This window comes from Panicum virgatum, chromosome 4K, assembly GCF_016808335.1.
Source record: "Panicum virgatum strain AP13 chromosome 4K, P.virgatum_v5, whole genome shotgun sequence".
In the NCBI taxonomy this organism is placed as follows: Eukaryota; Viridiplantae; Streptophyta; class Magnoliopsida; order Poales; family Poaceae; genus Panicum; species Panicum virgatum.
In genome coordinates this window covers 17,283,169-17,355,257 of record NC_053139.1, presented here as the reverse complement: position 1 = coordinate 17,355,257, position 72,089 = coordinate 17,283,169, and the positions used below count along the sequence as shown (strand labels likewise).

At 46.3% G+C, this 72,089-nt stretch overlaps 2 pseudogenes; both read right to left on the bottom strand.

The window, feature by feature from the left end:
* Window positions 1-20,885: 20,885 nt before the first annotated feature.
* On the bottom strand, window positions 20,886-55,131 carry LOC120701977 (annotated as a pseudogene).
* Window positions 55,132-56,355: 1,224 nt separating this feature from the next.
* Window positions 56,356-63,662, bottom strand: LOC120701976 (annotated as a pseudogene).
* Between the last annotated feature and the right edge of the window lie 8,427 nt (window positions 63,663-72,089).

The following is a 72,089-nucleotide window of genomic DNA, read 5'->3' as shown; positions in this document are numbered from 1 at the left end:
TTTGCTGGCTTCTATATGATTCAATGTAATCCCTGAACCCATACTTCCACGGAACCACGCCTTTGCCTCTTGTGCGGCCCGAATGCTATGGATTCCCAAGAGCGTAAGTCAGCTCGTCCATCTCTCTATTCGGCTGGAATGTTCCCTCGGCCGCTGCTTGTATGGCCTCCTGTAGTCTCTGGGCTGCTCGCTAGATGTTTGGCCCATAGATGCAGTCACCAGTCAATGGGTCCAACCTTCCCCCGTGACCATAAAACCAGGTCCTTGACCTTTTAGGCCAGTTCATGGTTGCAGGTTGGATGCCTCTGTCAAGCAGATCCTGCTCCATCTTCTCCCATTTTGGTATTGCAAGCTTGTAGCCTCCTTGGCCTAGAGTGTGATGGTACACTTTCTTCGAGGCGTTGTCTTTGGCCTTCTGCACCTTCTGAAGCCCAAGCTCTGAATACTTGTATTCCACAAATGCATCCCAGTGACCCTTGAGCTTTTTGAGCTCGCCGGTAAATACGGGTGTGGTCCCGGTCTTGATACATTTCTTCGTCAAAATTTTCTTGAATAATTGCAGCTGTTCGGCCATCTTACTCAGGGTCCAGCGCTTGCATATCTCTTCAGATTCAGCTGGAACCGTGAAGTTTTTCTTAAGCTCCCGCTAGCACCATTCTTTTTCTCTTTCGGGTACCGCATACCGTCCTCGCTTGGATTGGAAGCTTTCCAGAGCCTGAAGCTGATCGGGATGTGGTCCCTGACAATACGTCCGGATTGTCTTATGAATTTTTTGGCGGCAGCTTCTGGAGCGATCGGTTTGCCATCTGGACCAACTTCTGTTATAATGAACCGCCCTTTCAGTTTTTTTTGTTGGGCCTCGCTTCGTCTTTTTCTGCTGCGACGATGATCTAGATGGCTATAAAAAAACATTCATAGTATTCATATAGATTCAGATGAAAATATGATTGTCACTACAAATAAGTATAGTTGTGATATGTACATTAGCACTTTGTTCAGCAGCAGCGTCATCCTGAATAGATGGTGGCTCAATTCCATCACCGGACATATTCAAATATATGTCGGTATTGCTGCCATCATTAGCTTGTTCAGGGACATCTCCTTGACCTTCGCCAATCATATTCAACAGGAACTGTTCGTCTTCCGCGTCTGTGTGTCGCGGGTCCATCGTAACTAAAATATGAATACAAATAAAACCCTTAAAAAAATTCTCTAAATAATCCACATATTTGCGAGCATTTGACTAAGTACCGATCGATGGATGAGGTCGAGTAATATTCTCTAAGTAATTCAAGAAATAAACTTGCCTTCCTCAAACTGCTCCTGCTGCTCGAAGTGTCCCGCGGAAGGTGGCTCCTGGTACTCCTCCGACTGCTCAACGTCTAGTCACGATCGCAACGCCAAAACAAAGTCCAGCACATACACATACATGCAAACAAGGCAAAAACTAAGAAACAGTACAACAATACATAAAAACAGCAAACAAAACTGAGCTAGAACTATTCTACGCATTACAATGATCGCGTGGACATAAAGAACGCCTAAAACGGAAATAGAACGCGAAATCTAGGGCTAAAACAAGGTCCAGGGACTAAACTGCGAGAAAACTGGAACTATAGGGGGTTCTGCGCAAAAACTAGGGACCTAAATGTTAGATCTAGGGTCCAACGTGCAAAAAGACAGGGGCTGAACTGCGGACCCAACAACTGGAAAGCTCAGGGGGTTCTGTGAAAGATTCTGGGCTGATCTGGAATTATTTTTGAACTAACGTGGACTGCGGGTTAATTCAAGAAAAAGCCAGGGACTCTTTAGCAAAGTTTCCAGGCCGAACCGGTACCAAGGGTCCGGATCATCGGATCGCGATCGAATGGTTCGGATCATAACGGTTTAGGATCTAATCGTGAGCGTTGGATGCGGATCAGGCGGCCAGGGCTCATCGGAGCGCGGGTCGGCGGCGAGGCTCGCCGGAGACAGAGCTCCCGCGGCAGGGTGCTGCCGGAGTTGGCCAAACTCGGTCCTCTAGGCTGGGATTCGAGCAGGAAAAGGGCTAGGGAGGCTCAGTGTGGCACGCGTCACCCACCTGGGGTCTAAGCGGGGCTCGCCTGGGCGCGGAGCAGCGGGCACAGCTGCGGGGGCGGATCTGCGGCGGCGGGCTCGCCGGCGAGCTCGTTCGCGCGTAGTTCTGGGCACGAGAACTAGGCAAAAGGGCGTGTGCGTGTGCGTAGTGCAAGGGTGACGCGAAACCGGGTCAGTGCGGTGCTGTGCAGTGCCGCATGGGCATGGACGCGGTGGAGCGGCGGCGGCGGAGCGCCGGTGTTCGCGTTCTGGCTGCAGGGGTAGCTACGGCCTACCGGAATCGGTGTAAAAAGGATCAGGGAGGCAACGTGGTGCTCACCGAGGGCCTGAAATGGAGGATGCTGCAGTGCAGGATGGCCAGCGTCGAGATCAGGCGGCGGCTCTCGACAGAGCTCGTGGGAGAGGTCGTTGCAGGATGGCTCCGGGTTTCTGATCCCCACAAGTGGGTTCTGCATCGCGATGCGAAGCCAGGGAGGTGGTCAGCGTGGCTGGGGGGACACCGGCGGCGAGGAAATTCCACGGCGGAGTGGAGGCCGGGGCGGCGAAGATGAGGTGGCAAGGGGGAAGGACGGCGGCGCACCGATGAGCGGCCTGGCGGGGTCGTCGTCCAAGGCGGCCGGGGCATGGAGGCGGTGGAGCTCGGGCGGCGCTCGGGGATGGTGGGGGACATCGACGGCGCTCGGGGATGCCGGCGGTGCAGATCAAGAACTGTGCCCAAGTGTTGGTGGAAGGTGGAGGAAGAAGGGACATATATAGGGGGCCCCTTTTTTGTCCCGGGTGAAACCACGACCCGGGACAAAAGGCCCTTTTGTCCCGGGTCGTGGCTTCACCCGGGACAAAGGGGGGGGCTTTTGTCCCGGGTGAAGCCACCACCCGGGACAAAAGGGCCTTTTGTCCCGGGTCGTGGCTCCGCCCGGGACAAAAGGTGTTTTTGGGCGGGCCGGGAAAATTCCCAGCCCGCGGCCCACCTTTAGTCCCGGGTGGATCTACCACCCGGGACAAAAGGGGCCCGTTTTCCCTCATTCCCGCCAAATTTTATGTTTGTTCTTCTTTCTTTTTACTTCTCTTTTAAAATAGGCTTTCATTTGTTAATTCAGTTAATAAAATTATGATTCCAAAAATTATGGAACAAAATTTCTTATCTCTATATAAACTTGATACACGCAACAAAAATAATTAATTTTCATTCAAGTGATTGGGTCAACGAAATATCTAACTTTTTTGAAATCATATTTGTTATTTTGACCATGCAAAAATATATTAGGTGAACAAATTTTTTTAAACTATTGCTTTTCGACACAAAGTGGATTCTATCACGATATTAACGTTTAAAAAGTGAATTTTACATAAAATTAAGCAATTTCATGATATTAATGAGTAGTGTGTGAGTTTGAGAGATAGTGTGTGTAAGTGAGATTGTGTGTGTCAGTGAGAGAGTATAGTGTGTTAATGTGAATGTAATTTCATGCAATAAATAAAATTAGTTGAGTAATCCATTATTGAATGAAAATTATAATTGAGTCTGGTAATTAAGTGAAAAATATAAAAAATGATATATATAACACATAAAGTATAATTGTACAGTACATATATAATAAAAGTATTCGAATTGCGATTACGTTTTTATATAATAATATAAAATGATTCAAGTACATGAAGGATTAGCAGTAACAGACTTTCTCTTCACAAATGTCCCTTGATTATGATCATGGCGCAAGTATGGAGCATCATGATTGGATAGCAGGATGCATGGATCAGCATTTACTTCGAAAGGTGGAATGGCAACAAAATTATTATATTCTTCTGACAAGTCTGTCTTGTCCTCCACTCCAACGATGTTTCTCTTTCTTGATAGAACTATGTGTCGCTTAGGCTCATCCTTTTGCTTGTTTATCCCCTTTTTTGGCTTGCTGGACATGTCCTTAATGTAGATAACCTGAGCGACATCCTGGGCTAGGACAAATGGCTCGTCTCTATACCCAAGATTGTTGAGATCAACTATTGTCATCCCATACTCATCTTTTGTTACCCCTCCTCCAGATAGCTTAACCCATTGGCAACGAAATAGAGGCACCTTGAAATTGGGACCGTAATCCAGCTCCCATATCTCTTCAATGTAGTCGTAATATGTGTCCTTTTTTCCATTATTGTCCGTGGCATCCATACGAACACCGCTGTTTTGGTTGGTACTCTTTTTATCTTGGGCTATCGTATAAAATGTGTTTCCATTTATCTCGTACCCTTGGCATGTTAAGATATTCCAAGATGGTCCCCTAACCAATAAGAACAGTTGTTCACTTATATCCATGTATTGCATTAGATGCTTCCACAACCAGCTGCAGAAGTGTTCATGTGCTCACGTGTAATCCATGCCTCACACTTTTCCGGGAAATTGTAGAGCAGAATTTTCTTGTGTTCCTCAATATATGGGTCAACCAAGGATGATTGTTGAAGAACCGTATAATGCACTTTCTTGAATGAGAAATCATCTGTGCAGACATAAGATTTCTTTCCTAATGTACCCTTTCCAGTTAGTCTCCCCTCATATCGCGATTCAGGGACTCCAATCGGTTTGAGGTCATCAATAAAGTCAACACAAAAGTCAATGACCTCCTCAGTTCCGTAGGCACTGGCGATGCTTCCTTCTGGATGAGCTCGATTACGAACACATTTCTTGAGTACCCCCATGAACCTTTCGAATGGGAACATGTTGTGTAGAAATACTGGTCCGAGGATATCAATCTCTTTCACAAGGTGCACTAGAAGATGTGTCATGATGTTGAAGAAAGATGGTGGAAATATCAGCTCAAAGCCAACAAGACATTGCACCACATCGTTTTGCAGCTTTATCAAATTCTCCGGGTCAATTATCTTCTGAGAAACTGCGTTGAGGAAGGCACATAGCTTCACGATGGTTAACCGGACGTTATCAGGCAGAATGCCCCGCAGCACAACCGGAAGAAGTTCGGTCATAAGCACATGGCAGTCATGGGACTTGAGATTTGTAAATTTCTTCTCTGCCAAATTTAAGATTCCTTTTATATTGGATGAGTATCCAGATGGAACCTTTATACTGCTCAGGCAGTCAAACATGGTTTCTTTCTCTTCCATGCTAAGAGTATAGCTGGCAGGACTTAAGTACTGTCGTCTATTATCTCGCTGTTATAGATGTAAGGCATCTCGTTCTTCCATAGGTTGCAATTCTTGACGTGCTTCTACTATATCTTTTGTCTTTCCGTACACTCCCAAGAATGCTATTAGGTTGACGCAAAAATTCTTTGTGAGGTGCATCATATCAATTGCATGAGGAACATCTAAGACTTCCCAATATGGTAGCTCCCAAAATATAGATTTCTTCTTCCACATGGGCGCCATTCCGTTTTCGTTCGGAACAGGTTGGCTACCAGATCCCTTTCCAAAAATAACTTCTAGATCTTTTACCATGTTGAAGACGTCTTTACCACTACAGTGCATCGGTTTTGTTCGGTGGTTCGCTTGGCCTTTGAAATGCTTGCCCTTCTTTCGTACCGCATGTCTGATGGGAAGAAACCGACGATGACCCATGTATACAACCTTCTTACAGTAAGTCAACCATATATTATCGGTATCATCTAAACAGTGTGTGCATGCTTTGTATCCCTTGTTCGAATGTCCTGACAAATTACAGGCCAGTCATTGATCGTTACGAACAGCAATGCTCGTAGGTTGAAGTTTTCCTGTTTGTATTCATCCCACATCTGTACACCTTCATCGCCCCAGAGCAATAAGAGTTCTTCGACCAATGGTCTTAGGTACACATCAATGTCATTTCCGGGCTGCTTTGGATCCAGGATAAGCACTGGCATCATGATGAACTTTCGTTTCATGCAGAGCCATGGTGGAAGATTGTACATACAAAGAGTCACAAGCCAAGTGCTATGACCACTGCTCATCTCACCAAAAGGATTCATGTCATCCGTACTCAAACCGAACCTTATGTTTCTCGCATCCAAATCAAATTCATGGTACGTTCTATCTATTTTTCTCCACTGCGACCCATCAGCGGGGTGTCTCAACATCGAGTCTTTCTTGCGTTCCTCTTTGTGCTATCGCATCAACTTAGCATTATCTTTATTTCTAAACAGACGCTTCAAACGTGGCATTATAGGCGAATACCACATGACCTTCGCAGGAACTCTCTTCCGGGGAGGCTCCCCCTCGACATCTCCAGGATCAACTTTTCTAATCTTGTAACGCAATGCACTGCATACGGGACGTGCATCCGAATTCTCGTACTCGCCTCGGTAGAGGATGCAGTCGTTGGGGCATGCATGTATCTTTTGAACTTCCAATCCTAAAAGGCAAACAAGTTGTTTGGCTTCATACGTTGTGGTAGCCAATTCGTTGTCTTTAGGAAGCATTTTTTAACAAGTTTTAGTAATTCACCAAATCCCTTGTCGGATACACCATTTGTCGCCTTCCATTGCAGCAACTCCAAGGTGGTGCCAAGTTTCTTCAATCCATTTTGACAATATGGGTACAACAACTTACGGTGGTCCTCTAACAACTTCTGGAACTTCAACTTCTCCGTTTCACTCTCACAGTCTGCCTGCACATTGTGCAATGCCTGCCTTAGATCGTCGCTGGGATCATTTTCTGCTACATCTACTTTGGGCTCTTCCATGGGAATATCGTCATCGAATGCACCGATTCCAGCATTTCCGGGAAAGTGGTCGTCAAAATCTTCTTCTTCATTGTCTTCCATGGTAACCCCCTGTTCTCCGTGCTTCGTCCAACAAACATACTTCTCCATGAAAACATTTGCGAAAATGTGACTGTGTAGGATTCTTGAAGATGAGTAATCCTTGTTATTGTTGCAATGAACACACGGGCAGCACATAAAACCATTCTGCTTGTTTGCCTCAGCCATAGACAAAAAATAAAGCAGGCCATCAATGTATTCTTTCGAACGTCGGTCAGCATTGTACATCCATTGCCGGTCCATCTGCATTTTAAATAAATCGATTTGAATTCTTTACACGTATCGAATAAATAAAATATATCAAACCTAAATTAAACTAAATGTAACATAACATGAATAATTAAAAGATCTGCAATATCCATCATACATCTTGATTAATTAAAAGGAGTACTTAATCTATTACAGAACTTAACAAAAGAGTACTATACATGAAACTTAAAAATTCGGACAACAACACATAGGTTTTCAACCGTCCTTGCATTGGAACGCAGAATGCTCTAACGGATTTCTTGCTGGCGCAGAAGAAGATGGCGGAGTTGAAACCTCCGAGTTTGGTGGTGACGAACCGTAACGCCGTAATAAATCCTCAAGATCAAACGGAGGTTCCTCGCCCCTTGCCATGCATTCTCTATATTCTTTTTCCAAATAACAGAGCGCTGCCCTATAAAAAGCACTAGGTTTTTTGGACCGACGACCTACTCGAGTTGTGCCCTTCTCTCCAGAAGGACAACGATCACCCCTACCGGCGCCACTCCATCCGGCTGCTGAAACCATATTTTACTGAAAAATACCTTTATTTTCCACAAAATTATAAATTTTTACCATTACAATGCAAATATTATTTACTATTACAATTACAATGATCAGATTAATAACTCTTACAAATAATAATGAAATCATATAAAAAAGACGAAATGTATCATTAATTGAAAGAAATCTCTAATTAATTGAAAAAAATTTCTATAACTTCTAATTACTTTGACACCCTTCAGTTCTAGGAGTACACTCTTTTCAATATCCAGAAACCCTCTAGAAGAAAAAAAATCTTTATTTCTGAAAATGTATATGTCAGTAACCTCAACCCTGCGGTGATGACACTGCCTTTCGGGGGGACACGGTGCGGTACAAGGATGTCACCAATTGGCCAGTCGCAGCACCAACATTTACGATTAATAGACACAGCACTTGGCACAGGCAGCATGCTCGTTGATATGCTCTCAGTACAACAACGGCCATGCTGACTGCGTCAAATGTTGTCTTCTTATCAATCGGAAGTGCTGGTGATGCGACCAACTAATTCGCGACGTCCTTTTAGCGCATCGTGTATCCCCGAAAGGTAGTGCCATCACCGTTGGATGGAGAATCCCCGAAAGGTAGTGCCATCACCGTTGGATGGAGATTAACGACGTATACTTGTTTCGAAATAAAGATTTTTTTAGCTTCTAGATGGTTTCAATGTGAGCCTGAATAAATACATCACTAGAGTGTCAAAAATAATCCATTCATAATACAAAAAATTCTAATATACTCATTTCATTAATTCATTCATGAATACAAAAATCAACTATCCACAATATGGTCATATATAAAAGTACATCACATGAAGTGTCTACACTCATTCTAAAAATTTCTACTATCCACATACTCATCTAAATCTAAAAGAAAATCACACCAACATATGCAATCCAAATGTCCAAGAAATGAGCTAGCTACACATTTTCTCTATTTCTAAAGCATGAAATGAGCTATACAAGCCAAGGAAGAAGAGAAAAACAAGCCCCAAACTTTTAGCGCCGATGGATGGACGGGAAATCAAAGATCTTCACAAATGTGGTGAAGAAATGAGCAAGAACTTCCTCTCTCCCGAGCCAAGAACAGCAAGAACAAGTGAGCTGAATGGCTCGGGCCGGGGGAGAGGGAAGGGGATAAGGGGGCAAAGGAGTTTTGTCCCGGTTGGAGACACCAACTGCCTTTTGTCCCGGTTGGTGTCTCCAACCGGGACAAAAGGCTGCGCGGGCCTGTTGTCCGCGTGTTGGATGGGCCCGCGTAGTCGTACCTGCGTCACGTCATTTTTTTCCAGAGAGGCTTTACTCATTTTTTTTCAGGAAGCGCGTGGTACCGTACGACACGTACAAGTCTGCAAAGTTTTTTTTGTTATACGGCAAACGAAGAAGCTAATGTAGTGTTTTTTTTCGATTACACATTACAATTCAAATACTTATAACGCACGCACACTCACCTTTATGAACGCACGTACGCAAACCCTTCCCTTATGAGCATCTTCGAAGACTGGACCGACAAATCTTTGAGGTTGACGAAGTCACCGCAGGCGCCTCGCTGTCGACAGGAACATCACCTACCACTGAAATCACAACGCTGTTAAATCCTAGAATATTCGCTCCAATTGGGAGTCGAACCCCGAACCTGATGTGCTACTGAGACTCTTGTAACCACTAGGCTACATGCCCTTTCGTAGCTAATGTAGTGTTTCATGGAGGAGCAGATCAGGATGGAGCCATCCAGTCATGTGTTTGGTTCACGAGCGTGGGAATGAACCATCCTAGGGAGCTAAGATCTGGGACAGCATGATCCTGCAAAATCAAGTGAATCAAACGGACTGAGCCATCCCACTTCGATGGCGTTGCTTACCGTGATACCGGTGAGTGCTTGGGCATGGTGGGATGAGGCACTGCACGTTAATTTTTTTTACTAGTTTCATATTTTTCTAATTTAAAGTGGATTAGTTTTGATTTTTTGACCTTACCAAATTTTTTAAATTTCTTAAAAAACACAGAACCACCTTTTTTTAAAGAGCTGAATTTGTCTGATTTCAATAGTTAGGCAACTCTTGTTATCCGGTTCTGTAGTTGAATGTTGAAAATTAAACTTTTATGATAGTTCGAGAGTATAACTGGACTTTTCCCTTTGAAAAAAGAACTTAGACATAACTATTTAGTGGTGGCCTTTCCATTGGCTTTCAAAGCTTGAACCATTATGATATCGTGTCCTAAGATCCCATTCTTACGGTATGATGCCCGCGTATCCCATCTCTTCTCGCGTCGGTCATTTCAGGACGTGGCGCGGAGCAGGGAAAAAATATGCAGAGTAAAATAAAAGCTACTGTTTTAATGCATGGTTATATATACCAAATTATATAGGCATAAATTTATGTACACAAACTATATACATAGATCCATTTTATATACATGAAATATATAAAATTTATTTACATATGAAAGCTTACGTAACAAAATTTATATTAAATGTTATGTATGCACAAATTTATATAGATAAACATGGAAAACAGAAAAATCAAAAACAAAATTTTATTTTAAAATTTTCTAGTAGAATGTTATTAATATTTTTCATAAAGAATTAAATTTTCATGGAAAAAATCTTAGCAAAACTAAAGTTTTATTTAACAAGGAATAACTTCAGTCTTGATGTAAATTTGCTTCTCTTGGCATTACCGGTGTATGCTTTACGTATTCTCTTGTATGGTATACGGACTACGTCGTCAGTTATCTACAACTTTGTCATGGCCTGCATAAATCGGTCTTTGGTTTACTGCATGATCTCCCTTGTTTACATGAGATCCTTGTGATGATGGTATAGCTCAGATGATTACCTCTTTGGTCGGTCAGTTGTGGGTACGCTTGTGATCGTATCAGTTGATGGATTGACCTACATGGTTAGGGAGGCCACTGCCTTGGTCATTGAAATAATCACTGTAGCTAGCTGAAGTGACGCATGGTTGTTGTGGCTGCGCATCTATCACTTCCAGTATAGCAAGGTGCTTTATTAATCTGTAATTATAAAAGGTAAATAGCATTCTTCCTAAACAAAAACAATATTAATCTGTAATTAGATAGAGTACTGGTTTGCATGGATTAGGAGTCCAAGTTCCCACGTACAACTATCCAAACTTTAACCCGAGAGATATCTGACCATACACTGTTGTTCCTAAATACAGGAGACCCATCTACTAGTACTTGTCCACCTGTGTTCAAATTTGAATTAGGATGGTTACTATGTGACGGGTTTATGGATATGGTGAGAGATATCTGGTTGAGTGTGAATGATGGACACACTCCTTTAGAGAAATGACAAGCAAAAATTAGAAGATTGCGTCAATATTTAAGGGGATGGGCTAAAAATGTAAGGGGTGCATATAAAAAGGAGCAGAAAACATTGCTGGAAAAGCTGGACGAGTTTGATAAAAAAGCTGAAACAATGTTGCTAACATCTCAGGAAGTCAATTTGAAACATGTACTGAATGAGAGACTAGATACAGTTAGTATGTATATAAATCTGATCATTTTATTAATTTTTCCCGAAAGTATTGTGCTGTTATACCTCTGGGTGGTAATCTCCTAGAATCATTGATGTGAATGAGCCAGGTGCACCCTTCACATATGTCATCTGTTATATTACATTTACATGATTCAAGTTTTTAACTTTATTGCAATAATTTATTCTGCAGCAGCTGCTGTTTGCTGCTGCAGCAGCAGCTGTAAACACAGCGCAGCTACACCCAGCAATTGTGATCATGCCCTTAAATATTTCTAATAGTATTCTTAAATCAACTTCCTCATATGAATTATGCTCTTGTTCTTGCGAATTTTGTATCTGTTCTAGTAATAGACCTGTGTATCCACCTGGCAAAATCCCATCTGATTTGTGTACAATGTCTGTTTCTTCCATTCTAATGTCTGTTTCCATTATTCTTGCTGCAGCATTGAGGAGTAGGTTTCCATCCTCCATCTGTGTGGTTTTAATCTATCATTAGGAACATGATTTTCAACAAGGAATCTTGATTTTGGATGCATTTGAAAGTTGTTCATAATGCTTGCAACATGATTCGGTTCATCTAAAAGGTATTTAGAATTCTTTACCTGGGGTGTTGAAGTATGGAGTTGTCTTCATCCCATGGCTTCTTTTTCTGCATCTTGTCCCTCTCCTTTTTTCTCTCCTTTTTTGTTGATCTCCATTTTTTCTTCTCTGGAGTTTGTGTCAAGTTTGAGTCGGCGGTGGTAGCTCTTTCAGCCGCCGCCGCCGCCTTCCCGCTTCTTTTCCCAGTCTGATCGATAACATAACATATTTGTTTTACCTCTTTTCGGTGAAGAAGTTTCTGTATGTTTCAATTGGGCTTTCTGTTCCCTAGTGTTTTCCTTATTTTGGTTCAAGTTTTGATGCTACGTTCTAATCGGTTGATTTTTAGATTTTATTGATGGGCCTTCTAGTTGGCCCAATTAGTTATTTTTGGCTTTTGTATTGGGCCAATGTTTCTTGTTCCTCTATTGTCTTATTTGTTTCTGGGCCTTATTTGTTTCTGGGCCTTATTTGAGCATTTTTTTTTGCCTAGCCTGCCTACTTTTGCTGTTTCCCTTTAATTTTGCCTGTCTCCTCGATTCCCGTGCCATCCTTTAGTCTATTTATTTGTCTCCCCCCTCCCCACGTCTGTTTCATTTCTCCAGATCTGAACTGCCTCCCTTTCTTTTCTCCATGAGGCTATGTTCGAGGTATGTTGTCCATTCTCTCCTATTATGTTTTTCTATTTCATTTGATGATTACTACTTTGGTGATTTGATCTTTTTACAAATTTCATCAAAGTTTTGTTGATGTGTGCAACTTCAGTTTGTTCCCCTTTTAAGAAGTTTTGTTGGTGATTTGATGATGCTAGTTTTACATGATCTAATACACTTTAAATTTTCAGTTGTTGAAATGTAATTTTAACTGCAACCTATAATTTTTTTAACTGCAACCTAAAAATTTCTTTAACTGCAACTACAGATATTAAATCTGTTTAATTTGTTATTTGATCAGGAATTAAGCTGGGTTGTGCCATTTTATTTCATATTTTAGAAGGTGTTGATGTTGGTTTGTTGTGATCTAAATTTTTGGCTATACTAGTTGAACTGCATAGCTGCTACTTAATTGTAATGAATTTACTCTTTGCCTATGCTAGTTTTACACTATCTACTACACTGTAACTTTTAAGTTGTTTATGTGTAAGATTTTTTTGATTACTCTATTAGTGGTCAGGTTTTTGCTTGGTTTATTTATTATGTTAATCTGAAAAATGATCTGGTTCTGATCAATTATTTACTTTTTTTGGTAGGAAAGATGATCAATTTGTTTGATAGATTTATAGAAGGCAGAAGGGTCCATGGAACAAGTTCCTTCATGGAGTATTTTGGGCTTGTCGATGGCTTAGTTAATAATTTGCTTTACGTTGTTCATGAAGGAGATGAAGTTGTTACCTACAAGATCATCAGATGTGTTGTAATTTTAAGGTTGCTCAACAAGATTGCCCTAATTTCTATTTTGTGGTTTGCTTTTCTAAGGATGATGCTGATTTATTAGAGAAGAAAGTTAAGGTCTTTCAACACCTTATAGTAGGTTTCAGGAAGATGACGACCATTCAGTTGAAAAGGCCTGATAAAGACAAAGCCTATCCTGTGATAGATGCTATAACTCTAGAAAGGGATCTATTAACTCTTGTTACATAATTAACTTTTTTTTGACAATATTTCTACTTTATTCAATGTATTTTTCTCTTATCTTTGAATATTGATTCCCCTTTTTCCAAATGTAGGGAAAAGATTGAGGCTGTTAAGTTGTTTGCTTAGGGTATTGCTGTTGTGACTAGTTCTGTTTCTAAATATCTGGAGTTAATTGAAGGAAAAGTTGATTGCCTATTATATGCTGTAGTTCATCCATATTGTTCATACAAGCTGTTCAAGGTTATTCGTATTGTTCATTCAATACTTCAGTCTGGAAACTTCAAGGTTGCTCAGAGGCATTCAACTGGAGATTTCCTGGTGGTTTGTTCTGCTTCTGATGCTGATATTTTGAACGGAAAGGTGAAGCGTTTAAGGGACGATGTTGTTGGCTTCTACAAATTGAAAGAGCTTATGGTTCTAGACAATGATGAAAATGAAGAAAGCAGCGGGATAAGGGATGCAACACAAGATGAATACAAATGTGAAATAAGATAGGATTTTTTTGCAAGGAAGCGCAAATATGAAGAAACTCTAAAAAGGTATTTTGGGTTGTGTTTCATTCTTGTTCTAACTAGGTAATCATGGCTGTTTGTCACATTTGTATATAACTGGATTTAATGACTTTTGCATATCGATTTGATGAGTCGGAAATAGGTTTTTCAATGTGCATGTGCTCAACTATCTTTTGGTTAGTCACTGCTTCCACTATTGTTATTTTCCATGCTCATGCAACTTTATTTATATCAAACTCTTTTGTTACATAGAAGAATTTGGTTTTTACCATGAAGCATGGTTGTGGAGCTTAGCAGGAGCTAGGGCCTTGCCCTGCTCTCTGCTAAGGGAGTGGGTTAGATTGCTGGCCTCCAATGTTGGTCGCTGTAACTAGTGTGACGGGTGATTAGTTCCTAAGTTTTTTCCAGGGTGTGTGTGGGGTGTGTTCGGATCTATGTATGGCTCTTTTCTTCTTCTATTAATACAATGACACGCAGCTCTCCTGCGTATTCGAGAAAAAAATTTGGTTTTTTACATGCACACATCATTTATATTACATTGGCTTAGTTGATTTAACTTGTTCTAAAAATATATGTAATAATTAAGTTTGTGGGTCTAGAACACTGCAGTCTAGAATCTGTTAAATCTGTAGGAAAGGTAGGATGCGTATAATGCGGTCGATGTATTGCAATGAGCCCCTTGGGCGGTATATATAGGAGTACAAGGCTTGGAGGGAAAGACACCTCCCCTAGAGATAAGGAAGGCTATAACGGGATTACATCAATCCTAAACTACCATATCTGGAGTTGCCTAATATACTCTAACATTCCCCCGCAGTCGTAGCGGTAGCAACACGAACGGTCAGACTGGAGAACAATGGAGACGTATCCCCCTGCAGTCGGAACGCCGGTGCGAAAGCTTTGACTGGAGACTCATGCAGATGATAGCCCTTTAGTGCCGTAGTAGCCGAGGTAGAGGTGGACGTGGTCGAAGCCGTGGAGGGGGAGCTGGTCGAAGCGTCATCGAGGTGCTCGAGTACGTAAACTCAGCAGCTTCTTGCCGAAGATAGCAGCAGGACGGTGCGGCGGATGACGATGGTAGAAGGCACGGTTTGCGACTTAGGTCACACTCAAGACAGGGGTGGCAATGGCGCAGGTTGCAGCAAGTGTCGTGCTCAGATCAGGGGTAGCGACGATGTCTTCCTTCAGGAACATCGGCAGCGATGTCTGCGCGAGAACGGCTGGAGGCGCGGAGGCGGATCGAGCGCCTGCTTGACGAAGACCGGCGGCGAGTAGCACCACCGCCTGAAAAGGTGGCGACACCGGTAGGGTGGCTTGATCACGAACGTCGTCGCTGCAGCCTAGAGGGCGCAGCAACAACCTCGTCCTTCGGGTGGGTCGACGATGGATCGAAGACGAATGGCAGGGCGACGCAAACCGATCTTAGATCGGAAAAAGGGAAAATCAGCAGCAGCATCAAGACGAACCTGCGGGTACAATCTCGGGTGCACCAAGTAATGCCCCCCCAAACCTTATCCTCATCCGCCTGTTGGCCAGAGGACAAAGGAAGGGGCAAAAACAGAGGGGGCGAGACCCGAGCGGCCTCTGCTCCAGTTGCGGGGTGGACCGGCGGCCCCCGGGCCGCCCTCGCAGCCGCATCCTCGCGCACAAGGCGGCGGCGGAAGCGGCGCTGAGGACGAAGGGGACGCAGGCTTGACTGCGCGGAGGAGAGAGCTGTCGATGGAAGGCGGGAGGGACGAAGCCCCTGGGCGCTGCGGCCCGACGGCGACGTCGATCGGCGGTGCGGTGGCCCACCGGCCCCGATGGTGCAGTGGCCTGGCGTCCCCACGGTGGTCCTCCGCAGCCACGCACTCGCGCGCATGGCAGTGGTGCGACGACGCTGGTAGGAGTCGGGGCGCCTGGCCTGATGCGCGGGAGGGGCGGGCGGATCCGGATGCGGAGCCGAGAGGGAGGACGACGCGGAGGCATGTAGGCCAAGTGGCGCCCCCATGGCGATGTGGTACCCGACGGGGACGTCGAGCAGCGCCGCCATGGGGCGGCCAGGGAAGAGGTAGGTCCTTTTGTTGTGCTTGACGACGACGGCGGCGCGGATCAGAGGGATCCGCGGCGCATCCTAGGAGGGCGCTGCCCCTGGTGGAGATCAATCTCGATCTCCCCGGGGGCGCGCGGGTGCAGCGGAAGCGGCGGCGCGGCTAGGGTTAGGATCTCGTAACCTAGGCGTCTGATGCCATGTAGGAAAGGTAGGATGCGTATAATGCGGTCGATGTATTGCAATGAGCCCCTTGGGTGGTATATATAGGAGTACAAGGCTTGGAGGGCAAGTCACCTCCCCTAGAGATAAGAAAGGCTATCACGGGATTACATCAATCATAAACTACCATATCTGGAGTTGCCTAATATACTCTAACAAAATCCGTGGATATATATATATATATATATATGTGTGTGTGTGTGTGTGTGTGTGTGTGTGTGTGTGTGTGTGTGTGTGTGTGTGTGTGTCTATTGTCTGGGGATTTAAACTACTCAAACATGAAATCTGTTAATTTGACCATTATAGAAGCAAATTTGTTCAATCTTCATATTTTTTTCTATGATCTAGCAGTTCAGTTCAATCTGTTAAATATGTGCATGCTTATATCAATTTTCTGGGGATTTAAACTACTTCAACCTGAAATATGTTAATTTGACCATTATAGAAGCAAATCTGTTCAATCTTGATTTTTTTTCTTTGAATCTGTTCTTACTTTTGTCTGTTTTCTGGGGATTTAAACTACTCCAACCTGAAATCTGTTAATTTGTTCACTATATAATCAAAGATGAATCTTGCTAGTTATTTTTCTGTGATCTAGTGTAAAAGTTCATTATGTTTATATATATATTTATTTTCGGCAGATTTAAATTGCTAGATTAAACCCATTGGAACTACTCCATTTTAATATCTGAATATTTGTCCATAACAATCTGTAATAATGTTTAATTTTATAAGTGATCAGGTTTTTACATGGTTGCAAAAGTTCAATATGTTACATTTCTATTATTCATGTAATAAGTGTATTGAACATATGTAATTTTTAGTGGGCCAAAGTTCTCATTGGTGTCTTTCTGCAAAATTTTCAGGTGTTTTAGAAGTCAGCTTCTTAATATAGTCTGCTATCAAATGTTCTTGTTTAATCTGCTATTTGTTATTTAGTTCTTGTAAATGTAATGAATTTAAGATCTATCTTAAATTATAAATTTATAATTGATGCAGTTAGAATCATTAATGGTTCTTGTTTTCATATATTTTTTGTTCAGCCATTGGATCTTAATCTAATGGTTGGGAGAAATCGAGTGTTGATGCAGTTAGAATCACTCGATTGTCAGGATCAGATTCAATAGTGTTTTATTTGTTTCTGACACTCGGGTGTTGTTGCACCTTAGAATACTCGAGTATGAGGTAGACAACTCTTTTTTAAATAATTTTTCTTTGAACACGTACCACGAACAATCTTCACTATTAATAATAGAAAGATGAGATGTTTTATTTGGCAGTTCCAGTATGCTTACAAGCTGATGGGCTGTATACCTAAACTGATGGTTCAGGCCTCAGGGAGTCAAGGGTATCTAAAAACGGAGCATGCCTAAGCATAATCAGGACACGTGTGGATTATTGAGTGAACTTGATAAGCAAGACCAGCAGGTTAGATATTTGTTCTCCCGCTTGTAATCTCAGGCAAGGAGGGGCAAATGAACCACGTACAGTTGCTGCACACAGTTTGGGGTCAAGCAGCAACCCACCACATCAGTTCCGGCAGGCCAAGCAAGCACAGTAGCCAAACTCAAAAACTCATTTTTTTTTTGGCGTGCGTCGTTTTCTCTCCCCAATCATCTGCCGACGCCCTCGCCGCCCTCGCCCTCTGGGACAGTGCTCTCAGCCGCAGGTGCTCGCGCAGGCGGAGCCAGTCGTGCGCGGCGTCAGGACGCCGGCGAGGCACCACAGGAGCTAGTGGCCGACGGCGGGGTGCAGAGCGGGCCGTGACCGATCCAGTGCACCGCCGCGCGGGCGTAGGCGTCCGGCGTGGGGACGAGCGGCAAGAGCCAGTGGTCCCGCACCGCGCTCGGCGCTGTTTTTGCCCTTTGGCCAGTTCAAAGAACTGGCTTCGCCAGTTTGCCACGCCAAAGAATGGCTTCTCCAATTTGCCATATGAAACATTGTAATTTTGATTCTCTCGCCATTTTGGTCTTTTAATCTATTTATATTTCTTTCCCCTTCTTCAGCAATGCTCCCTGGCCATGTTGCCCCTCGCCACGTCGTCCTCGAAGCCGGCGAGCTCATCCAGCCGCTCGCCATGGACACAGCACTACGGTAGCTTCAACAACCTCTTCGGCTCCATTCCTGTCAGGCTCGCATAGCTGCCCCGCCTCATCACGCTCGACGTCAGGAACAACTCCCTCACCGGCAGCGTCCCCGCCGGTAATTTCTTTCTCTCCATCCCATTCATTCATTAATCACGCAGCATCGATTCTTGATAGCAATAATGCTGATTGACTCTCTGCTTTCTTCGTCCCAACAACTGGCGGCCTTCTCGCAAAAAAAAAAAAGAACTGGCGGCCAATCTGCAGGCTGGCTTCCAGTACCGGAACAACAGCGATCTCTGCGGCACCGAGCTGCCGGGGCTCCGCCCGTCCACGCTGGCGGACCTTATCGACCCGGAGTCCCGGACAGGCCGCAGCCGTTCAGCGCCGGCATCACGCCGAAAAAGGCAGCCATGGGCGCGCACCTTCAACCAAGGCGGCCATGGGCGCGCACCTTCAACCAAGGCGCTCGCGGCCGTGGTCGCCGCCGCCATGGCCGCCGCCGCCATGGCCCTCCTCGCGGCCACAGCGGTCGGCCTGTTTGCGCTCTCGTGGCGCAGGTGCCGCGGGCAGAAGGACGCAGGGGCTCGCCATCGCTGTCCACGGTCGCTGGCGGCGCTACAGCAAAGAACGGGGCTCTACGGGCACCGCAGCCGCATGACCCATCCCGGCCGTCAGTCCGGCATGGTGCCCAGACTTGTAACGAATATGACCTCATTAGACATGGTTTTGTGATTTTGGTGATCGAATGACAACGTAATTAATGAGACTAATGAATTTATCAAGTGAATTTTTCTAGATCTCAAGAATGAAGTAAAAAGTCCTAACAAAATAAAACACGAAAAAAAACTCAAAGAAATGCTAAATTGGACGAGTTCTGCATAAGCTAATAGCACTAGTTAAATCGACGGCCACCGGTTAAACTGATGACCCTGCACCGATTTAACCGGGCCCTTAGTACCGGGGCAATTATGTGTGCGTTTGGAAGCCAAGGGAAGAAAATTCTTAAGCACCGGTTAAATTGATGGCTTCAAGATAAGGCATTGGTGCATTCACCGGGGCATTGTCTAGAAAGCATGTCGCGAGGTAAGGAGCCAAGTCTTCACCACCGGTTAAACCGACGGTGCATCGGAGCAAGGCGTCGGTGCAATGACGTCGGCGCTGCAGAAGCTGAGACGACGTTCCAGTAGCACCGATTAAACCGACACCGAGGCATCGGTTTATCCGATGGTCGCTATGTCAGCAACAGGCGTGTATTAGAGGCTCAATGGCTATGTGCTGGGATAGGGTGACCGGTTTAACCGATGCCCCCCAGGCATAGGCATCAGTTAGACCGATGCTATGCTGATTTTTGCTAACCATTGGAGCAACAGCTCTATGGATTTGGTGGCCAATATATACGCCTCACCCCGGCCATTTTGGAGTTGCTGAAGTTCAAGAAGACCCCATACACATTGAAAAATACCTCCAACCCACCCAAGTGCTTAGTGATCAAATCTTTAGCCCTTAACACATCTTGTAAGTGTAAGTGCTAGGTTTAGCTCTTGAGAGAGTGTAAGAGCAAGGTGCCGTGACCTTGTGCTTTGGTTCTAGAGCGAACCAACCTTGTATCTTAGTGCGTCGGCCTCCTTAGAGTTTTGGTAGCTTGCCGGTACGTCAACGACCCTCCGGCTTGGTGTGGAACAGCGTCGACAATCTTTATGTGGGAATGTGGAGACCCCCATTCTTTGTGGAGAAGCTCCTTAGTGGAAAACGGGGTCAAGGTGACCGGGAACTTGGCGCAAGCCTTGGTGGCAAGTCAAGGGATCCCCAAAAGAGACTTGGTGGCCGAGAAGCGATACTCTTAATTGAGTGCTTCAACAACGTGAAGTAGGAGCGGCTTAGTGACTAATCGAACCACGGGATAAATCCTCGTGTCGAGAGTTTGTTTCCTCGCATCTCTTATTTACATTTCCGCATTTAATACTTATAACTCTTGTACCCTTACATTTTTAGTGTAGTATCTTGTTAAAATTGACTATAGGTTGCAAATCTCTTTTAGGATGAGGGTTTCACATTAGATGAACCGTAGTTGCACATATAGATAACATGTTTTACCTTAAGTTTTTATGCAAATTAGTTGGAGCCATAGTTTAAAATTTTGAATTGTCTAATTCACCTCCTCTCCCTCCTAGCCTACGAACGCCCGATTTCTTTCAAGACTACACTCGGCGGTGCTAGAGTCCATGAAGCAGAGCGCCTCCATCCAGAGGACGATGGCTTCTCAATTTCATTTACCCGTGCAAAGAGATAAGAGGTAAGATGTCCTTTGACATAATCAAATATGGGAAATGATAATATGAAGAATAAAAAGACTAAAATGGCGAGACAATCGAAGTTACAACGTTTCACATGACAGATCGGAGAAGCCATTTTTTGTCGTGGTAAACTGGCGAAGCCAGTTCTTTGAATTGGCAAAATGGCAAAAAGCTCGCGCTCGGCACCAGATTGGTCGCCACGAAGAACGGGGCCTGCAGCACAGCAGTGCAGATGATGATTGGAATTATTGAATGAGAGCAACTAGCCCATGTCGCGGATTCAATTGTCTCTTGCAGTGAAGTTGCTTTGGTCGTGCATGTGAAGATTGACAGGTGAATGTGCCAATCAGGAACTGTTCTTATTGAAATTTGAATGTCAAAAGTTGCAGGGCTAGCTGCATTACCTGGCTCTGGATATCAATCTCTTTGCTTCTATACTCGACGTAGAGGATCCTCGAGAACTTTGAAACGTACCTGCTCACAATCACGATGAACAGACCGTGAAGAAGAGAGTAAATTTAAATTTAAAAATCCAGTCACTGCCCTATGAATCGCAATTAAAGATGCAGTACTGTGGGTCACCTTAATTTGGATGTCTTCTAGATTGCAATCCGCGATCAGAATTGTGCAATCTAGCAGGGATCCAAACATGGCATGCATGCCGTTTAGTGGCGACGTAGATGGTGTTGAGTGGGAAGGACGGGATGGCCTCCAACGACGCCGAGCCCATGATTCAGTACGGCGCTGCGGCCGCGCTCCACCATCCCCGGCATGACGGAGGCCGTCACCTCCGTCAGCGCCCACAGGTTCACCCGTACCATCCTCACCCACGCCTCCACGTCGGCCTCGTGAAGGTACGCCACCGCCGGCCTTGCCACACCGGCGTTGTTCACCAGCACGCCCACGTCCAAGCCCTCGATTGCCGCCCGGAGCCGCCGCATCGACTCGTTGCCTGCCATCCAAGTCGACCAGAGATTAGCGAGAGTCGGTCGTCGATGCCGGTGCCGGTGCCGGTGCCAGTGGCCCGCGCACATGCACAAGCATAGCTAGGTAGAAGATGATGTGTCTGTGGACACTGGACACCTTGAGGGGTGCCGACTAGCGAGAGGTCGAACACCACGGTCCTGGTCATCACGCCGTGGCGAGACGTGATCACGTCGGAGGTCTCCTGGAGGTTGACGGCGTCGAGGTCGAGGAGGACAAGGTTGAGGCCGCGGCGCGCAAGCTCCAGGGCTCACTACCGGAAAACAGGCTATGGAAACTTGGAAAAGGCCTTAGGCACCGGTTTTCCAATCGATTCCCGCAAACCGAGATCAATAGCCTCCCCTTAAGACACCGGGTTTTTCAACCGGTGCCTTAGGATTCCATTGTTACCGGTTGGAAAGACCAACCGGTACCAAAGAGGCTGCCACGATGACGCAAGGTGGCAGCCCCTTTGGTACCGGTTGGTATTTCCAACCGGTACCAATGATATTTTCCATTTTTTCCAAATCCAGTTTTGTTTGTTATATTTATTACTGTTTATTCTTTTATAATTGCTAAACACACTCAAGCTCTACAGTACTATACGTTCATTGGTCGTTCGTGTTCGTTTTCAGAGAATATTTGAAACTAACTAAAAGTGAAATGCGAGCATATAATTAAGCTAATTAGATTAACTAATATATTTACAAATTTACAAACATCAAGGCATAACGTTTAAAAATATTTACAAATGTACAAGTCATGTTTGCAGTCCAACTACTGGTCCCCTCAGGAGGTCGATGGAAGTCCTCTATGGATGTGACCGTCGTGGTAGAACTCACCTCTAGGATCCAAGATCTTGTTCAAAATAAATCCGGCGAGCTGCTCGCACACGGCGTTGATCCAATCAGTAGAGTAACATTCATCCCCCATTTGAGACATCTATCATTTAGGAAAAAAATGATTAACATCATGTGCGTTAGTATAATTATGAAAATGTACTAGTGAACGGTTTGGATGTACTCTCGTGTCTTCATCAGTAGCCTTCCCGCATTGAGTCATGATGTGCAAGTAGTCGCATACGTAGTACCCGCACCAATCAGTTCCTTGTTGTTGTCTCGCACACTTAAGGAGAAACAAATAAATTACTCAATTTAGAAGAATTTGGGATTATATACTTAACTAGACAAATCTTTATGAATCAACATATCGGATAATCTATGTTAACGTTCAGTTTCGGCCTCCATTGACCACATCCTTTGTTATTTTTCACAATTTTTTTCCAAACCCTGCGCTCAAAGTTAAGTTTGATATTCAGGAATTGTTATTAACAGAAAAAAGATTTGATTGTGCAAACTGAACTTACCTGTTCAAGGGGTCTAGGATATGTTGGACTGTGGACTTTGGATTTCTCATTGAGTCAAAGACTATATGATTGCCGGTCTCTACGGAAAGTATGAGTAAAATCCAATCATAACTACAGATATAGATAGGATATATACATACATGCATTAGACGATTTAGTATTTATTTAGCAATATAACAGAGGATTGAGTCGACCAAGGCTTACCCAAAGTTGTATGGTTTGAATATATAGGATTTGTAATTTTGCCTAGTCAACGAATCGTACATGTTTTGGCACGTTTTCTTGTAATTTTCGTTGAGCACTTTCTGGTTGACTAGCAAAGGAGACATGAAGCCGATCTGATGGTGCCATCCATGTTTTCGGCTTCTTTGGGTCTCCTGTCTAAACGATACAATAGAAATTTTATAATGCACACATATAATTATGTTCTTGTTAACAAAAAGTATTAATGTAGAGGTAAGTGATACTTACAAAACCCAAATGGTGATGATAGAGACGTCGAGGGCTTGTCGATGGTAAATGTGATATAAATTTTCGAAGTACACCCAGAAGTCGTCCTCCCCGCGGAAGAAATCATGATCATGATACTTGACTCCAAACATTTTTCCTTCGTCATTCGACATTCGCAGGTACCATCTATGCAAATTGAATATCTGTGTGCCTAGACTTTTCTCCTCTTCCTCAGTGACAAAAGGTTTTTCATGCTGGAATGGAGTAAGAACGGGAGCGACAGGGTTTTCCGCATCCACTTGCCCCGTTGTCTCCTCTAGCGTTAATCCAGTTTCAGAAAGAAATATCGTGGCCTGTAGGTCCGCCTGGAGTTGTACATCGCCTGGAGGAAATATCATTTCAAGACTGACTAAACTTTGGACAACATCCTCTTGTAGCCTGCTTAAACTCGATGGATCTATTGCCTTCTAAGAAATTGTGTTGAGAAAGGCTCATAGCTTTATAATTGTTGCTCGAACATTAGCTGGTAGAATACCTCTAAGTGCAACTGGAATCAATTGCGTCATCAACACGTGACAGTCATGGGACTTTACGTGTGCGAATTTCTTCTCTTTCAAGTTCCGTAGTCTCTTTATATTCAAAGAGTAGCCTGATGGTTCCGTAGTCTCTTTATATTCAAAGAGTAGCCTGATGGGACCTTGATACTGTTCAAACAGTCGAACATACTTTGCTTCTCTTCATTACTAAGAGTATAGCACGCAAGACCAAGATAATGACGTCTTTTAACCCTTTTTTCTGGATGTAGGGCGGCCCGTTGTTTCATTCGTTGAAGATCTTGCCGCGCTTCCAATGTATACTTTGGCTTACCGTAGACACCAAGGAAGCCTAGAAGGTTCAGACAAAGATTTTTTGTTAGGTGCATCACATCAATTGCGTGGCGGACGTCTAAGACTTCCCAATAAGGTAACTCCCAAAAAATACTCTTTTCTTCCACATAGGTGCACGTCTGTCATCACTCTGCCCTGATCTGCTGGCGGGTCCTTTTCCGAATACTACTTTTATATCTTTGACCATTTCAAACACTATTTTCCCACAACGGTGTCTAGGCTTGGTACGATGATCTGCCTTTCCATCGTAGTGAGCATGCCTCCTCCTTAATGGGTTCTTGATCGGAAGAAATTGATGATGACCCATATACACGATCTTCCTACAGTGCTTGAGGTACGTGTTGTCGGTTTCTTCTAAACAATGGGTGCATGCCCTATAACCCTTATTGGATTGTCCGGAGAGGTTACTTAGTGCTGCCCAATTGTTGGTGCTTACGAAAAGTAATGCACTAAGGTTAAAATGATCCTCTGCGTGCGCATCCCACATACGAACACCCTCCTCTTTCCACAACAATAGAAGATCCTCAATCAGTGGTTTCAGATACACATCTATATCGTTACCGGGTTGCTTCGGGCCGGGGATAAGCACCAGCATCATAATGAATTCCCGCTTCATACACAACCAGGGAGGAAGGTTGTATATACAAAGTGTCATAGGCCAGGTACTATGGCCACTGCTCTGCTCACCGAAAGGATTAATGCCATCCGTACTTAAGCCGAACCTTATATTCCTCGCATCATTTGCAAATGTTGGGAATATTCTATCCACTTTTCTCCACTGCGACCCATCAGCGGGGTGTCTTAACATATTGTCTTGCTTACGTTCTTCTTTGTGCCATCGCATCAATTTAGCATTCATTTTATTCATGAACAAATGTTTCAGACGTTGTATTAGAGGAAAATACCACATCACCTTGGCAGGCACCCTCTTCTTGAAATGCATCCCCTCAACATCGCCTGGATCATCTTGAGGGATCTTATACCGGCATGCGTTGCATACAGGGCATGAATCCAAATTTTCATAATCACCTCGATATAGGATGCAGTCATTAGGACAAGCATGTATCTTCTGTGCCTCTAATCCTAAAGGACAAACAACTTTTTTTTGCCTCGTATGTTGTCGCCGTCAAGGTGTTACCCTCAGGGAGTAAGTTTTTTATAAGTTTCAGCAACTCCTCGAATCCCTTGTCAGATAAACCATTTGATGCCTTCCATTGCAACAATTCCAATGTCGTACCCAATTTCTTTTGGTCTTGTTTGCAATCAGGGTACAACAATGTTCTGTATTCCTCCAACATACGCTTCAGATCTCTCTATTTCTTTTCTATTTCGCAACCTTCCTCAGCTTCGCGCAGCATCTGACCAAGATCATCTTCTACAACGTATCCTTCACTATCTTCTTCAGGCTCACCCATTGCACTGTCATTGAAAAAGGCATTATAATTGGCTGCAAAGTCAGGAATCCTGTCCTCTTGTTCTACATTATTATCCAGCATAATTCCTCTTTCGCCATGCTTGGTACAAACATAGTAGTTCGGCATGAAACCACTATTGAACAAGTGACTGTGGATGGTTCTTGATGATGAGTCATCATTCTCATTCTTACAGAATTTGCATGGACAATGAACGAAACCGTCATACTTGTGTTTCTCGGCCGCTTCTATGAATTCATGCACATTATCAATGAACTACTTTGAACGCCGGTCGGCCATGTACATCCATTGCCGACTCATCTGGATCCACAATACATTTATATATATCATTGTAGTGTACAAATAGTTCATTCATACTACCAATTTATAACTAATATTAAATACGCTATTAATAAAACTGAACTACAAAATTATAACGATGCATATGGCCTTCTGACTGTATGACTGTGTAAAAACTTTGTTTCTCTATATGGAACTTTATATTTTTATACAAGAAACGACGCATGTGGCCCTCTGGCCTAGCTGAGCTGCGGGTCTCGAATTGGCGCAGCATGCATCTCGAATGTGGAATCTTGTAAAGTTTTGGAATTTTGAAGGGAACTAAATAAAGCACCCTTGCATATGTAATTGATAATATTTCCATACAAAATTTGAATTCAAATATATAATTGATAATATATATAACTATAATAAATAGATACTATTCACTTATCAAATAAATTAATAAAACATATAAATACAATAATTTGATAGTATTCACATATCAAATAAATGGATAACGCATATAACTACAATAAAATGCTACAACTAAAAATAATTATCACATATATAAACTAAATTAAATGATAACTGCTTCTGAAAACCAATTTCTAAGTTATGGAGAAAAATAACTAATCTTTTTTGAAAAAAAAACAAAAATTCGCACCCCCTCCACTCACTCAGCTGCCATGAACAGTGAGTTCATGGTAGCTTGGAGGGGGGAGAGGTTGGGGTATTTATAGGCATGGACAAAAGGCACCGGTTGGTACCTATGACCCGGTGCTAAATGTTATTCAATAGCACCGGGTCAAGGCACAAGCCGGTGCCTTTGGCCCGAGCGTCAGCCGGCACCGGGTCGTGGCAGGATCCGGTGCCGTTTGCAGCACAATAGGCACTGGTTGGTCCCACCAATCGGTGCCTATACCGGCGTCTGCATTTGGCACCGGGTGGTGGTACAAACTGGTTCCTATACAGCCGTATTGGAACTGGTTTGTACCTCCACCCGGTGCCAATTATCCTCCACTGGGTCGGTCCAAGGCCAAAAATACCAGCTGCTATTGCAGCCGGTACCATTGGTACCAACAGTACCGGCTGCAATAGCAGTGGTATTTTTGGCCCATTTTCTAGTAGTGGCTGGACGTTGGGGGTGCCCAGAGCACGGCACGTACCCTGATGCATGTTTCCACCGCTGGACCCACAGCGCTGAGCACCTGACCGAGCACTCGATCTCGGGGCGGCCCCGAGACGTAGCGTCCCGGCGTGTACTCGGCCTGAGCAGGCCCGTCGCTGGAGCCGTCCGAGAAGTCGTGGTCCGCAGGCAGCGGGGCACCGGAAGGGTGCACCCACTCACCGACCACGCGAAGCTGTGCGATCCCGGCGATCTCCCCCCTCGGGTTGCGTACCAGGAGCGCCAACGTCACCTTGCGCTCATCGTCAAGGAGGACGAGCACACATTCCATAGAGTAGTCCGCGATCCCGTAGTCACGGCGGTCGTCGACCTCCTAGAGGCAGCTCAAGCCACGCTGCAGACCTGACCAAACACCTGAAAAGCGGTACAAATCCCCTCCTCGTGCTAGTGCTCGGGCGGGAAGTTCGTCACCGCCAGCTCCACCAGGCGCTTGTACGGACAGACGACCCGGCCGGAACTCCGCCTCCTCATGGCGGACAAGATGCAGCCTGTGTCCACCCATGAAGAGCGGTCCTCGGCAGATGGTGGCCTCGCGAAAGTAGGCGTGACGCAACACCACCATCATGGAGCTGTGGGAAGAAGGAGCCAGCCGTGGCGCTCGAGGGAAAGCCTGATGTAGAGCCCGGGGTTGGCACAAGCTGGCTCGACAAAGGCATATGCCAGCCGGCGGCTGGGCTCCATGTCCACGTAGGGCATGTGGACCTCTGTGATATCTTTCAGAACCTTTTGGACCATCTAGCAGTAGAGCGGAGGGGTTACTCACGGGTTCTTGAGAAACTCGACCCGGTCATCACTAATTCGTTGGTGAAGGACTGCTCTAGGGTAGCGACGCGGGGCGCAGAGTCATCGCGATAGCGATGGCGAGGTCGGTGAGGGCCGCGGCCAGGGTGGCGATGGCGAGCCGGTGGCATGGTCGCAGAGGCGGCGGTGTGGAACCTTCCCTTCGTTTCAGCGCCCTCTCTCAGATCGGATCGAGTCTAGGGTTCTTAGGGAAACTGAGGCACGGTGAACTTTGGTACTCGTGTCCCCTCGTCACCCTTTTACTTTTATATTGGCGCTGCGCGAAGGGGGGTCCACTTGCTAGCGAAAGGCAAGAGCGCCCCCGATCAGGGCGCGTGTGAGAGGGGTCTGACTTAGTCGTTAGACTGGGTCAGATGAGATCAACCTTACATTCTCCCCCTTGATCTCACCCTATACTTTAAACTTAATTCCTTACTTTCTCTTTACTTGCTTTGCTCTTGGTCCTCGTCTCATTGTAGATCAGTGCGTAGGGCGTGCCTCGTCATGACAGTTATCAGTTACCGTCAGATTAACAGCCACAATGCACCTTTCTGTATTGAAACAAGACTTCAACCTTTCTTTGGGCCCTTAGTAATCCAGAAATCATATGCCTCCCGTAAAACCCATGTCGACTTGGGTGGTAGGCTTTTGGTAAGCGGATCCGCAAGTACTTGCTGGATACTTAGGTGCTCAATGCTATCACATGATTCTAGATTTTCTCCTTTGCAACATATAACTCAGTGTCAATGTGTTTGGCAGCACACTTGACATGTTGCCATAGGAGAGAAAATACTCGAATGGTATATTGCTGTTGTCTACCATTATCCATTCCGGGTAAAGGTTTCTTCAATCATTTTGCCTGTCCTGTAGCCTCATATCATGCTAAACTTTGGGTACACATGACCCACGATATCATAACTATTTTGCTTTGGAGCTTTTCCACAATAAAACTCCAAGCGCGAGTGTTAGCTACTACTGTAGACTTCACTGAACATCTCGCCAAAACATAGTTGTTTTTACTCACAACCTTTTGAGAGTACGTGTTCCTTTCTTACTTAGAATGAGGCCAACAATACTTTGCAAAATTGCAAAAATATTCTTTAACTCCATTTCAGTGATCTATTGCTGGACTGGACTTCTGCCAAAATATCCCGGATAGTTGAGCTATGTCAGGGTAAATTCTTTCTTGAGCACTGATTTTACTTCCAACAGCTGAAGCACATGAAACCACTTTCTTTTGATCGATCATATAACGGTTCCTGGAATACTGAAAATTCCAAAGCTATTACCCTTGACAATAGGACAGGTGTAGGCTTACTCAAATGAATACTATATTTCTTTAGAACTCTTTTCTAAGTATGCTCTTTGCGAGAGTTCTAATACCCCTTTTCTCTTATCCTAGTGAATTTCCATTCCAAGAGCGAATGGGTCTTCACCGAGATTTTGCTTATCAAAACTAGAGGTCATAATAACCTTCTTCTTTGAACTTTAAGGGAAAGGTATTTCCCATCTTTGAACTTTGCATATTTGTAATTTGTCATCTTGCATTGTCCTTTAGTTAAAACCCAAAACTTTTCTTTGTTCTCACAAAACTTTAGATACAACTGTTCTATGATCCGATTTCATCAGGTGGTATCCCAATGTTCTATTCTTTCCACAACAAAAACTATTTTGTTATGTCATGTATATACTTTCTCATACAAATCTCCATTGGGAGATATTACTCCAACATCCATCTGAAGCAATTCTAAAAGTAGTATGCCACGAATGTCATTATGATTCTAAAAGAATTCTTTCAAGAGACTGCATAAAATGTCTCACTATAACTTATCATTTTCTTTACATAAAGCCTTTTGCCACAAGTCATGCTTAGGTACTTTCCATATTCCTTCTGGAGTCACATTTTAATCTTGTAGACCCATTATAGCATACTGTCTTGGTTCCATTAGGAATTTATTCTATGTTCCAAAACAAGTTTGGAACTTCTAGTTCTCATGACATCTTCCATGGCTTCTTGCCACTTCGATTAATGAGCGCCTTTTATGGCTTCTCTAAATGAGGTGGGATCACCTTCATTTGTACTCCTTCACTTATCTGCATTCCTTATTCTTTACAATAGATGGCTAGACATATTGTTCTCTATCTGGGGTTGTTATTTCTCTGCTTTACCAAAAAGCAATTGATACTATAGAGTCCTGAGTAACAAGAGCTTTCTTGACTTTATTTTTCTTTTGAAGAGTTAACGACGGGTGTTGACTACCTCAACAGCTGTCCTCATCTCAACTTCTGCCGTTCATACAACGCCGAAACATATGTTGAGATAATTGTTGTACTTGAATCATAGGAGTGAATATACGGTCCCACTTCTCTTCAAGCCTTAGTTCTCGACATACTTTACTCTCCCAGATTATCCCATCTATTGAAAAGATGGAATGTCTTCAAGCTTTTGTTTGGGTTTAGTCTTTACAAGCCTCATTGGGTGCTTTAAGCACCACCTTTTTCTTTTCGGTTGCTTTGAGGCTCAACTATCTTTTCTTCCTATTTGGAGCTGAAAAACTCTAGGAATTTGCTTGTCTTTATGGTTGGGGTATCAATGTTATGACCGTTGTACTCCCTTTTCGGTCATATTTTTCTTTAATAGATCATTCTTGCTTTAAAAAGCATCATACTTAACTTTGAGGAGAATTTCTTTCTAAATCTTAATCTTTCTTATCTTTCTAAACTTTCTCCCATTCGAAATATGGCACAAACTTCACTGCCATAATTTCAAAACTATTTTTAACACTTGTGAACGAGGAGCCTTCCATTAATTGGTTTATTCACATGATCAAGTCATGCAAAACAATGGGAGTACCATTTCCTCGTTCCATTCCAAGAGCTCATCAGAGTTTTTCATATTGTTACACTTTCAAGAACTCATCAGAGTTCTTCATATTGCTATACTTTTGCAAGTCATGCTTGCAACCTTGACTTTTGGTTCATATGCAACTTTTTTTTGTCCTTCGACTCTTTCTAAGTCATTGTCCAACATAACACTATTGAAGTACATGGATATTGCTGGGATAGCATAAAAGCTCCCCCAAACTTTATCTCTTTTATGTGATACTCAAGTCGCATATGAGTTATCACAAACTTCCCCTGCCATGTAGGATATGCATGGCACAAGCGCCAAAAACTTTTTCAACATGCGGTATTAAACGTTAAACACATTGGTTAACAATCAATACATTAATTTCAAAAATAAATCCGAAAACTATTGTAACACCCATGTTTAATTTAATGTTGGTAAAAATGAACGTGCGTCTTACTTATTTCAACATGACTAAAACATGCACATATACTTTATTTTCTGATTAAATCTTCCCATTGGTTCCAATTTAATCAGAAAATTTAACAAATTACAATATCATGAAAAACTTTCAGAGTGGTTGCATCTCTTTTCCATATCAACCAAAAGGTTAAAATGACGCAAGCTCTTTTCTTTCTTAACCTCAACAATGCAGCTGAGTAAGCTCAAAACTTTGTCTGTAGCGTTGATCGAAATGAACTTTTATTTGTTGATTTCTCTCTGCTGGGAAGAATTGTATGTCTTAATTTAACGTTGGTCAAAATGAAAACATACAACTTTCTTGTACTTTTAATTCTATATCACCGTTGGGCAGAAATAGAACTAATGACTAGGATAAAATTATAATATTGCGATCATCAACTTTGGTCAGAAAATGACAACATCATAATTAACTTTAATTTTTTTTCTTTAAGAGCAAACTAATGCTAAACTTGACACTTAAAATGGCAGAATAATGCCAAAAATCAATCTTTCTTGGACTTTAAATGTGGCTTTTACCCACAAGGAGAAACTCATCTTATCTTTCTTTATTGCAGCGGAAAATATTTCTTTCTTTCAGAAACATTTCTTTGTCTTTCTTTATTCTCTGAAAAAATTGATCACTTGATGCAGAATTTCTCAGAGATTTAACCTTAAACTTAAACTCATAATAAAATTATAATATTGCTATCATCAATGTTGGTTAGAAAATAACAATACCATAATTTAACTTTGAACCAATATCTTTATACTCATTTTCTCTCTAAACAATTTATTCCGTTGGTTCAAAATCGAATAGAGATAAAACTGTACAAAAACTTACCCAAAATAAGTTCTTTAATCATGCTCTTAAAAATAATTCTCCCGTTGGTTTGAATTAAAATTAAGAGCAACAACTTTAAAACTTTGCAATGGAAACATGTAAAATTCTATATTCAGAAGCATTACTGTACACTTTTATTCTCCTAAACAATATACACATTGGTGCAAAATTGAATGGAGACCAAACTATGATCAAAAACATAAAAAAACATTCAAATATGCCTCTGGAAAAATAGAAAACATAAAACTTTCATTCACTGTGCTTTTCAGCCCGGTAAGGAAAGTAGCCCGCGGCCTGCTTGCGCGCGACGAGCTCCCCGCGCCCAGGCCGCAACCTGGGCCTGGGCTGGGAATTTGGCCCGTTCGCGAACCCCGCCTGGGCCGAATCTAGTCCGAGAGCCACCCGGACACCTCTGGCCGTCAGATTCTGATCCGACAGCTGTCCGGCCGTTTCGGCGGATCAAAAACCGCGACACCGGTTTCCTCCCGAAACCCTAACTCACTTTCTCGCTCTCCCTTTCTCTTTCCTTGCAGAGCGGCGGCGGCCACTGAGCGGAGGAAGCGGCGGCCACTGAGCAGAGGAAGCGGCTTGCCGGCGCGCACGCTCACCCATGCTGGAGCGCATCGGCGTAGAGCGGCCTGACGGCGGTTGTAACACCTTCGGTGTTTAGCACTGTTTAAACATGCCATTAACATCAAAAGACACAGTAAACCCTGTTTTGGTGATCACGTAAAAGCTGAATTTCTGTTTGGATAAACCAAAAAGTCAACTCTCGCATGTTCGCTCAAATGAACTTTTGCCCAACACAAAAGTCGTGGAGTTTGACAAGATAAACAACTTTCGCGTTCAAAGTTTTTCAAGTTACAACATGAAATTTGGAGAAAAAACCCCGAAAAACAGTGGGTTCATTTAAACTTGAATTCAAATTTTAACTTTCAAATCATTGCTCAAACGAAGTTTTGCCTAAAAGGAAAGTTGTAGGAAATTTAATTTTGAACAACTTTCGTGTTCAAAATTTTTCGAGTTTCAATTGCAAATCTTGAGTTTGGACCAAGTCAAATCGTTGACATTTTCTTTTCTCTCTCCAGTCCTCTTTCTCTCTCCTTTCTCTCTCTCCCTCGCTGACTCTCCCCTCTCTGCGCGCGCAGGCAGTCAAGCACGCCGCGCGTGCGCTCGCTGCCGCGCTGCTCCGCTGCCTGCCCCCGCGCGCTGCCCTGCTGCCTCGCGGTGCCGCGCCGCTGACGCCCCCGCTCGAGTGCGCACGCGCCTGGACGCCGCTCGCTGCCGCCCGCCCGCACTGCACCCTCGCCATTACTGCCCCGTCGCCGGCCACGCCACCCCGCTTCCGTCCCCGTCGTTGACCCCGCGCCGTGCTCGAGTGGTCGCCTGCCCTCACTGTGCCATGCTCGAGCGCCAGCACTCCGCGACGGCGACGACGCGACAAGCCGCCGCCCACGCCAGTGCGCCCGCCCTTAACTCCTCCCCTGCCGAGCTCCCCTCTGCAGCCCTCTTCTCCCTATTTTGCCTCGCCACCTCGCGTTCCCGATCCTCCCCTCTCCACTCCACCCCAAACCGAGCTCGCCCCCTTCCGCGGCGCCGCCGCCACAGGCCGTCCCGGCCCAACCCGAGACCGCCAATAGGTGCGCGCCGACGTCCTCTTGCTCTTCCCCTACGGGCCCCCACCCCCGGTGACCCTCCTCGCCGGGAAAAGCGCCGCCGGGCCCTCCTCTGTTCCAAGACCCGTCCAGGGACCACGGGTTAAAAGAAAACAAAGTTCCAGGGGCCTAGATGCAAGTTTCCATTTCCTTTTTCTTTTGTTTTGAAAAACAGCAAACTTGTAAATTCGTTTAAAAATCGTAGAAAAATCAGAAAATTGCAAGCTCAACTGTTCTGGAATCTTTGAAAGAGTTCTACAACTTTTGTTACATACACTTTTTCATCTGCTCAATAGTTTTTACTTCATTTAAAATACAAACAAAATGTACTTTATATTAGATCTCAAGTTACAAGCATGAGTTGTTAGCCATTTTTGGTCAGTGGGGTACATGTTAGATGTATAACCTTGTGTAAAAGTTTCATAGACTTTTGACATGCCTAGCTATTGGTTTATTTAAATCTTGTTTTATGCCTTGTTTAAATTAGTTTGTTTTTACATACTGTTTAACTTGGTTTACTGAGCTCAAACTTTTACAATGCCTTTAACTTGATATTTAGTTACTGTACAAAAATTTTGAGAAATTTTAAATAGGTGGAACCAGTCCAACTAATTAATAGTATAGATATTTACACTAAATCAAGAAAAATAGTTTCTTTGCATAGAAAAATCTGATAATTTTTCTAGGGGATGAAATTTAGTTTATAACCATGCTGGTAAAAGATGAGGCTCTGGAACTTGCTATAACAGTCTGTGGAAGTTAATTTTGATCCATGCAGCAATACTTTGTACTATTTTTCATACCCTGTACAATGCTTGTTTAATTGTGAAAAATTTGTGGCAGGCTCATCTTTAGGTAGAAAACACTCAGTTAAAATTTCATTACCAGTACTTGCATAGTTTGACCTGTAAAATTCATTTTTGCTTCTAGCAGTAGCTGGTTATTTTATTTTTCATTGTCAATGGGCTGCATGAAATAGGCTAAAAATTTCACAGTAGGCAATTTACTCAGAGGTGTATCTTGCATAAAAATTTCAAAGCCAGAATCTCTGTTTAACATTATTTGTGATAAGGACATGCGTAACCTAGTAATAAATGAGAAAAATCCTTTCTTTTGCTGCATAAGGATAAAAGGTACAATCCACCCTAGTTACTTTGTGGAGTCAGTTATAATGATTATTACTCTATAAAGGATTGTCCAAAATGATGTAACATAATCCTTTGCAAATCATCTTGAGTTTGTGTTGGATTACAACTCTTTAGTGAAGAATTGATTAAATCGTATCACTAAAATAACTCACGCATATGCATTTCATATAGATTCGACTACTCTCCCTGACGGTACGTACGAGTTGGTGCCGGAGTCCGAGAGTGAGCAATGTGAAGCTCAAGTGAATCTAACTGAAGCCACTGAAGACCTGAACCCGAGATCAGAAGAGCCCAAGGCTAGCTCTGCTCAGGAAGGCAAGCCCCGGAGCATGTCCTACCTATTTTAATTTATGCAACTAATTGTATTCCTGTTTATTGTGCATTTAAGTTGCAGGAATTGTTTGGAACCTTAGTTGCATGATCCTAGGTACCTATGCTTGAACACTAGTATGTGTAGGTCGCTAGTTGGCTATGCTAATGGTTCGGTAGAAGTCGAGTGATTTCCTGTCACTCGCGAGCTCATAGGAGTTGAATGCTTACTACACACTGCAATATAAGGTTTACGGGCGGGGTTGTTGTACTTGTGATACCCCGTCTGTTTAGTCAAAATGGATAAGGCCGCGGTGTGTGGTAGTGGTGGTTAAGCGTTTGAACGTACTAACCACATGCCGAGAATATGGTAATCGGTAAGCTTAAGTACCTGATGGAACCGGCCGTGGAATATACTCCCCACTGTCTGGTCTATGGTCACGCACGGGTGCAGGGCACCCTAGGGCGGTGGGCCTGTTTCATGCCCGGGGAAAAAGGGGAAAAGTCGCGTGGGTGATTGCATTCCCCATGCGTGTGTTTAGGTCTGCCTGGCCAGGTTAACAAATTCGATTCGAATCGTCCGTCTCTCACGGATTTGAGACTGCTTAACCCTTTTGCCACATAGAGTAAGAAGTGGAACAATGATGATGAGAAATATGGTTGCATGATGAAAAATAATTGCTTTCCACCATGTATGCTTTAGGATAGATGCTAATGTAGAATAGTTAATCATAATAGCACTTGAAAGCTAAAATCGGAAAATAAGGACTTATTGCTTTTCGGCAAAGACGAACCTCTCAAGCCAAAAGCCTTGCATGTCTAGTTAGAGGGTTAGTTATATCCTAGTCGGGTAAGTCTTGTTGAGTATTAGTATACTCAGCCTTTCTTGTGGCTCCACTTTGTTTTCAAATGATACTTTTGAAGATCAGATAGCTAGTTTGACTTGGCCGTGTGTTTTACCTCCTGGTTGGTTGGTGGAGTGGGATACGACTCCGGCCAACGATGGCAATGCCGAGTGATGTCATGTACGGGCTTCATCATGACATCATGTATCGTCGTTTAGAATTCGTTTATTTCCGCTGTAGTGAACTCTGAACTACTTTCAATTCGAACTTCAAGTACCTTTCGGAGATTTCAAAACTGGTTTGTAATAATTAAGTTAAGACTCTATCATGTAATGTATCTGCGAAATGTTGTACTCTCTGGACTCACCTTCGTGTGGGTTGCATGTAAGCTTTGGGTTCGATCGACGCTCAGGTGGATTCTTCGGGACTTTACCCGACAGCACTGCCAAATTACTCCGTTTTAAGTGCGGGTTAGCCGGGATTATCTTTAAGATGATGGTTAGCGCACTTGAGCCGGATTAATTGGGGCGGTACTGCCACAGCTGGTATCAGAGCCGAACAAAGCGCACACCCGGGAGTACGACTAGATTTCAAAAGTCTTCCTTAAAACTTAGCCACAAAGTCGCGTTTGGAAAATACGTTGGTTCGCTAAGGATCGTGCATAGTACGTAAAGCCCTAGGGAGAATTATGGGAGTTGCTAGGTGGCTAATTAACTTATGGTTTATTTATGACTGACTTCCAGCACGTTTCTTTCTGTACTTTAAATTCAGTATTTACATTATGTAACGACGCACCTACGCTAAGGTAAGACGGTAAGGATCCTCAGTCAGCTGAGGGAGTCTGACCTTCCCGTCGGTGATGCGAGCCGAACACTGCCCTCAAGCAGTGGCTTACTTGAGGTGCTGCCAATATACCAACTATTAGTTGGCTATATTGGGAGTAAAGTATACTCAGTCAACTGAGAGAGTTTGACCTTCCCGTCGGTGATGCGAACCGAACGCTGCGCTCAAGCAGTGGCCTACTTGAGCTGCTGCCAATATACCGACCATCAGTCGATTATATTGGGAGTAAAAGAAACCGTGAATACGTCACCTCGGTAGCGTATGAGCACTGTCCATGCAGTGTTGGACGCATGGATGCTGCTTCTATAGTGAGCGGTAATGTATGGGGATGCTTTCATGTGTGCTGGCATGAAAGGTCAATGAATATATCTGTCAATTTTCTGCAGGTACACTAACCGCGATTACGTAAGTTAAGCACGGTTAGAACTCGGCTAGAAATATATATATAAGGAGAGACGTAAATTGTGCCATGCCACCGTTGCTAACCCCGTAAGCACGGTTTATCTTCTCTCAATTAAGGTCTATCTAGAAATCTGTCCTTTCTACTATATCCTGGAAGATGAAATTATTTGACATGGTAGATGGCTCTAGCTGTAGAAGTGCCAGTGGATAATTTTGCTCCAAAACTTGCCTACTTGCTGCTGTTAAAATTTGAAAAAATTTCGACTAGTATACAGTGGGGTACCCTAGAAACATTGACACCCTGTTTTTCTGTCAGCTTTGAGCACTTGGGTTGCACAAATTTTTAGGCCTTACTGTAGATGTTTTCTGCAGATGTGTTCAACACAAAACTTGTTCCAAATTTACTCACCAAGCTTCTGTAAAAATTTGGTGATTTTAGGCTCAGTAGTTTGTCCTCAGCACTCAGTTTACCAGCACTCTGGTCACTGAAAATTCTGGGCTGACAGCAAAGCAAAACTATAGGGATAAGACCTTCTTAGGCTCTGATCTAGCTCTTGAGTTGATTAGCAAAGTTGTTCCTAAGAACCTAAGGAATGCTCCTGTAAATTTTGAGAATTTTTAGAGCTTCGTGCTTTCAGTTATACTTGTTTTCGTGCACTACCCAAAATCTGTTTCAACCATCACTCACTTGTGTACATCTTTTGTACATATGGCTGCCCCTGCTCTCCTGGTGTTTGATGAGGATGGGCGTGTACACTCCGAGTGCACACACTGGCAGGGTTTTCCCTCCATTCTTTGGGAAGTGATGCGTGATGCTGGATATCCCAGTCCCCCGCGCTATGTGGGCGAGGAGTTCCATGAGATGGGGGTTGCGCGCTATCGAGTGCGCATGACTCATGCTCCCCACCCTTTCCCCACTCACTGGGCTTCCTTGGAGCTGGAGTAGATGGGCATCGTCTGGTTGACACTTGGGAAGTTGCAGCCATGACAGCACTCAACAAGTTTTGTGAGAAGAATTATGCAGCGGTCACACTAGCTCCTATTGGCCTCTTCCCAGCAGAGCAGCCCAATGACCCTAACTGGCTTAGTTGGGTCGGACACACTGGGTACCTTCAGCAGAACAGAGCTGCAGAGACTATCTCTATGTCAGTGAAGTGTATGAATGCACTCTACCGCTTGCAGACCTTACAAGCCAAGGCTATGGCACAGATCATTGCTTCTGCACGGACCAGCCATGAGATAGTGATTGATAAGAATGAGCAGATCAGGGATCTTGATGCCCATGTTGGCCAACTGGAGGGTCTAATTGAGGAGCGTGATGTTCTCTTGGACAACAGGGATGCTAACTTTGCACTTCTTGAGCAGCAGTTCACCGCCCAGCAGGTTCAGCTAAATGCTGCCTTTGATCACATTGAGATGTTGGAGGCTCAGCAGGCCCAGCCCGAGGCCATGGAGGAGGAGCCCCAGGAGGTTCAGGGTATCTCAGGACTTGACACTATGTCTGGAGTGCCCCTGCCACCACTTCCAGGAGCTCACTCTCCAGTGAGGAGCGAGTCTTCAGTCAACAACCTGGACGACTTTTAGATGGTGTCTTAAGTAGTCTTTCGCGCATGCTCCTCTATAGGGTAGCCTAACTTTGGATGGTGATGTAATAGGCTAACTAAGAGTTGAGTACCTCGCTTTTGTAAAAGAGTGCCACTCATATGTAAAAGTACCTTAATCGCTTAGGCCTTGGCTAAGAACTTGATGGATGGTTGTAATGGTTTAATTGCAGTGGAGTCTATCGCTGCAGAAGTTTGTCTGAATTTTTATCCATGTTTCCTTGCATTTCTGGGCTGTGTGTCGAATACCAAAGTTGTTGGGAATTTCATGTTCTAAGTGCTCACAAAATTTCAGCATTTTTAGACCTGTATGCCAAAAGTTATGGCCCGAACATTGCATCTCGGCCTGCCGAAAAGAAGACTGGACAGAGCGGTAGAAATTGCATTTTTCGCCCACCTTAACTGACGATTTAGCTTTGGAGTTGAATACCAAAGTTGTAGTATGATAAATTATCTATCTGCTGTAAAAATTTGGGCGCATTTCGATGAACAGAGTGCAAGTTATGAATTTTCTTGTAACAAACAGTGTTGCTGTCCCTATTGTTATCGTGCTCCTTTCAGTTCTACTTTTCAGCGCTTACCCTTCTGTTCTCGGGGAATGTCATATGTCATCCTACTAATGAGAGAATTTGCCATTCCAGATGGTAGGAGCGACACGTGGCAACCCTGAGGGTTTTGGGGACGCGAATGGTAGCAGTTCGCAGCGACCGCCACCACCGCCACCCAACTTCGCAGAATATCTGGCCGCCCAAACCGAGTTACTCCGTCAACTCGTCCAGGGACAGCAACAACAGCAACAGCAACGGGGTGGACCCAATGTTCATCAACCTCAAGCTGCTGGTTACCCGGAATTCTTGGCAACTCAGCCCCCTCTGTTCAACAAGACAGAAGAGCCACTGGATGCGGATGCTTGGATTCGCACGATTGAGTCCAAGTTTTCCCTACTTCTGGCACCATGCTCAGAGCAAAACAAGGCTCGCTTTGTCGCACAACAGCTTCGCGGTTCGGCACGTCTTTGGTGGGATAACTACCTTGGCATGCTCCCAGCTGATCACGTTGCCACTTGGGAAGAATTCAAGGCTACATTCAAGGGTCACCATATTCCAGAAGGACTCATGGATAGGAAGCTGAATGAGTTCCTGGCTCTTACTCAAGGGACACGTACAGTTTTCCAATATGCCCAAGCTTTCAACAATCTCTGTCAGTACGCGGGCTATCATGCTGACACAGATGTTAAGAAGCGTGATCGTTTTCGTAGAGGCTTAAACACCAAGCTCAAGGAACGACTAAACCCCATTAGAGTAGACACATACAACGAGCTGGTTAATCTCGCACTCACTCAAGAAGACTGTATCATGGCTCACCGTGCTGAGAAAAAGAGGAAAGCGCCAGCTGGACCCTCTAGTGCGTAGCCACAGAGGTATCGCGTAGTGCAGAATGTTGCACCCCAAATTCCTCAGAAAGCCCCTCAGCCAGGGCGTTGGGTTATCAGGCCTCCACTGCAGCAGAGCGTTGCACGTTTCCCTGTTCCTCAGTTAACTGGCCCAAGGCCAACCACTCCACCGCCAACCCGTCCAAGTGAGGGAAATCGTTGTTTCAATTGTGGGAGCTCAACTCATTTCGCCCATGAGTGCCCGCAACCCAAGCGACAAAACCAGAGCCAAGGCTTTAATCAAAACAACAAGAACAAGGGCAGAAGGCAAACTGTTCAGATCAAACAAGGGCGTATCAATTTCACCACTCTTGCAGAACTCCCTGAGGGCGCACCAGTGATGACGGGTACATTTTCTATCCACAACAAGCCTACAGTTATTTTATTTGATTCTGGTGCATCACATAATTTCATTGGTGCAAAAGTGGGTTTGGATTTTATTCACACGAAAGGGTCATACATGATATCAACCCCAGGGGGTAAAATCGCTTCAAACCAAATAATACGACTTGTGCCAATCAAGTTGGGTAGCCTAACCATCAACACCGACCTTATACTCCTACCGCTTGAGGGTATAGATATCATCTTGGGGATGAACTGGATGACTCAGCATGGGGTTATAATAGATATTCCCGCCAAAGCTGTTGAATTAAATTCACCAACATATGGAATCACCACTCTCTATTTACCTTTCCGAGAGTGTGTCAATTCTTGTGCATTTGCCATGAGCACATCCAACCTAGAAGAAATTCCTGTGGTATGCGAATACACCGATGTGTTCCCGGATGACTTGCCAGGAATGCCACCAGATAGAGAGATTGAGTTTATTATTGAACTACAACCAGGCACTGCCCCTATCTCAAAGAGACCATATAGAATGCCACCTAAAGAGTTGGCCGAGTTAAAAATCCAACTTCAAGAGCTTCTGGACAAAGGCTTCATTCGCCCCAGTGCATCGCCTTGGGGTTGTCCAGCCCTCTTTGTAAAGAAAAAGGATGATAGTTTGAGGCTGTGTGTGGACTACCGACCTCTCAATGCGGCGACAATTAAAAACAAATACCCCCTTCCCCGCATTGATGTTCTTTTCGATCAACTGGCTGGAGCTAGGATTTTCTCAAAGATTGATCTTCGCTCCGGCTATCATCAGATCAAAATTCGCCCATGTGATATTCCTAAAACCGCCTTCTCCACACGGTATGGACTCTATGAGTATTTAGTCATGTCTTTTGGTCTCACAAATGCACCTGCCTACTTCATGTATCTCATGAACTCGGTATTCATGCCTGAGCTCGACAAGTTCGTCGTGGTTTTCATTGATGACATCCTTATTTATTCCAAGAATGAGGAAGACCATGCTAAGCACCTGCGCATTGTTCTCCAACGTCTTCGGGACCATCAGCTCTATGCTAAATTTTCCAAGTGTGAATTCTGGCTGGATAGTGTGAAATTCTTGGGCCACACTATCTCCAGCGAAGGCATAGCCGTGGATCCTAGCAAAGTGCAAGAAGTGATGGACTGGAAACCTCCTACCTCCGTTCATCAGATTCGCAGTTTTCTTGGTTTAGCCGGATATTATCGCAGATTCATTCCGGATTTCTCCAGAATTGCTAAGCCAATGACTGAACTATTGAAGAAAGGAGTAAAGTTTGTGTGGGATGAAAAATGTGAAAAGGCTTTCCACACCCTAAGGGAGCAGTTGACTACAGCACCTGTCTTAGCTCAACCTGATAACACCAAGTCCTTTGACGTGTATTGTGATGCGTCGGCTACTGGTCTTGGTTGTGTGCTCATGCAAGACAATAGAGTTATTGCTTATGCGTCACGAGCTCTTCGACCCCATGAGCAGAATTATCCTACTCACGACCTGGAATTAGCAGATGTCATTCATGCTCTAAAGATATGGAGGCATTATCTTATGGTACTCGTTGCAATATCTACACCGATCACAAAAGCCTCAAATATATCTTCACTCAAGCTGACCTAAATATGAGACAAAGACGGTGGCTAGAATTAATTAAGGATTATGATCTTGAGGTGCATTATCACCCAGGCAAGGCTAATGTTGTAGCAGATGCACTAAGTCGCAAAGCTCATTGCCATTGCCTATCCGTGGAATCCTATTCGGAAACCCTCTGTCATGAGATGTGGAAGCTCCAGTTGGAAATGATTCCCCAAGGTACCTTAAATCACATTTCAGTTGAACCAACCCTTCATGATCAAATCATTATGGCCCAATTACAGGATAAAGGTGTGGGGATCATCAAACAAAAACTCTCTCAAGGAGAAAGGAAGTATAAGTGTTTTCGTCAGGACCATAACGGAGTCCTATGGTTTGAAAGTCATTTAGTTGTTCCGAAAAATCATGATCTTCGGAAACAAATTCTCGACGAGGCACATCTTTCCAAATTTTCTATTCACCCGGCCAGTACCAAGATGTACCAAGATCTTAGGCAGAATTTCTGGTGGACTAGAATGAAAAAGAAAATTGCTAAATATGTCTCGGAATGTGACACCTGCCAGAGAGTAAAAGCCAGCCACTTGAGAGTAGCCGGTTTGCTTCAACCTCTGCCTATCCCATCATGGAAGTGGGAAGATATAAGTATGGACTTCATTGTTGGATTACCCAACATATCCCAGAAACATGATTCCATTTGGGTTATCGTAGATAGACTCACCAAGATGGCACATTTTATTCCAGTACATACTACTTACACTGCCAAGAGGTATGCTGAGATCTATCTCGATCGCATTGTTTGCTTGCATGGGGTACCCAAGACAATCATTTCTGATCGTGGGACACAGTTCGTTGCATGCTTTTGGGAACATTTGCAAGCATCTCTTGGGACAAAATTAATTCGAAGCTCAGCTTATCACCCCCAAACTGATGGACAAACTGAGAGGGTGAACCAAATCCTGGAAGACATGTTGAGAGCTTGCGTCATTCATTATGACAAGAGCTGGGACAAATGTCTAGCTCTAGCGGAGTTCTCGTACAACAATAGTTATCAAGAGAGTTTGAAAATGGCACCATTTGAGGCCTTATATGGTCGACGGTGTCGTACCCCTTTGAGCTGGTCGCAAGTCGGAGAACGAGTGGTATTCGGACCCGATCTCGTAACAGAAGCAGAAGAGGTGAGGGTAATACAAGAGGATTTAAAAGCCGCCCGGTCTAGGCAGAAGAGTTATTTTGATAAAAGAAGGGACCCTTTGCAATTCGAAGTGGGTAATCATGTCTATCTTCGAGTCTCGCCAACCAAGGGTGTGCAGAGATTCGGCGTGAAGGGCAAATTAGTTCCCCGATATGTTGGCCCTTATGAAATCACTGAGATTTGTGGACCCGTAGCCTATAGACTACGACTTCCTCCTCGACTGGCAGCAGTACATGATGTTTTCCATGTTTCTCAACTCAAGAAGTGTGTTCGAGTCCCCACCGAGATCATTGAACAAACAGAGATTTTGGTAGAACCAGATCTCTCTTATGTCGAGTATCCTATCAAGGTTCTTGATCAAAAGGAAAGGGTCACTCGAAGAAAAGCAGTTAGGATGTACAAGATTCAATGGAGTCACCATACCGAAGAGGAAGCTACCTGGGAAACTGAAAGCTACCTAAATCAGAATTTCCCCGGTTTTCTGAATTCAACTGGAGGTACACCTCTTTCCTGCACTTAGCTTGCTTATCTGAATCTCGGGACGAGATTCTTTTAAGGGGGGTAGGCTGTAACACCTCCGGTGTTTAGCACTATTTAAACATGCCATTAACATCAAATGACACAGTAAACCCTGTTTTGGTGATCACGTAAAAGCTGAATTTCCGTTTGGATAAACCAAAAAGTCAACTCTCGCATGTTCGCTCAAATGAACTTTTGCCCAACACAAAAGTCGTGGAGTTTGACAAGATAAACAACTTTCCCGTTCAAAGTTTTTCAAGTTACAACATGAAATTTGGAGAAAAAACCCCGAAAAACAGTGGGTTCATTTAAACTTGAATTCAAATTTTAACTTTCAAATCATTGCTCAAACGAAATTTTGCCTAAAAGGAAAGTTGTAGGAAATTTAATTTTGAACAACTTTCGTGTTCAAAATTTTTCGAGTTTCAATTGCAAATCTTGAGTTTGGACCAAGTCAAACCGTTGACATTTTCTTTTCTCTCTCCACTCCTCTTTCTCTCTCCTTTCTCTCTCTCCCTCGCTGACTCTCCCCTCTCTACGCGCGCAGGCAGTCAAGCACGCCGCGCGTGCGCTCGCTGCCGCGCTGCGCCGCTGCCTGCCCCCGCGCGCTGCCCTGCTGCCTCGCGGTGCCGCGCCGCTGACGCCCCGCTCGAGTGCGCACGCGCCTGGACGCCGCTCGCTGCCGCCCGCCCGCACTGCACCCTCGCCATTACTGCCCCGTCGCCGGCCACGCCACCCCGCTTCCGTCCCCGTCGTTGACCCCGCGCCGTGCTCGAGTGCTCGCCTGCCCTCACTGTGCCATGCTCGAGCGCCAGCACTCCGCGACGGCGACGACACGACAAGCCGCCGCCCACGCCAGTGCGCCCGCCCTTAACTCCTCCCCTGCCGAGCTCCCCTCTGCAGCCCTCTTCTCCCCATTTTACCTCGCCACCTCGCGTTCCCGCTCCTCCCCTCTCCACTCTACCCCAAACCGAGCTCGCCCCCTTCCACGGCGGCGACGCCACAGGCCGTCCCGGCCCAACCCGAGACCGCCAATAGGTGCGCGCCGACGTCCTCTTGCTCTTCCCATACGGGCCCCCACCCCCGGTGACCCTCCTCGCCGGGAAAAGCGCCGCCGTGCCCTCCTCTGTTCCAAGACCCGTCCAGGGACCACGGGTTAAAAGAAAACAAAGTTCCAGGGGCCTAGATGCAAGTTTCCATTTCCTTTTTCTTTTGTTTTGAAAAACAGCAAACTTGTAAATTCGTTTAAAAATCGTAGAAAATCAGAAAATTGCAAGCTCAACTGTTCTGGAATCTTTGCAAAGAGTTCTACAACTTTTGTTACATACACTTTTTCATCTGCTCAATAGTTTTTACTTCATTTAAAATACAAAGAAAATGTACTTTATATTAGATCTCAAGTTACAAGCATGAGTTGTTAGCCATTTTTGGTCAGTGGGGTACATGTTAGATGTATAACCTTGTGTAAAAGTTTCATAGACTTTTGACATGCCTAGCTATCGGTTTATTTAAATCTTGTTTTATGCCTTGTTTAAATTAGTTTGTTTTTACATACTGTTTAACTTGGTTTACTGAGCTCAAACTTTTATAGTGCCTTTAACTTGATATTTAGTTACTGTACAAAAATTTTGAGAAATTTTAGATAGGTGGAACCAGTCCAACTAATTAATAGTATAGATATTTACACTAAATCAAGAAAAATAGTTTCTTTGCATAGAAAAATCTGATAATTTTTCTAGGGGATGAAATTTAGTTTATAACCATGCTGGTAAAAGATGAGGCTCTGGAACCTGCTATAACAGTCTGTGGAAGTTAATTTTGATCCATACAGCAATACTTTGTACTATTTTTCATACCCTGTACAATGCTTGTTTAATTGTGAAAAATTTGTGGCAAGCTCATCTTTAGGTAGAAAACACTCAGTTAAAATTTCATTACCAGTACTTGCATAGTTTGACCTGTAAAATTCATTTTTGCTTCTAGCAGTAGCTGGTTATTTTATTTTTCATTGTCAATGGGCTGCATGAAATAGGCTAAAAATTTCACAGTAGGCAATTTACTCAGAGGTGTATCTTGCATAAAAATTTCAAAGCCAGAATCTCTGTTTAACATTATTTGTGATAAGGACATGCGTAACCTAGTAATAAATGAGAAAAATCCTTTCTTTTGCTGCATAAGGATAAAAGGTACAATCCACCCTAGTTACTTTGTGGAGTCAGTTATAATGATTATTACTCTATAAAGGATTGTCCAAAATGATGTAACATAATCCTTTGCAAATCATCTTGAGTTTGTGTTGGATTACAACTCTTTAGTGAAGAATTGATTAAATCGTATCACTAAAATAACTCACGCATATGCATTTCATATAGATTCGACTACTCTCCCTGACGGTACGTACGAGTTAGTGCCGGAGTCCGAAAGTGAGCAGCGTGAAGCTCAAGTGAATCTAACTGAAGCCACTGAAGACCTGAACCCGAGATCAGAAGAGCCCAAGGCTAGCTCTGCTCAGGAAGGCAAGCCCCAGAGCATGTCCTACCTATTTTAATTTATGCAACTAATTGTATTCCTGTTTATTGTGCATTTAAGTTGCAGGAATTGTTTGGAACCTTAGTTGCATGATCCTAGGTACCTATGCTTGAACACTAGTATGTGTAGGTCGCTAGTTGGCTATGCTAATGGTTCGGTAGAAGTCGAGTGATTTCCTGTCACTCGCGAGCTCATAGGAGTTGAATGCTTACTACACACTGCAATATAAGGTTTACGGGCGGGGTTGTTGTATTTGTGATACCCCGTCTGTTTAGTCAAAATGGATAAGGCCGCGGTGTGTGGTAGTGGTGGTTAAGCGTTTGAACGTACTAATCACATGCCGAGAATATGGTAATCGGTAAGCTTAAGTACCTGATGGAACCGGCCGTGGAATATACTCCCCACTGTCTGGTCTATGGTCACGCACAGGTGCAGGGCACCCTAGGGCGGTGGGCATGTTTCATGCCCGGGGAAAAAGGGGAAAAGTCGCGTGAGTGATTGCATTCCCCATGCGTGTGTTTAGGTCTGCCTGGCCAGGTTAACAAATTCGATTCGAATCGTCCGTCTCTCACGGATTTGAGACTGCTTAACCCTTTTGCCACATAGAGTAAGAAGTGGAACAATGATGATGAGAAATATGGTTGCATGATGAAAAATAATTGCTTTCCACCATGTATGCTTTAGGATAGATGCTAATGTAGAATGGTTAATCATAATAGCACTTGAAAGCTAAAATCGGAAAATAAGGACTTACTGCTTTTCGGCAAAGACGAACCCCTCAAGCCAAAAGCCTTGCATGTCTAGTTAGAGGGTTAGTTATATCCTAGTCGGGTAAGCCTTGCTGAGTATTAGTATACTCAGCCTTGCTTGTGGCTCCACTTTGTTTTCAGGTGATACTTTTGAAGATCAGATAGCTAGTTTGACTTGGCCGTGTGTTTTACCTCTTGGTTGGTCGGTGGAGTGGGATACGACTCCGGCCAACGATGGCAATGCCGAGTGATGTCATGTACGGGCTTCATCATGACATCATGTATCGTCGTTTAGAATTCGTTTATTTCCGCTGCAGTGAACTCTGAACTACTTTCAATTCGAACTTCAAGTACCTTTCGGAGATTTCAAAACTGGTTTGTAATAATTAAGTTAAGACTCTGTCATGTAATGTATCTGCGAAATGTTGTACTCTCTGGACTCACCTTCGTGTGGGTTGCATATATGCTTTGGGTTCGATCGACGCTCAGGTGGATTCTTCGGGACTTTACCCGACAGAACTGCCGAATTACTCCGTTTGAAGTGCAGGTTAGCCGGGATTATCTTTAAGATGATGGTTAGCGCACTTGAGCCAGATTAATTGGGGCGGTACTGCCACAGCGGTGCCCCAAAACCCGCGCGCACAAGGCGCTGCAGAGCTCTCTCGAGCGTAGCGGCTCGGTTCTGTGCCACATGGAGGCGGTGGCGCGCCGGCAAGCCGGCGGCCTGGGTTGGTGCACCCGTGCAGCCGACAACCGGCGGTGGAGGTGGCGGCAGCAGGTGAGTCTCCCGCCCTTTTCTCTAGGGTTAGGGTTTCTTTGACTTTTTCGACCCGGGATCGATTGCTTCTTTCTCTCTCGATTCGTGGCTGAATCCTTTCTTTTCCATCTTGATCTACTCGCTTGAGTAGGCTTTGATACCATTTTCAGAACCTTTTAGACCATCTAGCAATAGATCGGAGGGGTTACTCACTGGTTCTTGAGGAACTCGACCCGGTCATCACTATTTCGTTGGTGAAGGACTGCTCTAGGGCAGCGACGCGGGGCACAGAGGCGTCGCGATAGCGATGGCGAGGTCAGTGAGGGCCATTGACGCAGCGGGTCGCCGGAGTTGTAGAGGGCGGCGTAGTGCAGTGGCGGCCAGGTGGCGACGGCGAGCCGGTGGCGTGGTCGCAGAGGCGGCGGTGTGGAACCTTCCCTTCGCTTCAGCGCCCTCTCTTAGATCGGATCGAGTCTAGGGTTCTTAGGGAAACTGAGGCATGGCGAACTTTGGTACTCGTGTCCCCTCGTCACCCTTTTTCTTTTATATTGGCGCTACGCAAAGGGGGGCCCACTTGCCAGCGAAAGGCAAGAGCGCCCCCGATCAGGGCGCATGTGAGAGGGGTCTGACTCAGTCGTTGCACTGGGTCAGATGAGATCAACCTTACAATATCATCTTAGGGGATTGGAGCAGTGGGAGCTACTGGGGTAGCAACGGCTGGGATGAAAGGAGTAGCGGCGCGCCATGGGCGGTGGGCATGAGCATTGGCGGTTGGGCGAGTGGTGTCAACGGTGAAGTGAACAACAGGAGAGCGGAGCCGTCCCAGGCAGGGGGGAGGGTGAGCGAGAGCGGTGTCGGAGGGTGGGAGAAAGAGGTGGCGAGCTGGAGCGTCTGTCGAGGAGAGGCGAGTGCCAAGCCGAGCGCTCAGCGGGAGACGGCGGAGCTGCGCGCCGTGGCGGCGATGAGGACCCCTCTGCTGGTGTCGCACAGCAATTGCTTCGCGGCCAGAGCGAGTGCGAGAGCAACCCCGCCATCGAGCAGGCTGAGCTCTGGTGGCCGTTGCGCAAGCAAGCACGGCAGCGGACCGGATCACGGCACGCTGCAATGAGATGATCAGTTGCTAGACACCTAAGGGCAGTCCCAACCCAGACTCTATCATGGAGTCTAAGTCTCCTATTTATTGTGTTTTGCTGATGTGGCAGTATATTTATGGAAGAGAGAGGGAGAGAAATCAAGACTCCAAGTCTTATTTAGACTCCAAGTCTTCACGCAAATCAAGAATGAATGTGAGAGAGACAAGTGGGCCATATAAACTAAAGTAACACACTTTGCATTGGGAAGTATAGTTTCTTGTGATGGAGTCTTTGAGGCTTAGACTCTATGAGTGGAGTCTGCATTGGGACTGCCCTAAAGCACTGTGTTTAATTTGTGGCGGGGGCATAGAACGAGCACGTCGAAGTCGGCACCCGTCGGCACTCTTTATAGGGGCCGGTGCAAAAGAGATCAGTGCGAGGAGGTATGGGCACATCGGACTTGGGTGAGAGAGCTGAGGAGGCTCTCCAGCAGGTGGAGCATTCATGGCGACAGAAAGAGGATTCATGACGCCAGACTTGAGGGGACATCCGTTCGGCGCGTTCGTGGTTTCAGGCTCGAGTGGACATTCGTTCGGCGCGCTTGCAGACTGCACGAAGCTGGGCGTTGAATGCACTTCTTTTATGTCCCTGAAATCAGAACCAGGCGGGATCGCGTGGGGACCATCATCATCAATGGAGGAGAGAGCTAATGTCCTGTTTGGATCCCAACTTTTTTCAGAAGTCCCTATCACATCAAAAGGAATCTTACTATTTTATAATATTAAATAAAATCTGTTTATAAATGTTTTTTACAGCTGAGTGCTTTTTCGCGAGACGAATCTAATGAGCCTAATTAATTCATAATTTGCTACAGTAATGCTACAGTAACCATTCGCTGATCATGGATTAAGATATCTCGTTAGATTCGTCTCGCAGTTTAGCCCCAGGGTTCTGCAGTTAGTTTTATAATTAACATTTATTTAATACTTCTAAATACTAAAAAGTCCCTAGGACTTTTTTTAAGTCCCTATTCCAAAACACCCCCTAAGTCAACCGAGAAACCGGAGGTAGGCGGAGGGGTATGGCAGACTCTGGAAATGAAAGCAGTCCTAGATTCCAGCGGAGCAGAGGTGCGAGGTGCGGCCTAGTGAAAGTGATCGAGTGCTCTAGCCTAAGAGGAAAAGGGGGTGAATTAGGCAACCTAAAACCTTAATCTAAGGCTCCAACTAGTTTGCACAAAATTTAAACAAAACAAGCTATCTAGATGTGCAACTACGATTCAACCTAGTGTGAAACCCTCATCCCCAAAAGAGTTATGGGACCTATAGTCAATCCTATCAAGAAACTACTCTAAAAAATAAATAAAGGCACACAAGTTGCAATAAATAAATGCGAAAACGTAAAGGAGGGATGAGAGGAAGCAAACTCTCGACACGAGGATTTATCCCGTGATTCGGTTAGCCACAAAGGCACCCCTACTCCACGTTGTTGAAGCACTCACAAAGAGTATTGATTCTCGGCAATCAAGTCTCTTCCATGGACACCGAGTCACCACGGTCACCTTGATCCAAATTTCCAATAAGGAGCTTCTCCACAAAGGATGGGGTCTCCACGCCCCCCGCATAAAGCCGTCCATGCCGCTCCACACTAAGCCGGAGGGTCGTAGACTTGCTGGCGAGCCACCAAGACTCCAAGGATAGCCGGCACACCGAGATACAATGTTGGTTCACTCTAAAACCACAGCTCAAGGCAGAACACCTTGCTTACTCACTCATTTAAGAGCTAATCTAGCACTAACACTATCAAAGGTGTGCTAAGGACAAAAGATTTGATCACTAGCCACTTGGGTGGCTTGGAGAACTTCTTCAATGTGTCTAGGACTTCACTTGGACTCCAGCGACTCTAAAATGGCCGGGGGATGGCATATAATAGCCCACCAAGTCGAGCGAGCCATTTGTAGCCGTTATACCTTTTTTGTGTGGGCGTCGATTCATCCGATGACAGACCGTCGGTTTAACCAGTCACTAATGGCTTTCAGGTAGCCGTTGGGTCTTCTGACAGATGCCTGCTGCTGATGTTCTAAACGTTGGTTTAACCGATGCATTGTTCCAACGGGCGTCGGTTCAACTGGTCCTAAACAACTTTCTCATGCGCCCTTGCAAGCTCTCTAGACAATGATCCGACCAATGCACCGGCGCCTTCATCTTGTACCGTCGGTTAATCCGGTGCTACTGACATTTCTTCTCTTGAGCTTCAAACGCTCTGTCCAATGCACCGATGCATCTTCGGTTTAACCGCTGCCTTGGTGTCGGTTAAACCGGTGCCTTATGCTCTGCTGCACTTTGTCCAAATCGTCGCGGCGGTCATTTGGATACCCCAAATATATTCTATCTCTGAATTTTCACAATGCTTCGGTGTCTCAACGGTGAGTTGGACACATCTCTACAGCGAATTGGATACATCTCTACGGCGCATTGGACACATCTCTACAGCGCATTGGACACATTTGATTTCATCCATAGGAACTAGAAATCCTACAAATATTGCATCACAAACTTGTTAGTCTAATTGATTATGTTGTTACTCAATCACCAAAATCACAAACAATGGTCTAATGAGCCATGTTCCTTACACCTAGGTCCATTGTAGCTTTCTGGGCCGGCGCATGAGACGGGCCAGAGTTTTGAATTTCAAATTGCCTGCTTACAGAAGAACTCTCTAGTCCTCTCAACCTCGTTCCCTTGCTACAGTTCAGAAGGGCGGCGGAGAGGCGATCTCGCTCCCGGCGTCGACCCCGCCGGCTCCTCGCATCCAGCGTCCGTTTCGATGCCGGAGGTGGAGAGGATCTGCGGGATTGATGGCCCGTGTACATAATCCTTCTTTGTTTGAGTAGTTTAGATCTAGGTAGTGTTTCTAGGACAGAAGAGACACTGCTGCGATGGAATAAATTTCTCCAGCCCCTTCTCCGTCTCACTGGATCGGGCTTTGGTCCAAGCGAAGAGCTGGAGTGCTACGACCTCGTCGGGTTTGCTTGTCCCTCCCTCATCTCCATTGATGTCGGCGTCGGCGGTGGATCTGGGAGGTATGCCTACCGACTCGTTACTGAGAAACCGGGTTGGTTTTTGCCTCCCACCTGTTGAGGTGGTTCAGTTCCCCGTTGGGTTGTATCATCGTTTGGTGAGCCGGAGTTCTGGGTGGATCTTGTGGCGCCAGCTCTCTGGTTTCTCAGCAAGGTGATGGCCGACGACCATCTTCAGCCAGGGCGTTCAGCGTTCCTACGGTATGTCGATGATTTCGATATACTACTCTTAGAGGCAATCAAAAACTATGTTTCTTCGTCGGTAAGGGGAACAGCCTCAAGCTGCTGGAAGCTCCGTTCGCCGGTGACGAGAACGACTGGGTTGTTCTTGCAAGAGCTGAGCTGTATTTTTTCTATTTCCCAAGGGTGTCTTTGTAAGACTGTAAACTTTGAGACTCATATGTAATATATTATTCCGGTTTCTCAAAAAAAAAAAACTGCCTGCTTACGTTACCGTGATCTCCGCTAGCGTCACTCGAAGAGAGCGTCTAGCAAGCAGAGGCAGCCATGGTGGAATCGCGAGTGGGGAAGAGAAGGAGAGAGACCTTGCCTACCACGCATCTCCCTCGGGCAACAATAAAACGAGCAATGTTACCATTCGCGGCTACCGTAGAGAAAAGAGTGTCGTTGATATGGCTAAATTCAAAGCGGTGAGGAGCCATCGAGAAGCAGTAATTAAACTCATTTTTTATTTGAGTAGCAGAGGGGCGAGCAAAACCGGCAGGCGGAACAATCCAGAGCGTAGCATCACTACTCAGATCGACTGCCGAGGTGGCAGGAACCACAAACAGGTGGAAAAGCCGGAGCGCAAGGTTGCAGAAGGACACACCTGGAGCCTCGCGAAGGGGAGAGACCCGCGGAGGCATAGGCCTATGCCCCGCGGGAGAGCCTACTCGTCGTTGCGTCGTTGACGGAGGCGTTGGAAGTGACTTCTTCTGGATCCATCTTGCTGTCCCGGGCTGAGCCCCCTGAGGGCCGCCGGAGCGGAAGCTATAGCGCCGGTGGCTGGAAGTGGAACCGTAGCCCCAACCAAGAGGAGTGAAGGAGGGTGGAAAGTTTGGGGGAGCGTGGAGCAGCGGTGGGAGAGCGGAGTTTCGGGTATGCAGTGGCGGTGGTCTCGTCGAACGCCCTCGCGCATTCTCTCAGCCCCCGACGAAGCTTTGGCCTTGTTTGGTTTGGCAAGGATACTAGCACGCACACTTTTCGAAAAAAAATTTCGCATGCATAAAGTACTAAATGAAATCTATTTGTAAAATCTTTTTAGGAATGAGTGTAACTTTTCGCGACGAATCTAATGACGGTAATTAATCGATGATTTGCTACAGTGATGCTACAGTAATCATCCTCTAATCGCGCGCCAAATGCCTCATTAGATTCTTCAGAGTCACTAGCGCGAGGGTTCTGAAATTAGTTTCGTAAACTGGCTTTGTTTGACACCGTAATTAGCGGTCAAAGTTTACTATTCCTTACCATGCTACAAAACCAAACAAGCCCTATATCGACAGGCTCGTTGCTGGGACGGTGTTACTGGGCTTTTGCTGATCTTATGCAGCAGCGGACCAATAGAGCGCAGTTCGTTTTTTTCCTCTATTTTATTTTGGTTTGGTTTTCCAGCCTCCGGCCCTCCGCTCACTTCCCTGAGAATCTCACGCGGCCGGAGACATTACGTTTAGGCAGTACGGTCAGGAATTCGGTGTTGCTTTTGCCTTTAACATTTTTATTAACGTTCTCTGAGTTCAGATGCTTAATTCGGTGTTGTTTTTGCCTTTAATGCTCACTGGATTCAGATGCTTGTCCCGTCGAGCAAGATCGGTAGTCGCTGAAAGTATAACAGTGCAGATAGCTGTTGTTTTTTTGTCACAAACAGACAGCTGTTGTGTTTTTATCACAAACAGGCAGACAAACAAACAGCTTGTACAATGAGTTGTTTGTTTGCCTGTCTGCAGGGTGATTAATTCATTCTTTGACACACAAACTCATAGTGATTGGTGTATAATTGATCGTTGTAGTCATTTTGTTGCATAGATAAGAGAATGCACAATATATTCAAATAATTCCAATGAATCTTTTATATATAACATATTAAATTATAAAACGTATATAAACATTAATTTGCATGGCTCTTTGTAGCAATTTTTAAGCCACTTATACATTAAATCATAAAAGGCATATAAACTAACAGAAAACATAGCAGACTTATTTTTCTCATATTCTACACAAAGAAAAAAGATGAAAAAGTGGTTTTTGCTATTTTATTATTTTTCTGTAATTTACTAGATATTTCTCAATTTTCAATCAGTAAGTAAGAAATATATTTTAAAAAGCAGAAAACAAACACTTCTCAAGAGTAAAGGTTACAGTTTTGAAATGTAAATCTAAAAAGGAGTCTCACAAACTTTGTTTCACATTTTGTTGTATCAATACATAATTTAATATGCATTTAAACACTCTAGCACAAATAAATCTATAGATAAAAACACAGGACAGTAGTGTGGGTATTCATATTTTTTAAATGTAACGCATCACAAGACAGATCCAACAAAATAAGTTTAAGATTATTTGAACTTATATTTGTTTTACTATGGATTTCATAAAATCATGAACACACAAGTACTACTAAGCATCCATTGCTTGTTTAGCTTGCTTAGCTTGTCACCGACTCACCGTGGCCGCCGTCCCCATTCTGCTCGTTGTTGCTGGCTCCTCCTCCGCGGACGCTGCTGCTCGCCCTCCTCCCCCGGCTGCGGGTCCGCCCGCTCCTTGATCTGGGGCTCCTCCTGTGCCTCCCGGCGCAGGCCCCTGCCGGCGGCCTGCTCGTCGAGCGGCTCTGCTTCTCCTCCCGCTGCCTCTGCCCCGTGTTGCTCTCCTCCTCGATGCCGCCGTCCAGGTTCTTCTCCTCGACGGCGACGGCCCGGGCCTGGTTGTGCGGCATCTCCAGCTTCGGGTCGCGGTTATCCTTTAGCACGGCCTTGGCAAGGTGTGGCGACCAGCGGTCGGTGGCGCCGCAGCCGCGGTCTTCCTGCCCAGCGCCGTCGTGGTCGGTCATCCATGGATTTCGCGCGCGCGGAAGCGGGAGCAGCGGATCTGAGCGGGGCATCGCTAGGATGAAGCAGCGGCGTACAACGCGCTCCGAGCCGTCCCCAGGCCCTCGGAGCACGAGCCTCCGTCGTCGCCTCGCGAGGCGACGAGGCACCCGTTTGCTCGCCCGACTGAGGGGCTTTTTGCAAAAAAAGACTGCATGTCGACGGGTGTCCACTCCCTGTTGTACATGCCCTGACTCAACCTGAGGTGGAACATGTTGTGGTTAGATGAATGGAAATGCAGACATGGATCCCAAATTATTTCAGTAGTATCAGCATTTATTACCGGCCCCAATGCCCCATCAACCATCATACTTTAGTTCTGAATTTCTGATCAGAAGAGTCATCCTGTTTTGACGTCACCGAAATTAATTTCTCGTGCATTCGTGCGACCACGATCAACCGTGGTCCGTTTGGGCCGGACCGAATATGCGACACTGTAGAAAAAACTATTGTAGCATCGCGGGTACTATAGCAGCGGCACGGTACTTCCTAGTTAGTCACATACCGGAAACGGAATGAGAGACAGATCAGCTTAAAAACGTGAGCCTGAGAAGCTAGGAACTCCGGTTCGAACCTTTTGCGCGAAGCGAGAACGAAAGCGCAAGAGAGTTATTTAGCAGGTGTGTTTTACTCAACGTGTAGAGTAGATTTTAGCCGTTATCCCGGACCGGGTCGTTCAGGGTATCAGAGCCATACTCTCGCGGTTTCACGCCACGTACGGACAGAAGTGCGCGTACATGAGCACGTCGGCGCGTGGAAACACAGATGCCAACAGCATGTGGACTCACACACATGGGCTGCTGGCAGTGAACCCACAGACGTGGCACATGGGATCGTTAGCACTAGACATATGTGACGTGGGCCAAAAGAGGTGATCCTGCTCCTTTTTCCTGTATGGGTAAACTAGTTCGATGTCTCGACGAGGACGTCCAGTCCTCAACGGGGGGCGATTGTCACAACCCGTGGGCAGTTTGGGCCGGACCGAATACGCGACACTGTAGCAAAAGCTACTGTAGCGTCGCGGGTATTGTAGCAGCGGCACAGTACTACCCAGTTAGTCCCATACCGGAAACGGAAGGAGAGACAGACCAGCTTAAAAATGTGAGCCTGGAAGCTTAGCTTAAAAATGTGAGCCTGGGAAGCTTGTAACTCCGATTCGAACTTTTTGCGCGAAGCGAGGACAAAAACGTAAGAGAGTTATTTAGCAGGTGTGTTTTACTCAATATGTAGAGTAGATCTTAACCGTTATCCCGAACCGGATCGCTACAAAGCCAACCTTTGATCCTAACGCTCCATGGGATCGCATAGCTTCCCATGCCGGCGAGCCACCTCACGAACGGCCAGAAGCAGAGCACCAGCCAGCCGCAGCACACGAACTCCCCGACGCCCGGGCCACCGGCGGCTGGCGCGCCTTCCGCCGCCGCGCCGGAGACCGCCCGCCACGCCCCCGACAGCGATCGCGACGACGGTCAGGATCGTTAGCGCAGTCGGCGGGATGAATACCGGCGACGAGTCGAAGGTGAACCGCTCTGGGTCGCCGCCGTCGGGCGCGCCGTCCTGCTCCTTGCAGGTGACATCGAACACCGTCTCGGAGAGGCCCAGGGTCTTGAGAACCACGGTGAGGAACGCGAGCAACCAGGCGGAGGACGACACGATCCGCTGCATCCGGTGGTTGTTCCACCAGGCGCGCGCCGAGAGCCGGCACTCTGTACTCAATGAAGTTGTATAGGTTGTAGGCGAGGAACAGGGCCACTGGGATGACGAAACCAGGTTCTGATGGCTGCACAAGTAGATAAAAGTTCAGAACAACAATGGCCAGAATATCGATTGGGAAAACTTATTATGTGCTTGATGCAATGAGTATTAGCCAACTTTACAATGGAAACTTTTGAATTATTCGGTGGTTAAAAAGTTTTAGCAAAGGAATTATCTTTTTCAATTGGTCGTTTCATAAGCATAAAGTGAGATGTGAAAATACTGATTACTGAATGTTTCAGCTAAAATTATATGATGATGACAGAAGGTTACCTTTGGCAAGAAGGACCGGTTTGCAAGGAGGCAGCAAGGTCCGAGCAGTGTGTAGCACAGCTCGAAAGGCACCCTGAGCGGCCACACGTCGAGGACTAGGTAAGCGAGGCATTGCCGGAACTCGAGATGCTTGGAGATGCAGAGAAGGATGGGGTTGTTCCTGTTGAGGATGATCTCCTGCAGGCCTGTCGCCCATCTCTTGTACTGCGTAAGGCTGGCCGGTCCTCCAGTCGGTGCATCACCAAGGAACGCTGGTGGGTTGATGTTCATAAGCGCCGATCTCCAGCCGGCGGCGTGTATCCGCTGCCCCGTCAGGATGTCCTCTGCCACCGATCCGTAGACCAAGCCAAACCTGCAATAACAATAACACAGTTGGGGCACTGTAGAGAAACCTGCAATGCAAACTTCCCTGTAGCAGAACCTGCAAAATGTTGTTACCTCCTGACCCCAACTTGTAGCAGCCTCATAGCTGGAGGCAGAAACTTCTTTCGCCACATCAGTGCGACTCGCTAGATCAACCATCGGCACTGTGACGAACATCTCTCCAGAAATGGTGCTCCTCACTGATTCGATCAGTTCTTTTGAGCTGCCAAACATCTTCTGCAGCTCCTTGTGAGATGGTGAGACTGGGAGAGTACAACCGGTTGGGATGTAAGCTCATGGGCTAATTAAAATACGTTGGGGGAACAGTCATTTTCATACAAGTTTGGCTCTGTGCATCCATGTTGATGAAATATTTTTTCATTGTTCCATTATCTACACCCAAAAAAAAAAAGCAGAGTAGAAGAATTCTCCCCAAGATTTCACCTCTCATCCTTGTTGGCTGGACATCCGTGGACTCCGGTGGCACGCCGTAGATGACTTTCCTGCGGTGAAAGCAACCCGTCCCGAAGTAAAACATGCCCTGAAGCCCAGCGATTCCGAATCCAAGCTTCTAAACTCGTCACGCACATGACACACAAAATAGTCCTTGCTCCCGCCGCCTCTGCCCCTTCCAGCCATAGATCCGCGCTCCCCTCGGCTCACCCTCTCCATCCACCCCCTCCATGGCCTCCCTAGCGGTGCGTGTAGAGAGATCGGGGAGGATGACCTAGCCGCCCACACCACCACCCGCCGCCGCCACCACTGGTGACCACTCCGGTTCCGGCGGCCACAGCCCCCGCCGGCGGCCACTCCGGTCTCGGCGGCCACTGTCCCGCCCCTCCCCAACCGCCCAGGTCTGCCCTCGCTTCCGAGCCGCCGTACGCCCGTCGTCCGTCCTCCCTTGCGCGCTGCCACCATCTGCCATGCCCAGCGTGCTCGACGACGACGACCTCCTCAACGACATGGCTCGGCCTCCCGACCTCGACCCCCCACCTTCCACCAGCAGCTCGCCGGAGCACCTCTGCTTCAATTCGCCGCCACCGCAGCCGCCGTCCACCGGCGGCCACCACATCCTCAACTGCTCCAGCGTCAGGTGCCTTCTCCCCCTACCACACCCTCGATGGCTCGCCCACGCTGATGGCCTCCCCGGCCCTGGCGACCTCCTCCTCCTCACCGACGGGCACTCCTCTCCCCTCCACCGGGCGTTGTGCTCTCTCCCCAGATGCGACTCCGTTTTTCCCTTGCGGCCACTCCGACAGTCGGGGGAAGCAACTCCAATGGAGAGACGACATCCCACCCCTCTCCGATGATGACGGCTCCCCGTCCTACCGCGACATCCTGCTGCCGCAACCGAGGGCAACCACCCCTGCCTCAACACCGGTGGCGGCGCAGGTCGACGCGCTAGCTCCGATGCCCACTCTCCGCTCCATCGTGGTGCTGCCTCCACGTGGCGAGGGTGGGCACCGCAAGCGTCCTCATCGGCGGTGCCACCGGCTACCCTCTCCGCCACCTTGGATGGACAAGCATTCCTGGCGCAGCAACCACCGGCGCAGAACGACGGAGCTGGTCGTCGGTCTCCTGCGGCACGACCACCCCCACAAGGCTGGTCGGGCTGCCCCAAGCCGTGCTCGGGGTCAGGCTGCGCATCGCCCTCCTCGCGTCGACCCTGATGGCTGGCAACGAGTTGAGAGGCGGTGCACGCATCCCTGGGACCATCGAGAGCGGCTTCCTCGGCCGGAAGCGCCACCGCGATGATGCTTCCCCAAGGTGCTCGATGGACGATGTTTGAACTACCTTTCCTTCAAGCATCGGGTTGCTTCGTGTCGTCAGTCATCGCGGTGCCTGCGCTGCCACGGCCTTCGGCACCGTGCCAAGGATTGCTTGCGGCCTCGTCGCCCGCCACTTCGCTCGGGCCAGCCTCGGCAAGACAGTTGTGTTGCTCCTACTGGATTTGGGCATGGTCGTGATCACCCTCCGGTCTCGGACGATAGGCCGTTGCGGATGACGGCTGCTGCTAACGGTGGCCTCCACCTCACGCTCTCCGCCACCGTTGCCTTGGCCGTAGTTGCTTTGGCTGTAGCCAAGTCAGCGATCATGGCTGTGCTTCGCGTCGAGGAGGACGACTTCACCCTCGGGCCTGCCTTCCCCGAGCTGTTCGTGGCCACCTTCCAATCTTAGGAGCTTCGTGATGGGCTTCAGCGGCGAGTGTTTCCCAGGAGAGGCCATCGCTCTCCGGTGGTCTGCTAGGGCACTCTGGGGCTGCCACACCCGTGGCGCCTGTGGAGGTGCCGCCTGTGGAGGTGCCACCATCGGCCGAGGTGGTGCCGGCTGTGGTGGTGCCGCCTGTGGAGGTGCCATCATCGGCCGAGATTGTGGTGCCGGCTTCTAAGGAGGCAACCAGCACGGTCGGAGCATCGGAGGACGACAATTCCGCGACCTTGGAGGACTTCATCAGCAATGTTATGAAGAATATTCCGCCGCCTCTTGTAGACAAGCCACCTCATCGCCGTTGAGTTGACCCCATCCTTGTCGACGCGCCTCCTCTGCTACCTTCGTCTGAGGCATCTGGCCCCAGGCAAAGCCATCGCCAAGCCTTGGACCCTCTCTCGGCCGTCAAGCTGGCAAAGCGAGGGGCAGTGCTTCTGATGCGCCAACTCGGTGAGGTTGGCGCGCCTCTGCCCTTGGCGGCTTCGTCGGAGCCAGCGGTAGAGAATTTCTTTTGCGAACCTCCGCCGCACCATGTGGACGCATTGCAGGACATGTTTCCGATGTTGAAGAACAAGAGCAAGAGCTCTCCCTCCGTGGGATGGAGCATTGACTAAGGGCTACACTTAAAGCCAGTCGTTTAGGTTGTGCGGGATGTGAGTAGTTCATATGGGAGTTTATCTTTCGGGTTGTGTTCAGCTGGCTTGCCGGCTTGTGTCCATCTGGAGTCCGTTCCATTTGGGTTGTAACCGAATACTGTACCAATTTTTTCTTCGTCTTAATACAATGATACGCTGGGCGCGTATTCGAGAAAAAAAATTCTGGAAAAGAAATTGTACTTTAATGTTATGACAGTGACATGATCCGTAGAGTACCTCATAGAAAACCTCCATCTGGTTGCCGAAGGGGTCGTCCTTAAGGGCACCATGGACCTTCTCTGGTGCCTGCGCGAAGCAGCTCTGCACCTCGTCGTCGAAGCCCAGGAGGAGGCACATGGCGTGGAGGGCAATCTGCGGGTTGTTGGCGAAATTGTCGCAGTCGACGTTCAGCATGATGGGCGCGTTGGTCAGCACGGCGGGCACCCTCGTCTGCACAGCAGCCAAAATGGTTACTGCTCAGCAATCAGTCATCAGTCTAGCATGGTCAGCAATCACTCATCAGCAGTCAGTAATGGCTGCACGAGCTTATCTTCTTCAGGAGTCAGGACACAGCAGAAGTGTACAAGGAGGGCACGGACATGGACATGCCAGGACGTTCATGGCACCAGCCTTGAAGTGGTGTTGGTGCCTGGGGCTCTTCTCCCTGGAGATGTAGATGAGACTTGGGATTCCGTTTCCGTCCCCTGCCTTGCCGCTGTCCCGCAGGACCTGCACAGTCTCGGCAGAAGAACGTGGCCGGGTCATACATAGATCGTCATGTCAGGACCTGTACAACAAACCGTTCTTCATCTCAGACCTTGATTATGGTCGGATGGTTCCTGCACTCAGCGCCCACGAACTCGGCGAACTCACCGTCACCGCGCCGGGCTAGAGATTCCTCGTCGGCATTCTCGATCCGGCTGACCAGCTTCTCGTACTCGCTCTGCATCCGCGTCAAGCAAACAACCGTGAACACAACACACCATCAGACAGGCACTGTGCAACTGAAGTGGATGTGCTAGTACGATGCTTGGATGTTGACTGCGGCAGGAACAGGAGCTAGCAGCTAGACCTTCATGGCTGTCCAGTCGCGCTGGAACTCATCGTCACGGGCGCCGGCGCCGGAGGAGGAGGAGAAGTAGACGAAAGGGGCCCTGACGCTGACGCCGTGCTTCCTGCAGAACGGCACCCAGAGCCTGGCGAACTCGGCGGCCTCGCGCAGCGCGAAGCACGTCAGCGGCGAGCAGCCATCGTCGGAGACGTAGCACGCCAGCTTGCCTGCCGGGTAGTCCAGCGCGAGCAGCTACAGCACCGTGTTCACCGTCACCGTCCAGCACCGTGTTCACCGTCACCGTCGGCGGCTCCAGCTTCGGGTCCGCCGTCGTCAGTCGTCACGAACATGTCCACCGCCGGCAGCTCGTCAATCCTGGGCAAAGGAATAAACACATGCAATTAATGAAGAGAGAAAAAACGTGATTTTTTTTTTTTTGAAATCGTAGTTGTGTACCTTTCGGCGACGCGTTCGGGGTTGAGCTCGGACGATACCACCGCCGTGCCAGTTTTGGTCGGGCCGTGCATTTGTCACGACTCAAAGCACGGCACGATACAAAATATTTGGAGGCGTGCCGGCACGATACGAACACGAGGGCCGTACTGTGTCTAAAATCTCAGCATGACGGGTTGTATGGTACGACCCGTATTTTGGGCTGTGTTTGGGCCGGCACGGCACGAAAATAGCCCATCGGCCAGTATGTAGCCCCTTGTTCTATTATGACAGTTAATCTTCCTTTCTAATTAACAGCAATCATGAAAGAAAATATTATTCATTCCAAAAAAATCATGTAATTTTCACACCATCGATAGTTTATGTGCTTTCTAATTGCAATAGTAATATTTCTGTATCGATGCATATAAATCTAATTGTAAGTATTTGGAGGGTCGTGCTTGGGCCGACAAGACACGAAGACGTGCCAGCGTGCTATGAGCCGTGATTGGGCTTGATAATAGACTTGTCGCACGACACGGCACGAGAGGGCCGGGCCGGGCCGGCACGGCACGGCCCAAGTCCCAGCTCTAGTTCGGGCGCTTTTTTCATTTTTATATTAAAAAAACAAAATTTAAAAAATATATGCCGAATAAAGAAATTTTCAAAAATGGGTGCTTGTCGCCACCCAATGGACGACAGGGTGCCTATCGATGGGCGACAGGACTTAAATGTAAAAAAAATTACATTTAGGTCCTGGCGCACAGGGCGCATTAAACAGTGAATTTGTAAAATCGATATAAAATCGTAGAAAAATCAAAAAATACAAACTCAATTGTTCTGGATTCTATGAAACAATATGTACAACTTTTGTTAAATAAAGTTTTTGATTTGATCAATTTATCTTTGCTCTATTTTAAATACTATTTTAATGCACTTTTATTTAAATCTCAAGATTCATCATTTGGATACATGTCATCTTTGGCCAGAGTGTTGCATATGATGAGCATAGGCTTGTACAAAATTGGTAGGCCCAGAAAACATTTCTAGATTAAGTTTTTAAATTAGATCTTGCAATATGTCTAGTTTAAATGAGTTATTTATCCATGCTTCTATACTGAGTATTAGAAGCCATAAATTTTACAGTACTATTATTTTATTTCCTAAGAGCTACAAAATAAGTTTGGTAAATTTTAGATAAGTAAAACTAGACCAAATGAATTATTTCAGATTTTTCTAGGTACAAGAACTATTTTTCTTGATTTAGATACATTGATAAAATGAAAAACTTTATGTAACAAAAGTTGTAGATATTATTTCATAGAATCTAGAACAGTTGAGTTTGTATTTTTCTGATTTTTCTACGATTTTATATCTATTTTAGAATTCACTGTTTAATACACCCTGGGCACTATGACCTAAATGTAAATTTTTTTACATTTAGGTCTCGCCCATTAGGGGGGACAGACACACATTTTTGAAAATTTCTCTATTCAACATGTATTTTTGAAATTTTGTTTTTTTAAATATAAAAATGAAAAAAAAGCCTGGTTCGGGTGGGTGTGAGGGTGTCGAACCGGACGGGATTCCACTTGCCGTTGACGGTGAGGAGCCACACAACGGTGAACCACGCCTCGCAAACGAGCGCGGCGAGCCAGCACCACGTGCACGCCGGCGCCGCGCCGCCGGCGGTCACCGCCAGCAACGAGGCTGCACGGTGGGCGAGGAGGGCCAGGAGCAGGGAGAGCACAGCGAGGTCGGCAAGCTTCCACGCCGTACGGGGGAGCAGGACCCTCTCCTGCAGCTGCAGCATCGTGGCGCCGGCCATGGCTGCGCCGAGCAGACTTGGCCACTTAGAGCATGTTTTATGGTTGCCCCGGCCAGCGAGCGGAAAAGGAGCCAGCGCGTCATGCGTTTAAATGCTGCTGGCGAGCGGCGCAGCAGCGGCAGCCAATCGGCAGTGAGCGGCGTAGCAGCACAACGAATGGGAGCTCCGCGCGCGCATGCGCCCGCTCGCGGTCGGCGTCTGGCGAGTCGTTCGCTTGCTTCTCTCCGCTGATTTCTCTCTCTCCCACGTCGAACTCTGCATGTTTCCTGCCGTCTATAATACTTGCTCTTAGGCGAGCTCCAACGGCACACGGTAAAGCGCCCCCCACCCTCCAACAGCTCCCCCTACGTAGGGGGAGAGATGAATCTCCCCCATGTATGGAGGAAGATCACATCTCCCCCTATACTCTAATTACATCATTTCTTAATGATATTAATCTCATTTGAATCCCGTAACATAATGATAATGTGTATTATGACAATACAAATAATGTGTGATTTTTTTTTAAATTCAAAAACAATAAATAAATAGTTAGTTAATGGGTGATAGTATATAGAGGGAATAGATATGGGGAATGGTTGGAGAGAAAGAGTTATAGGGGGAGGAATCTTTTAGAAGAAAATAGTAAAATATAGTAAATAGTATGTTTGGGAAGAGTTGGAGGGAGTGAATGGTCGGAGATCCTTAACGCGCGCAGCGGCCGCAACGCGAGAATCACAAGCAACCGCACAGAACCAGCTAGCAGGGGTGATTATTATGTAGACAGGCTCGCAGCCAGAGTACTGCATCTGCCTTTGCCTGACACATTACGGTAGCTTCTCAGAAACATTTAATACCCGCGCGGAAAGAGCGCGGCTAGACTTGTAAGTTTTTTTTTTTACCAATTTCTATATTTCCTAATAAATTTATCAGCTAAAGTGGTATACGTTTTTCATGATTATGCTTGCTAGCCCTTTATAATGATCAATTATCTTACTATTACTAATTGAAGACTCCTTTTAAAGTCTTTATGTAAATCCAACTAGAATTCTAGGTAGATACTCTAGAAAAAAAATTGAAACCTCCACGTGAAGCCATCTAAAATCCTAAAAAAACACTCTAAAATTACTCACCAATGCCATTATAAATAATTAATATAAAATAACCCTCTATATCTATGTTTAAATTACTCACCTCTGCCACTACAAAAAATTAAATCTAAACTATCCTATGGTCACATTTAAGTACTTAATCTCTTTGCTTAAAAATATAATTAATCTCTTTCTTATTCCGTCTAATAATTAAGCAATGCCGGTTAATATCACTTTCATCCCCTACGTGTCCTGGAAATTCCGAATGAAATACAAATTAGTTGTCCTTCTCACGGAACTCTCAAGCACCGTACTAATCCAATACGGAGGATCCTCACGAGATGCAGATAACCATGTGGCGTGAGACCTCCCTCGATCTCTCTCGCTGCCCTTCTCTTTCATGGACAAAGGAGAAAAAGGATCAATCGATCTGGTGAGTCTTTCCTTGGTCTCTCTCTTTCTCACGTTCTCTTCCATGGCTCATGGGACATAGGAGGAATGTAGCGAAAATGGTCTCTCATGCCATATTTCACTATATTGTTTAGCCGATTGATGACACACACAACACTTGGACTAATATGATTGTTAAAATGATCTTTCTCAGGTTTTTAGGTTCAAGTGGTGACAAATAGAAGATAGGCAAAATTAGGCCCGAAGGGCCGCCCCTCGCGGGTCTCAGGGCAGCGCTCTGAAAGCTCTTCGGTCGGTAGCACCGGAAGAACTGACGCATGAGCATCGGTGCATCCGATGGTTGTCGGAAGAACCGACGCCATGGTATTTTGGTGCAGAAGGAAATCGAAGCCAAGTCAGCTTATATGCACCGGATGAACCGATGGTTCAAAAAGGGGCATCGGCGCATTGGGTGTACTGTGTTCCAGAGACGATGCAAGTCGCGCAAGAGCCAAGTCTTCAACACCGGTTGAACCGGTGAAGCATCGGTGCATACCATCGGTGTAATGACGTCAGCTGCCAGGAGTTCAACGGCTACTTCGGGTTATGAGTGACCGGATGAACCGACGCTACCCCAGCCAGAGACATCGGTTCATCCGATGATACGCAGATTTTCTGCTGACCGTTGGAGCAACGGCTACAAGACTTGGTGTCCTATATATATGCCTCACCCCGGCCATTTGAAGAGAGCTGGAGTTGCTGGACTTCCCACACATACTCAAGAACACCTCCATGCCATACAAGAGCATAGTGATCATATACTTAGCCCTTAGCACACTTTGAGAGTGCTGTGTAAAGGATAGCTCTTAGTGAGTGAGTTTGCAAGGCCTAGAGCCTTTGTGCTGTGGTTCTTAACTGAACCAAAAGAAGATTTTGGTGCGCCGGCACCTTGGAGCTTTGAAGGCTCGCCGGCAACGTCATTGACCCTCCGACTTGGTGTGGAGCGGCGATGACATCTTTGTGCGGGAGACGTGGAGACCCCCATCCTTTGTGGAGAAGCTCCTTAGTGGAACCCGGGGCCAAGGTGCCCGTAATTGTGTTCACGGAAAAGACTTGGTGGCCGAGTAGCAATACTCTTAGTGAGTGCTACAACAACGTGGATGTATGTGTGCCTTTGTGGCTAACCGAACCACGGGATAAACACCCGCGTCAAGAGTTTGCTATCTCCTATCCCGCTCTTTAAGCTTCCGCATTTAATACTTGCAACATTTGTGCCTTACTTTCATAGAATAGTTTCTTGGTAGGAAAGGATATAGGGTGCATAACTCTTTTGGGATAGGGGTTTTATACTAAAACAACCTAGTTGCACATCAAGATAGCTTGAATTTGTTTAAGTTTTGTGCAAACTAGTTGGAGCCATATGTCAAGTTTTTATTAGTACCTAATTCACCCCTCTCGCTTTTAGGGTAGAGCATCCGATCACTTTCAAGAAATAAAAAGGATCAATCTGATCTGCAATGGGTTGTGTGTGGCCAGAGATGGGTACCGTCTTTGTTGAGAGTTGTGATATTCTGCATGCTAGCATGGTTGTGCTTGCTGCTGTCGCTGGGTCCGCGGCTGCTCAGTTCATCTCACGTCACTTACTCTAATCAATCTAAGGATTTTGGATCCTCTTGGTTGTTATAATGGCAGTTATAAATCTATATGCAGATGAGCACTGCGAGCACAGCATGAGCACAACACTGCAGATTTAGCATATAAGGAGGTCAGAGGCTTTAGTCTCAGGATTCATATAGGTTTCTAGATCAATCATTATTTTTTACTATGCAACCCACTTGCAGATTGATGACTAAATAGTAAGGAAAAATATAAAAATTCACACACCAATCTGAGGACCTACAATTGAACTTCGAACCATTCCTTTTGTTACGAGTACAAAAGCATGAGAAAACTAGATCCGGTGAGAAAAAATATCGGAGTGATGTACTATGTACATAGGAGGCAGCTAACGTACGGCCGGCTGTAAACTAGGCCGGCCGTACGGCCGCCCCAAAATAGGAAAGTTAATCCATGCCTGTAGCACACTCTCCTATTCTAGTAGATTCTCTTTTTTTTTGCGGTTTTTTGTTCCCGCGCTCTTTTCTCCTCCTGCACATTTTCTCGCTACCATTGACCTGATTCGCTGATGTGCTCAAAATTGCATAAACATCATTGAATTTTCTACTTGAAAATTTGAAATTTCATCCAGACAATTCAGAATCAACACAAAAACTATTCATCAGGTATCATTTAGCATCAGGGTGTGTGATTTCAGGCTAAAATGAGGCATCAAAACATCATCAGGTATTTTAGAACACGAATATCAAGCAAAAACATTCATGACCAGACACCTTATAACACAGTACTATCATTCAGCACATCAATTTTTTTGTGGACAGCTAAACACCTAACCCATCTGCATAAATGTGTTTGTGGACATACAACAGGCACCCAGCTCTATCTGCAGAAAAAAGGACACACAGCACATAGAGAAAACAACAGGGTATGTGTAGGGGGAGAGGTAGCTCACCTGTAAATTCCTGAGCACCCGAGGCATTACCTAGAATGATCCCCAGCGGCGTGCTATTTCGAAAACTGCGAAACATGAAAATAGGGATGAGCACGTGAGGAAATCCTACTCCACATTCATCTCCAAAACACAAGCGCCACATGAAAAACACCCACAAAATCGAATCCCCCTAGATTGGAGCACATGAAAAAAGGATCACGCTTACAAGGGAGGAGGGGTGTAGGAGAGAAGGCTCACCATGGCCGAGTAAAAAATGCTAAAATCCAGGGCACAAAAATACTTAGCTAATATGATTAATTTGCTTGTTAGTTGAGCATAAGTTGGATATATGAAATAAAAAATGATATGTAGGAATATAGGAAAATGCTAGAATCAGAATGCAAATATGCCAAACTAAAATGAATAAATTGCTTGATGATTTAGCAAAACTTGCCATCAAATTAATCTGAGCGGGGTATATGACATTGACTACAAATCTGTTCTTCCTTGGGCATAGATTGGCTGAGACACATATTGCTCCTATACATGATACAAACTTTGTTGGGCATAGATCAGGAGAATACAAGTCCTATGTTGCCCAATACTGTTCTTGATGCCTAGCTTTAAAAGCATAAATATCATTGCACTAACATGTTCCCTTATCATTGTAGGTGACGAATAGCAGACAATTCGAATAGCACAAGCGTTACAGACTTAAATAACCCTCCACTAGAATTTGACTATGATTTCCTAGATGGCAATGTTTCAAGAGCCAACAGATGCAGCTGACCCAATGTTTGTGGTCTGGACATTGACTACAATTCGAATATTACAGACGTAACCGGGTCTGGACATCAGACCGGCTAGCAACCCGAGGGTGGCCTCACAATGTTTGTTGTCTGCTATGTTGAAGGGAGCAAGAGATGGCACACCATTTGATGGTTGGATGTCGTTACACTAAACGGATATGGGATTTAGTGGCAGACTGGTTAAAACAGCCCCAACTAAAGCCGCTGACCTGGGAGCCAACTGATAATGCAAAGGATTGGTGGACAATGATGGGAATGAGATCCTCTGCAGTCGGGCAACCTGACTGCTCCCGGCAGTCACCCCCATCAGCTCCATTGGTAGGGATCCGACGGATAGCCAGCTCGCACGCATTTGACCTCTCCTCATGCTGGGCCGTGGCCCAACAAGACCACGAACACCTCATCCTCTCGTCTCCTTCCTCACGCCAAGCAACGCCGCTGTGCGCTCCGCTCGTCCACCGCCGTGCTGCTATTCCGCCCAAACGAACCGCCGCGGGCCGAGCTAGCCCCGCCGCGCCCTTCCTCCGCGCTTGCCGTCCGCCGCGGGCCAAGCTACACCCGCCGCTCATCCCTCCTCTGCCCGAACCAGCCGCCGCGGGTCGAGCTTCACTCGCCATGCAGCCCCTCATCCCGAGTTGGCCGTGCCTTGCTCACCGCCACGACCTCGCTCCTCTGCCGAAGCTCGCTTCGCCACCTCGAGCCGGACGTCCCGCGGGCCGCTCCTCCGCTCTACACTGGCCGCCGGCCACCGGCCGCGCGCTGCCGCCGCTCCTCCGCTCGAGCTAGCGGCCGCGGGCCGAGCTCGCCCCGACGCGTGCCGCTCCTCCGCTCGAGCCGGCCACGATCCACCCCGCGCGCTCCTCCTCGTTGCCCTCCACCTCCTAGCGACCGTTGCCTGCCTTCCTCGGTGAGATCCTGGTTGCGCGGGGCTCACGAGATCCTGGTTGCTGATTAACTGGGCAGCCGGCGTGATGGTGCGGCGGCCGCATCCCGCGCCGACGACCGTGAGGTGCGCGCTAAGCGCGAGCTTGGATATGGGATGGAGGCCGGGGACGCGGAGTTTTTGAGGAAGATCGAGGATCTCGCGGTGACCATTCCATTCAGTTTTGTCAGACAAGTAACATTATCTTCATCCTTAATAGTGAAGTTAATCAATGTGGCCACGCTCTGCAGCTAGTGCTCATGCGCTTGGGGCTTCTCTCGTCTGTGGTTTGTGGTTGAGGGGCACATCCTCACCACCGCGCATGCTGCAGTCGTGCGTGGTGCGTGAGGAGGAGCTGAGGAAGAGCCGCGGCTTCGAGGAGGACTATGGTGGAGACGTTGTGTCGATCTGCAGCCAAGGGGAAGAGCGTTGCTGTCCAGGATGCCGCCGCTCGAGGCGGCGATGGCGAGGCGCTCGGCAGGGGAGCGGCGACGATGCAGCCTGCACGAAGGCTAATGCGAGCAGCTGTCCATGCTCTCGTTGGGCCACGGCCCACGGCCCAGCACAGTGTGAGAAGAGGTCATGTGCGTGGGAGCTTGCCATCGTCGGATCCCTACCAAAGGTGCTGATGGGGTGACTGCCGAGTGCAGTCAGTTTGCTCGACTGCAGAAGATCTCATTCCCACTGATGGGAACGAGGGCCGGAGTGCCACGAAAGGGGCTACACTCACTGATCTTATTGGTAGTCTGGGAGATATGGAAAGAACGGAATGCGAGGACTTTTCAAAAAAAAAAGGAGGTGTCGACGGTGAGCCTGCAAAATATAATTAAGGAGGAGGCCCGAGCTTGGGGCTTGTCAGGGGCCAAGGCCCTGAGGTCGCTAGTCTCCTGTGTATAGTGTATATCGAGGGCGGAGCTGGCCGAATTTCACGCCTAGGGCCGCTTATCTAAGCGCTTAAAGCACTCAGACTAGTTGCACATCCCCATAGTTACAATAGCGATAGGCTAAAAGTACTTAAATTGCATGATTTATATTATATCGCGAATTCCAAATCTAATTGCACAACAAACTCAATAAAAAAACTACGAAGAAATCACCTAACTAGTGCCGAGTCGGTTCATCTCCGCCTATCAATGCTACTGTTTTAGGCTGTCATGCACCCTTAGATTGTTGTTCAACTTCTACAGAAGGTTGGCATAATGGGACATAAATGATCACACAAGTCCATTTGTTCCAATTTACTAGAGAAAATGGGAATCGCATTGCACGATTTTAGGCTGCCTGCTGCTCGGGGCTGCTTCTGTTTGCCCGTCCATCTGCCGTATGTGCCTCTGCGGTGCGCAGGTCCAGCCCCGAAGCCGCCACCCTCCAAGCTCCAGACGCTGTTGTGCCAGCCTCCAGCCAAGCGGCCGCACGCCCGCATCGGGCCGCCAGCCTCCAGGCGCCGCCCCGGCCTCTAGGCGAGGCCAATCTGTTAGAAATTATATGGAGGCCCAGACATAACGGAGCACAACGGATTAAGATAATGGGCCTAACTCAACCCAAAAAACTAGTCTGATAGGTGAAGATTGCTTGGTCTTATATATTGTACTCCCCTTAATCTCCCCCGGTCACACATTGGGCATAAATCTTCTATTAGAAGGCATCATCACGGGCCTTAAGTTTTTTTATATCCGAACGGAGATACCAATTTTTTTTAAACTCTCCAAATGTAGATCTGCAGTGCGCAGGTCCAGCCCCGAAGCCTTGGCCTCCACCCTCCAAGCTCCAGACACTGTTGTGCCTGCCTCTAAGCAAGCGGCCGCACGCTAGAATCGGGCTGCCAGCCTCCAGGCGCCGCCCCGGCCTCTACGCGATGCCAGTCTGTTAGAAATTATATAGAGGCCCAGACATAACGGAGCACAACGGATTAAAATATTTGGACTAACTCAACCCAAAAGACTAGTCTGATAGGTAAGGATTGTTTGGTCTTATATGTTGTACTCTCCCCCTAATCTCCCCCGGTTACACATTGGGCCCAAATCTTCTATTAGAAGGCATGATCACGGGCCTTAAGTTTTTTTTAGATCCGAACGGAGATGCCAATTTTTTTAAAAAATCTCCAAATGTGGATCGAACGAGCTCTCCCGTCAGCAATTTCATCTCCAATGTCACAAAGACGTGATTATTGAACGGAGATAACGGTCTCCCCCGTCAACATGTGAAAGAGATTGTTGGCCCATGGGCTCTGATACTACTTGTTAGAAACTGTATGGAGACACAGACATAACGGAGCACAACAGATTAAAATAATGGGCCTAACTCAACCTAAAAGACTAGTCTGATAGGTGAGAATTGTTTGATCTTATATATTGTACTCTCCCTATATTAATTTCCAATGTGAGACACCGCGCGCCTACGCCGGCCTCCAGGCGCTGCAGCGCCATCTCTCTCTCCGAAGACCGTGGCTCCGCACATCAGCCGGACCCAGCGCAGGTCGCCGGCGCCGCCAGCAACCGCTCCCCGCCTCCGCACCTCCGCTCATCTTCCGAGGCGATCGTCAGGCAGCCAGGCTGAGGTTGGGAACCGAGCAGATGCGTCATGCGTGTGGTCGCGGGGAAGCAAGCTAGGCCAGGGGCCCTTTTTATTTTTTATATTTAAAAAAAATCAAAATTTCAAAAATTTATGTCCATTTTGAAAATTTTCAAA